Source organism: Myxine glutinosa, chromosome 1 (genome assembly GCF_964187855.1).
Source record: "Myxine glutinosa chromosome 1, kmMyxGlut1.1, whole genome shotgun sequence".
NCBI classification, from domain to species: Eukaryota; Metazoa; Chordata; class Myxini; order Myxiniformes; family Myxinidae; genus Myxine; species Myxine glutinosa.
This window is the reverse complement of record NC_136261.1, coordinates 52,755,589-52,827,677: the sequence shown is the minus strand read 5'-3', so window position 1 is coordinate 52,827,677 and position 72,089 is coordinate 52,755,589. Positions and strand designations below refer to the sequence as shown.

Genomic DNA, 72,089 nt, shown 5'->3' with positions numbered 1-72,089 from the left:
GGTTAGGCAGGGAAGTACTGCTGGATTATTGTGTTGATGCATCATTTGACTCTTTAATCAGAACAGCTGAGTTCTAAAGGTTTTGAGTAATATCCATTTTGAAATTAGTTCCCTCTTCTAGATCACCCTCACCTGCACATCAGTCTTTTTTTTTTGTTTACAAAGTCGAAGCTCATGTAAGAGCAACACGTAAAGCACAAAGAAAAACAGAAAACACATAAAACATATAATAGAGGGAGTGGGAGACAAGAGGTAAAGAGAGAGGGAAGCACAACAACAGCAGAGAACAGGGATTGTGGTAGATCTGCGGAAGGGAGAGGGCTGGGGGAGGAGGAGGGGAAGGGAAACGGTATAAAACAAATGACACTACTAGGACTTTCAGGAGAGAAAAACGGAATGTGAAAAAGGTGGATTTTGGAGTGTATTAACAGGGGTAGAAAATATCAAGTTTTGGATGGAAGAAGATAAGAGATGGTGGATAAGAGTAGATAAGAGATTTCACTCAATACTGCACATAGACGGTAGATGTCCAAATTGCAGTTTTTGAAAGTTAGTTCATTACATCTCAGACCTTGATTTAAGTTGAAGTAAACATTTCACAATTGAACAGATTCTTTTCTTCAGAAGAAAGACCACATCATCACAACAACAACAACAACAACAGGCATTTTAAGGCCATTTTCCCTGCAAGAGCGGGGGTTAGCCTTGCGGTCCCCCTGACAATCTTCTCCATTTTCTGCATCTCCCCTTGTTATCCCCTTGCCCGCAATTCTTCTTCGACCATCTTTAGCCAAGACTTTCTCGGTCTTCCCCGTCCTCTACTTCCTTCTACATTCATTTCCATCATTCTTCTCAAGCAGTCACTTTCATCCTTCCTCAACACATGACCAAATCATCATGTTAAAAAGATTAAAATAAACCTTTCATGGGGTGTACTTACTTTTTCCACATGCGAAATTTGCATTCATGTTTATTTAAATTATACAATTGACTACAAAATGTAAATTCTTCATGATATTTGTTATATTATATCACCTTTATCTATCAATATTGTTGAAATGAAGATCAAATAGCTAGCTGTATGTTGAAATATGTTGAAAAGGTCAAAACTTTACATGAGGTGTACTTACTTTTTCACGTGACTGTACATACGGACAGACAAAATGATACTGCTCTTGCACCTTATTGCCATGTGATCATAAGAACCAGGTTTGTGAATTTTTACACAACTGTTCAGGAGGAGATAGCACGACTCAGATGGACGGACGGAGCTGATTACAATACGACTACAATGAAGCGTCTTCATATTTTTTTTTTAAGTGTGGGAAAACGAGGATAAGTCTTCCATGGCTAAAGAGAGATAACAAGCCACTTCTTCCATGCAGATAACTTCAATGCACTGTTTAACACGAAACACCTGGAAATTAATGCAATTTACAAAATAAAAATAAAAGAGGCAAGAGACTCCGATTTTTTTTTCTAAGGCTGTGAACAAACTTTGGTACATCATGGGTAATGAAGGTTGTGATCAGAATTGATCCAAATTGTGTGTAGTTTCGGATAAGAGAACAAATACCCATTTTAGGAGATCATACCCCCTCCTCCCCACCCCCCACACTCCCTCTTAAACTCCGAGTTTCTGTTGCTGTGAACAATCTTCGGTGCATCACGGGTGATGAAGGTTGTAGTCAAGCGTCATTGAAATTGTGTGTGTAGTTTCAGAGTAGAGAGCAAATACCTATTTTGGGGGATCAAACCTAAACCCAATTTGATCCCCTCACTCTCTCCCCTCCATTTGAATCCCTGTAGCTCCACTTTGGGGGGCTGGGTTGGGTCAAACCTGGACCTACTTTCACCCCTGGTGGACCCCCTGAGACCTCGACTTTTTTAATGCCATGAACAAACTTAAGTTCCATCACACAAAATATCATTTTAGCCAAATTGGTTCACAATCCCATCAGCAGTTTGGGAGAAGTTGGAAGTGCTTATGGATGGTCTGATGATTTGCCAACCCATAAGCTCCCTGGAAATATGTTCCAGGTGAGTTAAAATTGACCTTGTACCATACATCAAAAATCCATTCATACTGGACAATACAAAACTGCATCAAAAGAGATTATAAAAGTTAAAATAATTTTTTTTTAAAGAAGCAATAGTAAAAGATAAAGATATTTGTTGACATTCAAATGTCATCTATCTATAATTCCAGTAATCTCTGTACGTCTGTACGTTTGTACGTCTGTTTGTCTGTGACCGCTGTTTCTCGACAACCACGGGTCCGATATACTTTTAACTTGCCAGGTATATTGCTGGGGACCCGAGGATGTGCCTTTTCAAGGTTTCATATTAATCGGACAATTACTTACCGAGCTATGTCCAAAAAACGATTCAACCAATCAGAGAGCAGCGAACGATCGCGTGTGCCGAACGTGGAGGACACACTCTGCCTCGGATGGCACATTTGAGAGCGTATTCATTTATTTCACGTTTGCAAACTATGTTGGCGTTAAACTATGTTTTAAAACTAATAAAACCGAATTTGCGATTCATTCGCTTTCCTGCGCGTTTGTGCACGCGATGGCGATTTCTTTACCAAACTCCGGAAGCCGTTCGCTTTGGACCAAACCATTGCATGTAAATAGAGGGGGGGGATTGTCACCGTACTCGCAAGCCGTTCGCTTTGGACCAAACCATTTCATGTAAATAGAGGGGGGGGGATATAATTTTAGATATAGATATAGTACGGGCAATGCCCTAGTATATAAAAAGTTACATACCAGACGTGGGTCTTAATCCATCATCCTGAGAGCGGAGGCTGCAGACGTCAATGAACCCGATTCCAGAGACACCAGGAACATTTTCCAGCTGCACATTTTGGAATCCAACAAAGTTTTGGCAGAAACTGGAAAGTTCCCAAATAACATTCTCCAAGTTGACGAAAATACTTCTCAACAGAGAAGAACCTGCAATCTGGACATCTTGCAGTTTCAAAAAAGAATTCATAAATTTACAGAAGTCAGCATACGTTGCAAGTTTAAGTTTCTCTTTGGCGAGAGAGGAGCTCGGATCGCAATGCATCTGACTCTGTACAGGTTCGAATAACCTTCCGATTCTCAATTCCAAGCTCATCGATCACTGCTTGGGCTGTTTCTGCTCTCAGGCCTTGTGATTGCAGCCATTCCAAGAAGCTATCCATTTTACCAATGACCTGCAAAGGATACAATGCTTATGTTAATCACAGAAAAGTTATACGTTATTTTTCTTACTCTGCAATTTTTGTGAGTTGTTTCCATTGACAATCCAATAATTTATTGTGCAATAAATGCGGGCTTTTCTAAACAGTTTGTTCACTCGCTGTGTCCCATTTTGTAAGTTTTGTTATCAATCACTATCTAATGAATGTGAGTTTTTATATACAGAAACAAAAATAAACGCAGAGTAAACTGGAGGAGACCATTCGGCCAATTATGCTGCGCCACATCAACACCAAACCAATTTTATCCGCCAAAACAATGCTATTTCATTTGCGGAATGAAGGGAGGAATGTGGATGAGAAGATGTGGCATGACCAGGCATATCCCAAACGCGTAAAATACAAATGGGGAAATGCATTAATTTTAATTATCATACTAAAATACGCAATTTGGGATCTGTCTGTCTGTCTGTCTGATGATTTTTGACCGCGATACATTCCGTCGTTACTTAACCAATCTCAACCAAACTAGACAGGACTAATGGTCACACAATGAAGGTTGCAGCACATTCATTGCACCCCCCCCCCCCTTCCCAAGAGGGTTTTCTCCCTCAAGGGGGTTTTCCCCACCATTGCTGCCAATGCGGAGGCATGTTGAGGTGTATATCAATGTTACATTAGCTTTATCGTGGCGTTTTCCCAATGCCGCTTCGACCAACCAAACTAATGATAATAACATAATATTAATGTTATTACAAAACAATATTAATACTAATAATATCCTACCTCCCCAAGTGGTTTTTCCTTGCCATGTTAACGTGTATAAATGACTCATAGTGCCATTTTCGTGGGAGCAAAGGCCTCGACAGGAAGTCAAAATATTATAAACCAGAAACATATTTGGTTACCTTTTTAAAGAGTCGATAACGCTGTTCAACACTGAACTGAAAAAAATTAATTTGGAGAAATTCGGACATTAGGCCATGCTTACTAGTACCCGACTGCAAAGCCGCAATGAGCCGGCGAAGCCAAAGCCTCTTGCCACTATTTTACCCATCACGATGACACCAGTAGGTTAGGTAGTTGGTAGTAGGTAGGTGTAGTAGGTACCGTACCTCGTTCAAAATGACACCATTTGCATTCTGGATGAGATTAAAATTTATAAAATTTCCTTCTTGATTAATTCAGTGAATTCCGCATCAACTTCGGATATTTCCGGCCGTGAAAAACTATGCCCTACGGCCGCGAGATTTCTAAAAAATAATTCTTCGTCAATTTTAGAATATTTGACGCCGTTTTCAGTGTCCGAAATGTGGAAAAAGCTTTTTTGAAACATTTTTTCAAATGCTCGAATCTCATTGGTTCCGGTAATTGGTGACGATTTTCGTTGAAGATAACCAGGGCCCGTGTGGGCCCGGGGAACGAGGTTGGTCTTAAAGTATTTTAATTACAAATTAGAGGTGCATAAGATTGTGAATCAAACAAAGACGGGTGAAACAAACTCCTATTGAACTTTTTCGCAATTTTTTTATGCATACTTCCGCATCCAGAAGATGGCGGCCTCCATTGAGTGACTTGGTTTTTTAAATATTTTTTCAAATGCTCGAATCTCATTGGTTCCGGTGTTTGGTGACGATTTTCGTTGAAGATAACCAGGCCCGTGCGGGCCAGGGGAACGAGGTTGGTCTTAAAGTATTTTAATTACAAATTAGAGGTGCATAAGATTGTGAATCAAAAAAAGACGGGTGAAACAAACTCCTTTTGAACTTTTTTCAATTTGTTATGCATACTTCCGCATCCGCAAGATGGTGGCCTCCATTGAGCGATTTGGTGCGTCAAAGCTTCGAAATTCTCAAGGGATCCAGCAAAATCTGGCTTTTCAACATAATACGTACGCGTTTATTCACAACACCGGCTTCGCTGGCTATCACATCCACGATCACACCTGATTGTACATCTACTGCACTCTCTATACCCTCCAAGGGTTAATAACACAATCCTTCCTGCCACTTCCGTGGAGTTCTTTCAAGGCGATTTTGGCGTTTTCCCAAAGCTCCTTCTCATTACAAGAGTAATAACACATGATGATCAAATAATATTGTTGCGGTTTTGAGAACCCTTCACTTGTAAATACTTGTAAATAATAACTCTTGCAAATATTCCCTTTGTAAAGGTAATTGGAGCACCCATAGTTAGTCCACAAGCAACACGTAGGTCACCTTAGGAACTCTATAGTTATTTCCTTAGTCTATGTTTTAGGTAAGGCTCTGTTTCCAATAGTTGAATCTGCATTGTATTAATTAAATAAGAGTAGGCCCCAAAGTTCCTTTCAAAAGCGGTGCGATTGGTTTTCTATCCCGCAAGCCGCCATAAGCCACGCGGCCGAGTTGGAGAAGAAGGGGGAGGAGTTATCCAAGCGCCAGGAATGAGGCGTGGCCCCGTCAACGCCTCATCAAGGGGCGGACCGGTGAGCCCTCGCGACCAATCAGGGCCGAGGCGAGCTCACCGGTGGGCGTGTCCTAAACGCAGGCGGCTTGATACGTGAGCGGCTAATAAAAGCGCTTGCGTGGGACTACTTACCAGATGAGTCCTTCGGCATGGTGGAGAGTGAGCGAACTTGTGGGAGAAGCGCACCTTGTGAAAAGGGAACTGGTGAACTTGTTGGGCGCACGCGCCATGGAAGAAGCTCGGGAGAGGGTGCGTTTAGCACGACATCCACCTATTACGTACGCCGAGGCATCCCACTCCCCCCCGCTATATGTAAAGTCCGCTTGCGGCCAACGAAACGCGGAGCTGCCTGCCGGGTTTTCACCACCGAGCCGGAGCGTGGATCGCGGCCGAAGCCTGGACGGCTTCCAATCGGCCGAACTCTACCTGGACCCTTCTCCTCCTACCATCCCTGCCATTCCATCCTCCCGTGTAAGTATGTTTGTTCTGTCCTGGGCGTGTTAAGTAAGACTGTATAGTTTAAGATTGCCCTGTGTCCTTTCATCTCCTCTTCTTGTATATTCTTGCCCTTTCGTTTCCTCTTTAATTACTGTATAATAAATCATATTTGTTCTTTCTTTACCCTTTGGTTTCTTCTCATCCGATCGCTTTCGTGATTTCCTTATTGAGTACCTGTGGCACGATTTGGCCAATCGCTCGGAATCGGGGTTAGTCTTATTGCTAACGGCTCGAATCGCGGATTGCTAAACCGCTCGGCAAATTCCATCTTGTCCGTGGTTCGAGCGGGAATTATCTCCCTGCTTTGCGGAGAGAATGGCTCAGGTATTTGGGAGACCACCTTGACCAATCACCCTGGCCAATCTCAACCCCGCAAAGGAGCGTTATAATTTCCAGGACTGGGAGGACGGCCAGCTTAAAAGGACAAGGGGATTAACCCCCCCTTGGTAACGGGAGCGCCGTACCCCAGATCCGCAACAATATTCATGATGTCACGAAACAATATCCCCACTCCTCAAGGGGTTTTGTGGATTGCGACATTGCCTCCCTCTCCTCCTCCACCCCAACATCCTCACTGAAGTAAATGTTACCATCAGGAATGTAGAATGGTGAGGCACGGTCTGCTCCATTCAATGACCTGATCTAACATGTTATGATGACATGCATGTTCTGATCATTTCAATTTTTTACTTTTCTTGGATAGAAAGTCAAAGCTCATGTCAGAGCTAACACATGAAAGACGAAAACATGCACTGACACATAAAACATACAATAAAGGGAGCAGGAGAAAAGAAGGGGAGAGAGAGGGAAACATACAAGCACAAAAAGAGTGGAAAACAGGAACGTCGGTAGATCTATGGAAAGGAGAGGGCTGGGGAGTGGGGGAAGACCACCAACCTGCCTGCAATGAGCGAGTGAAAGGCCCCCAGAATCGGCTTCATTGCAAAAGATACCACTTATTCTGAAATATTTGGTTTCAACAGCATGAAGCAGAGCTAGGTGTGAGGCAGGTGTATCAGCCCAAAGGGGAGAGCAGAATTCCACATACGCTTTGTTTGTGGTGAGGAGCTCAGAAGTGCCAAGTAAGGAGTTTGCACGACCGAGGATGACGGGTCGGCTACTGGCTTTGGAAGGCAGCTTGGAAATGTGGTTTACCCAGGACAGATCATGGCAGAAAGTGAGACGCAAAAGCTCGAGTGCCATAACTTTTTCGAGAGGTTTGTTGAGAAAGTAAATGGGAGTGTTTTCCAGGCGGACCTTTGGAGAGAAAGAATGCGAGATTTGTCAGGATTGAAAGACATGTTCCACTTGTTTGACCAGTTTGTGATTGTTATCCAGGTAAGTCTGCAGAGAGTGAAGAGGCTGCTGCTTGCTGATCTGAGGGATGACAGATGGAGCGGCAGAGGGTGGAGTAATCAGCAAAGATAGAGAGGATTTTCCAGTCAGAGAGATCATTAATGAAGACCAGAACTAGAATGGCATTCTTCGACGTCACGACATCGACCGATATGCCTCTGCCCACATTATTACATCATTACAATACTTGTACCAAGTTTGATTTAAATCCAATCAGCTGCTCTCAAGGTATCACATTTCTACCTGACATGACCTCTGACCTTTGGCCATGGGACCCCACAATCTAATCAGTTAATCTTCACATCATTGTACATACCTGCACCAAGTTTGAATTGGATCACTTCAACCGTTCTCAAGGTATATACCTATAAAAGACTTTGACCTTTGATCTTTGACCTCTTGGCACAAAATTCTAATCAGTTCATCTTTACATCATTATACATACCTGTACGAAGTTTGAATTACATCACTTCAGCCGTTCTCAATTTATATACCTATTACAAACTTTTTCCTTTGCCTTTTGCCCCCAAAATCTAATCAGTTAATCTTTACCTAATTATACATACCTGCACCAAATTTGACCAAGATCCCTTCAGCCGTTTTCAAGTTATCGCGGAAACAAAAATCTGTCATGGATGGACAGCGGGATGGACAAACTGAAAACATTATGCATCTGGCGACTTCGTTGGCGGAGGCATAAAGCACAGGGCCCAGAACACTGACATGATCTTCCAGGTTATGATATCATGCAAGGTCTGATCCTTTCAATGACCTTATCTAACATGTTATAATATCATGCATGGTATGATCAAACATGTTATAATATCTTGCATGTTCTGATCCTTTCAATGCCCTGTTCTAACATTTTATAATATCATGCATGTTCTGATCCTTTCAATCACCTGATCTAACATGTTATAATATCATGCACGTTCTGATCCTTTCAATGACCTGATCTAACATGTTATAATATCATGCAAGGACTGATCCTTTCAATGACCTGATCTAACATGTTATAATATCATGCATGGTATGATCAAACATGTTATAATATTGTTGAGGATTTGAGAATCCTGTGTGTAATTTGTTGTAAAATATACCCTTTTGTGTGCTGTAAATATTTCTTGTAAATACCTCCAATTGTAAAGATCAAAGGTCGTCCTTAGTTAGGCCATCGCACACACGTAGCAAATCATAAGTTTCCCTCAGTAGTTATGTCCTTAGTAAATGTCAGCATAAGGCTTCGTTTCCACTAGTTCATTGCGTTACATCAATTAAAGAAGCGTAGGCCCATTCTCCCTTCGAAAGGGTGCAGGTGGTTGTTGGCATTATCCCTCCACAAGACGCCATTGTTCCATGCGGTCGACCCGGGGAAGAAGGGCGGGGCTCGGCCATCGTCACCGGGAGGCGGAGCCCGGAGGAGCCCGTGCCCACCAATCGGCACTGCAAAGAGCGACCCGGTAGGCGTGCCCTCTTAACCCGCGGCTTGATCTAAAAGCGCGATATAAAAGCGCGGGCGGAAGCCTTTGACCGACAGATGATGCAGATGGAGATGGTTCGTGCGCCCTGCTCATTGCTGTACTTCGGCTGTGCTTCAGCCCGCTCACTGCCTCGCTGTGCTGCCTTGCCCTTGAGCCTTCTCTGTGGAATCGGCGCGTGGACGCTCGAGCAGGGAAACCGACGTCGAGCCATTGGCCCCGGACCTTCCTGCCGCGATCTCTTTGGGCCGTGACCCCCCCCCCCCCCCCACCCTGCCAGGATTCGAATCTGCCATTCCTTTCATCCCCCCAGTCGTGTGAGTCTGCTCGTTGTCCGTCCTCCATGTTGTCTTGGGGTTTTAAGTTAAGCCTGTATAGTATAAGCTAGAATTGCTCTGTGTCCTTCTGCTCCTTCCATTTCCCTGTATATTACTTTGATTGCTCTCTTTTCTTTGGGTTGTGTAAATAGTTCATAAATAGCTGTTCTTCTTTACCTTTGCCTTCCTTCTTTCTTTTTTTTCTCATTCGGTCGCTTTAGCGATTTCCAAATTGAGTGTACGTGGCGCGATTCGGCCAACGCATATGAATCGGGCTTAGCCCCTTCGATAAATGGCTCACGCCGCAGTTCGCTTCGCTCGGCGCAACCAATCCATTATGCTGTGGCCGTGAGCGGGAGTATTTTCTTGCGTACCGAGAAGCGCTGGTATTTAGGTCATAGGACGGGTGGGCCTAATACCCTACCCAGCGCTGACCGGGCGTGGCATCATACCCCCAGGACCACGTCGGTCAGTCATAGACGAGGGGATTTAATCCCCCCTCGATAAGGGGGAAAGAGGCCGCCGTTGGGTTCCGTAACAATATCATGCATGTTCTGATCCTTTCAATGACCTGATCTAACATTATAATATCATGCAAGTTCTGATCCTTTCAATGACCTGATGTAACATTTTATATTATCATGCATGTTCTGATCCTTTCAATGACCTGATCTAACATTTGATAATATCATGCATGTTCTGATACTTTTAATGACGTGATCTAACATTTTATAATATCATGCATGTTCTGATCCTTTGAATGACCTGATCTAACATTTTATAATATCATGCATGTTCTGATCCTTTCAATACCCTGATCTAACATTTTATAATATCATGCATGTTCTGATACTTTTAATGACGTGATCTAACATTTTATAATATTGTTACGGTCCGCGGATTAGATGTAATTTTTACCGAGCGGTGGTGTAACCGTGGCCGAACAATTATTCCCTGACTAAAACCTGATTCACCCTGAACGTTGGCCGTATCGCGCCACAGCTGCTCAATCTGGAAAACTCTAAAGCGACCGAATGCAAAGAGGAAGAAGACATACAGAAGAGTAACGGGATTTATTACTATTTACACACACAAGCAAAAAGGAGCAGTCACGATTATGTACAGGGACATGAGACGCAGGTGACACAGTGAATTCCTTATACAAGCTTAATTACCTACCCAGGACAGAACAAACAAAGACGACTCACACGGGGAATTGCAGAGTGGATTGGCTGGAAGGAGGTGTGGGGCTGGAGGGGGAGGATGGCACGGAGCTGGCTGGAGCTTGATCCCGCACGGGACGTCGGGCTGGACCTCGACGGCCGCTGATGCCACCGATCCTGTCGTGTGCGTGGGATCACGGGTCGGATCACGGGTCGGATCACGGTCGGAGCCGACGCGCTGGTGGGGGGTCTGGCGTGACGGGTTCTCTCCTCTCTCTTTCTTGGTCCAACCACTCTTTCTCCACCGACAACTTAACGCAACCACTCAACGCAACCACTGACCACCCCTGACGACCAACTCAGCTCTTGTCATGGACCTCTCTACGCGCTCTTACTCTGACGACCCAGCTCTTTCCTTTGTACTCGTCTCTCCGTCTTAGTAAAAAGCGGCTCTGCTCTGACGACCCAGCTCTTTCCTTTTGTCCCTTACCACGCAGCTCAGCTCAGCCTTGGACTCATCTGCTGGACTTATCTCTCGTCTGCCCTTGGGAGCTTCCCGTGGCGGGTTATATAGGCCCCGCCCCTCAACCTTTGCGAACCTCCCCCAAACGCTCTTCCTCCGCCCTCTCAAACCAAACCCCTCGTGCTCGGTTGGTTGTTCGGGGCTGGCTCACTCCTCCCCTCTATGACGAGGTGGAGACATGCCCTTCTTCTCCGACCCTGCCTCGTGGTCAATGGCGGCAATTGGAGGGGATGTAATTGGCAATGGCAATTGAGGCCTGGCAATGACGAAAGGGGAAATGGAGGTTTTGGGAATGGGAATGAAGGGAATCTACTCTTATTTCACTCGGTGCAATGGAGTGTCATTGTAATGGAAGACAAGGCCTTACTCTAAAACACATAATAAGATATAAGCTATCGAACAGGGGTATTCTATGATTGGCTGACGTGTATGCTTTATGAACTAATTACCGAGACGCCCTTTTTACCTTTATACAACTCTGGAGGCAAGAGGGGCCATATCCAACCAATGGTACACAGCAGTTTACCACAATCCAATACACACAATCAAAAAAATGCCATCCTCATATCCGCAACACTGCGGATATGAGGAACCATAAACTAGTGCCCGTGGCCCCTCCTCCTCTTAGGCACGTCCCGGGCCTACAACTTAAATTTAGTGTGACACGTAGGTGTAGTTCCCCCTACTTTTAACCTGACCCTGAGTGCGACAGTTTTAAAACATAAATAAATGTGTCCCGCTGCTCCATTGCACCCTGCCTAACAGACTCACGCCCACAGTTAACCGAATTGCGGAATGGTCTTCAAACTATACATTGACGGTGGGGAGCATTATTTACAATTGACGCTACTTTTATTTACAAAACTAACCCAGGACCTGTGATTGTTCTTTCTGGGGGGGGAGACAGTCTGCTCTGCATCAATGCACCATGCAAGCACCTATAACGCACCAACACACCCTCAAGCACCAATCGGTGCAGTCACCACAGTTCATCAGTGTTCATGAATAAAAATAAAATCAACAACCCCTAACCCTGCAGGTGGTCTCTTGCTCTTCGGCTCCCTCTGCTGGCTATTATTATTTCTTCCAGTTGTTGTCATTTTCCTTGTGTCCCTTTTATTTATTTATGGCCCACCAGGCCGACTACTGTGGTTCACCTGTGGGGCATCGGTGCCCTGGGGCCAAGGGTCCGCCAGCAAGATTTCGGGCCCTCATGGCCGGTTCCAGCAGAGGGGCCATGCCCCCACCCATGGGTTCCATAAGTGGTGCTCGGCCACAGACATGTGGTCCATCATGTGGTGCATCGATGCAGACAGCTGGTTCTGAGAGTTCCGGGCACACAATGGCCGACTCACGCATGCTCCCCTCGGCGCCCAATGGTGCACAGGTCATGTGGGAGACAAAAGGGGAAAGACAAATGAGCGAGGGGTAAGGTCACAAGGGTACACATCAATAAGGCAATGCAAGACGAAATGCGCATGGAGGGCGAAGTGAGAAAGCTCGTCCCTACCGTACGTCACCCCCCTGTCACCTACACTACCCTTGCCCTTGCCCCATATGTACAAAATCTACACATTTACAAATTCGTCACTAATGTCTCGTCTTCCCATATTTCCCTTCTACACTAAATTCGTCTCCACAATCCCTCTATCCGAAATTTTCCATCACCCAATTCGTCATCAATCCTCATAAGGAGGAAGAGATGGAACATCAAGCACAATGTCACACCCACGTCATGATGCGTCTCACAATCCAAAACATTTGCACATAAAAAATAATCAAAACAACCTGGCATGGTGTGGAGGTACGTCATCTCAGATGAGTGGATGCAGATGGTGCAAGGAGATCCTTCATCCTATCTATCCTCTAAATGACTTTAACACACTTTACACTACCCGGGGTCTTTCCCTGCCAATCCATTGGCCAACTTACACTATGGGTTCTAAAAACCAATTCCCATTGACCAAACTGTGGTGCTTCTCAATTTGGGGTCTCACTCCCCCGATTCATCTCCCGGTGCCCTTGCACAATTTCTGGGCTGAGACGTGTAGCTCTCCCAGAAGGTCTACCCACCTGCACACCTCCACCACTGTAGTTGCCACCCGAGCTTACCTAGCTCCTCACCCTAACCTAACTAACTGGGGAAGGCCCCTCCTGGCTCTGTCACCCCTTGGTGCCCTCTGGCACTGGGCTACCTGGGTCCGTCCTCCGGATCCTCGGGCCCCATCCACAACAACTCTACCGGCTCCCAGAGCCCACCTGCGGCCTCACCTGGCCGACATCCTCACAGTGGTGGAGTGCCCAAACCAACTACACACACTAACAGGCTACACGCCCAGCCATTTCCTCAACACTAATGCACCCATACAAATACCATTCTTCCTCCACGCACCACAGATGCCAATATCCAACCACAATTTACCTATACCCTCTACCTAACACTTACACTACCCACCCCGGGTATTCGTGATGGGGGTCCACTCTTCCCCCATTCACACCTTCACACCATCCACTCCACTCCACAACTTCCACCATACTCACTCCACAACCATCCATTCCAATACTCCATATACTCCATACCATTTATTCCACACAACCACATACACCTGTTGTTTGCACACCTGTGCAATCACACCTGGTGCCACCTGCACCCTCCTTCTCCCTGGACCATTTGGTCAATACAACACACATCACCATCACCATCACTCAAACACTGCTCCATCCACCTGTCCAGTTGCACACCTGTGCAATCACACCTGTTCAATCCTCACACACTGCTCAATACAATTGAATACACCTCCAACACTCACACGGCATCATCTGAACTACCTGTTGCCCTGCTAACTTAGTGCTCCCCGTCTTCCCTTTAAACTAAGCACATACCACGTCATTATCATCCACGCTAATCTACCTGCGTCCCCACTACAGGTGTCATTGTCACTACCTAACTTTAACGTCACCTAAGGTCATTTCTCTAGATCCCTACAAACGATATATCCTAACCCTCCCGGGCTAGTTTTCACTGCCATCAACCCCATAAACTAGTGCTCATTTGCCCCCCTTTTGTGAGGGATGGTGGATTGGCCATCCCACCACATCGGGGCATTTCCCACTACCATCCCCCCAGTCCTCTGACACTACGAGCCCCCGTCGCAAGAGGTACTGGGTCCTGCCTCGGCATCTAGAGCCGAGGCGATCCATGAGGGCGCCTGCTCGCCGGCATAAGGTCTTATCCGGTCGGCATGGACGATCCGAGGGGGGGCCCGTGGCCCCATTTTGATCTTAAAGACCACGTCACAGATTTGCGACAGGACGACTCCCGGGCCTTGCCAGGGGGAGGTGAGTTTTGGGCACCTGTCCTTCCGCCTCCGGGGATTAAAGAACCAAATCTTCATCCCCGGAGCGTATTGACTCCCCTGGCTCCGGTCGTCGTACCTGCGCTTCATCTTGGCCCCCGCCAGATGGAGCTGGCGGCGGGCGAAGGCATGGACCCGCTCCATGCCTTCCTCCAGGTGACGTGCGTAACCCTCCCTCGGCGGTGTATCCGTGGTGTCTGGCACGGGACCGCACAGCAAGTCGGCGGGAGCCCATAACTCCCGCCCATACATAAGCAACGCTGGACTGCATGCGGTGGCCCCGTGCTGGCTAGTTCGGTAGGCCATCAACAGGTACGGGAGATGTTCGTCCCAGTCATCCTGACGGGTGGTGGTGAACAATGCCAGTTGGTGGATCAATGTTCTGTTGAATCTTTCCACCATCCCGTCAGATTGTGGCCGCAAGGGCGTGGTTCTGGTTTTTCGAATTGACAGGAGTCTGCACACATCTTTTAATAATTGACTCTCAAAATTTCGTCCCTGATCGGTGTGCATCTCCTGTGGAATCCCGTGCCGACATACAAATCCTTCTACGAAGGCCTGCGCCACAACCCCGGCTTCTTGGTTGGGGAGGGCGTAGGCCTCCGGCCACTTGGTGAAATAGTCCATTACAACGAGGATATACTTATTACCTTGGTGGGTGCGGGGCAGCGGTCCTAGAATATCCATAGCCACCCGCTCAAGGGGGGCCCCCACCTGATGTAATTGAAGGGGGGCCCTCATCCTCCGTGCTGGTCCCTTTTTGGCAGAACAGGCGTCGCATCTCCGACACCAGTCCTGTATGTCGCACCCCATATTCACCCAATAGAACCTCCGGCGGACCCGAGATATTGTCTTTGTCCTGCCCAAATGGCCGCCGGAGCGGGTACCATGCACCTGTTGTAAGATGACGTTCTTGAATTTGTCTGGGACTATCACCAGCCAGGAAGTTCTATCAGAGGGAACCTCCACCCACTTGCGATATAAGATGTTGCCTTTCAACTCCAGGGTCTGCCACTGAGCCCAATACGCCTTTGTTTGCACCCCGAGGGGGGTGACCTCTTCCCCCTTTGGTCTTTGCCCCAATTTGACCCAATTGAACACCGGCCCCAGGACAGGATCCTCCTGCTGGGCCGTGCTCCAAGCCAAATCTCCAAATTCCTCGTCCGCGGTTAGTGGCAAAATTGGCCCTCTCACCCGGGTTGCCCGGACGACGAGAATCGGGGCAGAATCGCCCAATTGTTCCCTCTCCTCGTGTCTCGTACAAAATTTGCAGTTTTCCCCCAGACAAGGACGCCGAGAGAGTGCGTCCGCATTACCATGGGCCTTCCCGGCCCTATGGGTCACATTGAAATCGTACTGCTGCAACTTTTCCAACCACCTTGCAATTTGGCCCTCCGGTTCCTTGAACTGCAGGAGCCATTGCAGGGAGGAATGGTCAGTTCGAACCGAAAATTTCCGCCCGTACAGGTACGGGTGGAAATGGTTCATGGCAGCCAGCATAGCCAATAACTCTTTGCGAGTGACACAATAATTTCGCTCGGGCCTACTTAAGGCCCGACTATAGTAACCAATCACTCTCTCCACGCCCTCCTGTGTCTGAGACAAAACTGCGCCCAATCCTTCCTGGCTCGCATCCGTGTCCAGGGTAAATGCCCCGTTACTAGTGGGGTAAGCTAGAAGGGGTGCGGATGTTAGACACCCCTTCAATTTTTGGAAGGCCTCGTGGCACTCCCGTGTCCAATTAAATCGCGTCCCCTTCTCCGTAAGCCGGTGGAGGGGATGGGCCAACTCCGCAAATTTTGCCACAAAGCGCCGGTAGTAGGAGCAGAGTCCTAAAAATCCCCGCACCTCTTTGATGGTACGTGGTGCGGGCCACTCCTCTACCGCTTTAGTTTTGTCTGGGTCCATTTTTACCCCCTCGCGGCCGATCACGTGACCTAGATAGGCCACGTCTCTTGCAAACAAGGTGCACTTACTCGGGTTCAGCTTTAACCCTGCCTGTCTGAGGCACCCGAACACCTGGTCCAAATTAGCTAACGCCTGGGGGAAGGTCTTGGCATGTACCAGGACGTCATCCAGGTATACCAGGCATGATTGCCATGGCATGCCGCCTAGTACATGTTCCATCAATCTCTCAAAGGTGGCGGGGGCGTTACACAAACCAAATGGCATCACAGTGAACTGATACAGCCCCTTACCTGTGGAAAATGCCGTTTTCTCCTTCCCTGTCCGATCCATCTCCACCTGCCAATACCCACTCTTGAGGTCCAAAGTTGTGAACCAATTTGAGCCCGCAACGGCATCGAGGGTGTCATCAATCCTTGGCAGGGGATATGAGTCCTTGAGTGTCACGTTGTTTAGCTGGCGATAGTCCAAGCAGAACCGCGTGGTCCCATCCTTCTTTTTGACCAGCACAACAGGTGACATCCAAGGACTTCCCGAGGGCTCGATCACACCTGCGTCGAGCATTTTCTCAACCTGCTCGTCAGCTTCTGCCCTCTTGCTCCAAGGGAGCCGTCGGGCGGCCTGACGAATAGGCCGGGCCTCACCGGTGTGGATCTGATGTTTCACCAGGCCCGTACGTCCAATATCCTTGGTGGACAAGGAGAAGAGGTCCAAGTGGGACCCAACCAGTTTGTGTAAGGCCTCCCTCTGGGTACCTCCCAACTCTATGCTACTCCGATTTACCATCTCGCAAATGGGATCGGGCCAATTCCTAGAACTTATTGAAGGCTCCCCCTGGGGCCGGCTCGGCTGGGTGTTCTCGCCCCTCACTGACGCGACTTCTCTAACTGGTGTGCAGCCAGCTACCTTCGTGCCCCTCTCTACAGTGCGTGGTTCTGTGCTAATATTAATTACTCGGATGGCCACTACCGGCCCGTCCGTTTTTACAAGGGTGCGGCCCACGATTAAACCAGGTATGGATCGCGCTGCCACCGGTTCGACCAGGCCGCAGGATTCCTGCCATGTCGGGCGGGCTGACCATCGGGCCGGCACTATGGCCTCGGCCCCCGAAGGGATGGTCACGGCCTCAGGAGCCTCGAGCTCCACCCTCTCGGCCGTACTCACCCCCTCCAATGGTAGCTCCTCCACCCCCCATTGCAGGATCCCCCGGCCCAAGTCGATTTTACAACCGCCGGCAGTCAACAAATCCAACCCTATTAAGCATGGGTCGCACACCTCCGCCACCCAAACCTCTATCTCTTGCTTTACCGATCCCAACTTGAGGGTCACAAAACCACGCCCTATGATCGGAGCCGTTGCCCCGGTAGCCAGCTGCAAGCTATGATTTTCCAGACGCTGGATTTTACCCCAGCCGTCTGCACTCGAATTAAGGACCACGGGGCTGATGATCGTGGCGCTGGCTCCCGTGTCCACCACGGCGTCTACCCCCACGCCGGCAATTTTGCACAGAATTGTCAAACTACCTGTTCCAATTTGGCCACAATGAATGACCTGTCGCGTCAACGAGGGCTTCTCCCCATCCCCTACTGCCGAACACCGCCCTGCATGCCCGGCACGTTCTAGTTTCCCGGGCCCTGGCGGGGGGGGTGTCTGAGGTCGGCTAGGCCGATCGATACGGGGCGGAGTTGAGGGCATCGGTTGGCGGGGAACATCCCGGTGCGGAGCTCGACACTCCCACGCACGGTGACCCATCCGAGCACAATTATAGCACCTCACCTGGTAAGGTGCTTGCCTCCGGTATTCCAAATTCCCCCCCCCCCCCCTGTATGTCCGAATTGGGGTACTCTGTCGGGGACTACTGGGGGCCACCACTGGAGCTGCCTGCCATGGTCCAGGTCCCGCTAGACGCCGATCCACCAGCCTCCGAACCATGCTCTCCAGGTCAGGGCCCCCGTCGGGGGCGGGCCCCCTTAGGGGGCCGCCCCCCATCTCGGGCCCCACCTGAGGCATCGCCACTGCATGGCGCTTGCCTCCCCGGGCCAGGGGCCTCGCTGCTTCCCAACGGGCTGCAGCGTCGGCCGCCTGACTCATGGTCTGCGGGCGCCACATGGCGAGCTGTTGTCGGAGCTCCAGATCCGGAAGGGCCTGAATAAAGTGATCCAGCGCCAGGCTTTCCTGGGAACTCGCTGCCATGTCTGCGTGTGCAATCCCTACCGCACGGCGAATATCGTGAGTAAGTTCCCCGATGGTCTCTTGGGGCTTGCGTTTACGCTGCGCAAGTTGAGCTTTACAAGCTCGCTTTGCTGCTCGATATCGAAACGGTTAATTAAAGCCGCATGGAGAGCTGACAGGGTGAGAGCACCCGGTGGTAAAGCTGTCAGCACCTCCGCCGCCGCACCGCGCAGCGCCCCTACCAGGTGTACTCCTCCTTCGTCCGGACTCCAACCATTGCCTCGGCACACGTACTCAAACTGCGCCAGGTACGCCCTCAAATCACTCTTGCCGTCATACGGCGCGAGTGGGACTTTGTGGGCGCCCGAAGGTCGGACCCCGCGCGTTACTCCCTGCGGGATCAACGCGGGACCAAACCACTCGGGCTCCCACAGTACGCTATTCCCGGGGGGCTCCCGCACGTCCCCCGTCCCTCCAAACACTACCCCCCGTGGTGTCGATGCCTGGGTCGCCCTTCCGCAACCCGCTACCCATTCAATACCCGCACACCCTTGCTCACCAGCACCCCCCTCACTCCCCATAGCCAGACCTCCTTGCACACCTCCTCTTTCCACACACTCCGGACCAGTCACGCACCTCACCATTGGTCCCTCACAAACATCCGGGTCTAAATCAACCCCCAAGCCGACTGAAGCTCCCCTCACATCATATACATTTCCTCGTATATCGCCACTCACCTCCGTACCTCGTCGTCGCACCTCTTCTGCCACCTGCAATCTCTTGATTTGGTTAGTGAGCACATCATCATGATTTGAACACAGACCTTGCACATACTCCATCACTTCCTCCCTTATCTCCTTTTTAGTTTCCCTCCGTCTTTTCTTAATTTCACTCACCCCTTCTTCCACCTCCTCTAATTTTTCCTTTACCTCCTTCATCTCCCGGTGCGCCCCCTCTATCTCTTCCTCTAACGCCACTTTAACCGTTTCTATGTGCGTCCTCACTTCTCGGTCCTTCGTCTCCATTACTTCTGTCACCTCTTCCAACTTCTTCGTCAACCCCTCATGTACCATCTGACATTCCTTTTGTGTCGCTATTAATTCGTTCTTAATGTCTTTTTGTGTCGCTTTTAACCCCCCGATTATTGCAGTGTTCTTTTCCACTTGGTCCACTAGTTCCTTTTGTCCCACTGTCAGCTGTTCTACTCCCTTCGTCAGACCCTCTATGCCCCCCTGTAACCTAGCCGTATTATTCCTCACCTCTTTCTCTATACGCTTTTCACCTCGCTTTACCTCCTCGCGTACCCCCGAGCCCTCCTCACTTACACCTCGTCGTATCTCCTCTTTCATCTCCTCCCTCACTTTTGTAGATGCCGCCCTCATCTGTCCCAATTCATCTCTCTGAGCATCCAGTTTGGTTTCTACCCCGATTTTCACCTCCTCTATCTGCTCTCCCATTTGTTTAATTTCTCGGGCGGATTGCTCCCCTATCTCCCGCAATTTGTCTTCCATCCTATTTTCTAACCCCATTAACCCATTTTTCACCTCTTTTATCCCGTTGTCTAACCCCTCAAATTTAGCTTCTAGCCGTTCCCCCATTTCTCCCATTTTGCCCCCCATTTCGCCCCCCAATCGCTCGCTATCAGCCCTCGCTTCGTCTCTCATTACCCCCATACTGTTTTTTAAACCTCCAATTTGGTCTCCCATTTGTCCCATAAGGGCCCCCATTATTCTGCTTTCCATTTTCTCACTATCGTTTTTTTTCTGCATTTCCACCATGAATTGGGTCATGAAGGCTTGCATTTGGGCCGCGCTCATTGGTTCCGCGGCCGTGGCCCCCTCAACCACGTGCGCGAGAGCGCCATTTTGTGCGTCTGAACCCTCCGCAACCACATTGCCATTTTTCTCCTCCTCCCTTTCCTCCACATACATTTCCCCGAGGTCCTGGGTCGATTCCACCCCGTCTATCTCTCCCACCGGCATCCCGTCGCCTTGACCAGCCATGGCGCGATTTCAAAATTCGGGTTTTGCTTTACAACACAAATTTTCAGCAGCTCGTAATTTTGAGCGCGTTAAGCGCGCTTCGGGCCTCATATCTCACTCCCCGACACCAATTTGTTACGGTCCGCGGATTAGATGTAATTTTTACCGAGCAGTGGTGTAACCGTGGCCGAACAATTATTCCCCGACTAAAACCTGATTCACCCTGAACGTTGGCCGTATCGCGCCACAGCTACTCAATCTGGAAAACTCTAAAGCGACCGAATGCAAAGAGGAAGAAGACGTACAGAAGAGTAACGGGATTTATTACTATTTACACACACAAGCAAAAAGGAGCAGTCACGATTATGTACAGGGACATGAGACACAGGTGACACAGTGAATTCCTTATACAAGCTTAATTACCTACCCAGGACAGAACAAACAAAGACGACTCACACGGGGAATTGCAGAGTGGATTGGCTGGAAGGAGGTGTGAGGCTGGAGGGGGAGGATGGCACGGAGCTGGCTGGAGCTTGATCCCGCACGGGACGTCGGGCTGGACCTCGACGGCCGCTGATGCCACCGATCCTGTCGTGTGCGCGGGATCACGGGTCGGATCACGGGTCGGATCACGGTCGGAGCCGACGCGCTGGTGGGGGGTCTGGCGTGACGGGTTCTCTCCTCTCTCTTTCTTGGTCCAACCACTCTTTCTCCACCGACAACTTAACGCAACCACTCAACGCAACCACTGACCACCCCTGACGACCAACTCAGCTCTTGTCATGGACCTCTCCATGCGCTCTTGCTCTGACGACCCAGCTCTTTCCTTTGTACTCGTCTCTCCGTCTTAGTAAAAAGCGCATCTGCTCTGATGACCCAGCTCTTCCCTTTTGTCCCTTACCATGCAGCTCAGCTCAGCCTTGGACTCATCTGCTGGACTTATCTCTCATCTGCCCTTGGGAGCTTCCCGTGGCGGGTTATATATGCCCCGCCCCTCAACCTTTGCGAACCTCCCCCAAACGCTCTTCCTCCGCCCTCTCAAACCAAACCCCTCGTGCTCGGTTGGTTGTTCGGGGTTGGCTCACTCCTCCCCTCTATGACGAGGTGGAGACACGCCCTTCTTCTCCGACCCTGCCTCGTGGTCAATGGCGGCAATTGGAGGGGATGTAATTGGCAATGGCAATTGAGGCCTGGCAATGACGAAAGGGGAAATGGAGGTTTTGGGAATGGGAATGAAGGGAATCTACTCTTATTTCACTCGGTGCAATGGATTGTCATTCTAATGGAAGACAAGGCCTTACTCTAAAACACATAATAAGATATAAGCTATCGAACAGGGGTATTCTATGATTGGCTGATGTGTATGCTTTATGGACGAATTACCAAGACGCCCTTTTTACCTTTATACAACTCTGGAGGCAAGAGGGGCCATATCCAACCAATGGTACACAGCAGTTTACCACAATCCAATACACACAATCAAAAAAACGCCATCCTCATATCCGCAACAATATCATGCATGTTCTGATCCTTTGAATGACCTGATCTAACATTTTATAATATCATGCATGTTCTGATCCTTTCAATACCCTGATCAAACATGTCATAATATTGTTACGGATCGCGGATTAGATGTTATTTACCGAGCGGTGGTATTGCCGCGACCTAACAGTTCCCCCGATTCTTCCCCAACTCACCCGATTCCACCCGAACGTTGGCCAAATCGCGCTACGCTAAATCAATGATTGGAAAGGACACAACGACTGGGATAAATGAAACGACGCAAGGGGTACAGTTCTCAAGACCTCCGGAGGAGGGTATAATTAGTGGTGGAGAAAAGGGGTAGATTACAAGGTAGAGTGAGGTAAAAGACACAGAAGAGATGGGCACTTAAATACAATCTTATCTTATCCCAGACAGACCACAGACAAACGGAACAAGGCTGACTTACACAGGGATTGATGGCAGGAAGGGACAGGCAGTCGATAGCACAAGGTGCACCTTGGCTCAGGGACAGGATAAAGCACGGTCCAGTCCAGAGATGCAGGGAGGTGTCACAGCGCTCGGAAGGGACGTCTCTCTTGCTTCAAGCTCAGCACGCATCTGACGTCACCACTCCCTCGGCTGCGCATGCTCAACGGGGAGTGACACGCCCTCGGCTGGTTGGCTCCGCCCCAGATGGGACCGGTCCGCCGCTTCCATTGGGTGCGGGGGTTACCGGGCTCCGCCCTTGACGAGGAGCTGACAGGGAGCCCCTATTTGGTAACCCCGTCGAGCACATGTTTGATGGCGGCTCATGGGGAAGGCCTCGTGCCCTCCCAACACCCCCTACCAACCAAGCCGGAGTGAGGACGCGCACTCCCTGTGCACGCCGCCGCCGTTGCTGTTGTTGTTGTTGTTGTTTCTGAACCGTGAGGAAGAGCTGCGGGGAGGTATTGGGGGGTCCTAAACTTCCTAACGGTGCCGTACAATCACATTCTGGTGCAACGAAGGGTCAGAATTAATGGAAACGAGTCCTTAACTGACATAGACTAAGAATAACTAGCAAGATGTCCTATAGTTGTCTTACATGAGATGCGGTGAACCTGGGCACGACATTTAATGGGGGAAATAGGGGGAGGTCGGGTCTGCAGAGTGTTGTTTACAGAAAATGGGACTAGGGAATGGGGGATTGGGGATAGTTGGGAAGTATTGAGGAAATAGGGGAATATTTACAAGCGGATATGGATGGATGCAAATCCCATATCCGCAACATATCATGGACATGATTCATGAATCCTTTAATTCCGCATGAATTTAATCCGCATGAATTGATATCATGATAATATCATGCATGTTCTGATCCTTTCAATACCCTGATCAAACATGTCATAATATCATGCATGTTCTGATCCTTTCAATGACCTGATCTAACATGTTAAAATACACCCTGTCCCAGGAGGCTGGTACTCATTTTGCCGACTTCAAAAGGATGACAGCCTGAGTCAACCCATCTGGTGTTATTTCAACGCCGTGACCCTAACATCTGAAACCAGCCACATTAACCATGAAGCCAACATCAGGATTCGCTTTGCAAGTAACGAAGTAGAACGACACACCTGGCGCACAAACCTCCGCCAGGATAAACAGGTTATGTCTTGTATCCACTGAAAGGCTGGATCTGAATTCTGACCGGAACCTAAATCGAATCAGCTTGTTCTTGTCACTTACCCATCTCTGAGTTACAAAAATACATTAAAATGACATATAAATCCTTGCTCTTCAGCTCATATTGAGGAAACTAGGGCATGCCCGTACTATATCTATATCTAAAATTATATCCCCCCCCCCCTCTATTTACATGAAATGGTTTGGTCCAAAGCGAACGGCTTGCGAGTACGGTGACAATCCCCCCCCCCCCCCTCTATTTACATGAAATGGTTTGGTCCAAAGCGAACGGCTTGCGGAGTTTGGTAAAGAAAAGAAATCGCCATAGCGTGCCCAAACGCGCAGGAAAGCGAAAGAATCGCAAATTTAAGGAAATGCCCGTACTTCCGTAAGGAAGAGAAAAAAAATGAAAAGGAAAAACATTCCAAACCGCGAGGGAAAACAACACGGCACGTCGACACAACAACGTGTCCTGTGATTGGCCGTACGTGGCTGCCAGTAGCTGCCCCCCAAAAAAAAGCTTTCACCGTCCGGCGACTGAATTTAAGGGGAAAAATAAAACGCTCTTCGCTTAAAACAACGCCCTTCGCTCTGACTGAATTGTGACAATGTTTTTATGTTTTTAATTGAATTACTATCCGTAATGGCGCACGCTCTCACGGGAGCTCCGGAAGGTCGTATATCGCAGTTACGATGAATCGCAAATTCGTTTTTATTAGTTTTATATTAGTTTTAAAACATAGTTTAACGCCAACATAGCGCCAACATAGTTTGCAAACGTGAAATAAATGAATACGCTCTCAAATGTGCCATCCGAGGCAGAGTGTGTTCGCCACGTTCGGCACACGCGATAGCTCGCTGCTCTCTGATTGGTTGAATCGTTTTTTGGACATAGCTCGGTAAGTAATTGTCCGATTAATATGAAACCTTGAAAAGGCACATCCTCGGGTCCCCAGCAATATACATGGCAAGTTTAAAGTATATCGGACCCGTGGTTGTCGAGAAACAGCGGTCACAGACAAACAAACACACAGAGATTACTGGAATTATAATAGATAGACTAGGGCATGCCCGTACTATATCTATATCTAAAATTATATCCCCCCCCCCCTCTATTTACATGAAATGGTTTGGTCCAAAGCGAACGGCTTGCGAGTGGTGACAATCCCCCCCCTCTATTTACATGCAATGGTTTGGTCCAAAGCGAACGGCTTCCGGAGTTTGGTAAAGAAATCGCCATCGCGTGCACAAACGCGCAGGAAAGCGAATGAATCGCAAATTCGTTTTTATTAGTTGTAAAACATAGTTTAACGCCAACATAGTTTGCAAACGTGAAATAAATGAATACGCTCTCAAATGTGCCATCCGAGGCAGAGTGTGCCCGCCACGTTCGGCACACGCGATCGTTCGCTGCTCTCTGATTGGTTGAATCGTTTTTTGGACATAGCTTGGTAAGTAATTGTCCGATTAATATGAAACCTTGAAAAGGCACATCCTCGGGTCCCCAGCAATATACCTGGCAAGTTAAAAGTATATCGGACCCGTGGTTGTCGAGAAACAGCGGTCACAGACAAACGTACAGACGTACAGACAGACAGACAGAGATTACTGGAATTATAGATAGATTATCAATATTTTTAAAATGGGAAAACAGCTCATTTTGGGCCTTTGTTTAACATGGAGTAAAATGGGCAGGTTTGTGACCCAAATTCAACGTTTAAGTTAAGTGTTTCAAAGTGTTTAGTTAAGTTAAGTGTTTCAAAGTATCATAACTTCCTTAATACCTGACATATTTAAATAAAACTTTCAGTGAACAAAGCCCATGGGGATGTCTTATTGTATCTTATTATAATAGAGCAAACGTATATGGTTATGCATGTCGCTTTGTTTATCTGTGACGAAAACGTCTTCTTCTTCTTCAAACAAAAAATTTCCACCCTCTTAATTAACCCTCTTGCGTTAAGACTGCTGAGACCCCTCAGACCTTTGACGACCCTTTAATTCCCCCAAAATCTTTCAGACCACCAAGACCCCTGAAGACCCAAAATACCCTGAAGACCCCTGAAAACCCAAAATACCCTGAAGACCCCTGAAAACCCAAAATACACTGAAGACCTCTGAAAACCCAAAATACACTGAAGACCTCTGAAAACCCAAAATACCCTGAAGACCCCTGAAAACCCAAAATACCCTGAAGACCCCTGAAAACCCAAAATACCCTCAAGACTCCTGAAAACCCCTGAAAACCCAAAATACCCTGAAAACCAAAAATACCCGAACACCCCTGAAAACCCAAAATACCCTGAAGACCCCTGAAAACCCAAAATACCCTGAAGACCCCTGAAAACCCTTGAAAACCCAAAATACCCTGAAGACCCCTGAAAACCCAAAATACCCTGAAGACCCCTGAAAACACAAAATACCCTGAAGACCCCTGAAAACCCAAAATACCCTGAAGACCCCTAAAAACCCAAAATACCCTGAAGACCCCTGAAAACCCAAAATACCCTGAAGACCCCCAAAGACCCAAAATACCCTTCAAGGCCCTGAGGCTCAAAAAGACCCTGAATACCAGAAGACCCTGAATACCCAAAGACCCTGAATACGTGAAGACCCTGAATACCCGAAGACCATGATTACCCGAAGACCATGAATACCCAAAGACCATGAATACCCGAAAACCCTGAATACCCAAAGACCCAAAATGCCACCGAAGACCCAAAACACCCCCAAAACATACCCTGAAGACGCAAAATACCCTTCAAGGCCCTGAGGCTCAAAAAGACCCAAAATACCCGTCAAGGCCCTGAGGCTCAAAAAGACCCAAAATACCCTTCAAGGCCCTGAGGCTCAAAAAGACCCTCAATACCCCCAAAGACCCTGAATAACCGGAGACCCAAAACGCCCCCGGAGACCCAAAACACCCCCGGAGACCCAAAACACCCCCGGAGACCCAAAACACCCCCGGAGACCCAAAACACCCCCGGAGACCCAAAACACCCCCAGAGACCCAAAACCCCAAAACACCCCCGATAATCCCAAAACACCCCCGAAAATCCCAAAACACCCCCCAAAATCCCAAAACACCCCCGAAAATCCCAAAACACCCCTGAAAATCCCAAAACACCCCCGAAGACCCAAAACCCCAAAACACCCCCGATAATCCCAAAACACCCCCGAAAATCCCAAAACACCCCCGAAAATCCCAAAACACCCCCAAAAATCCCAAAACACCCCTGAAAATCCCAAAACAGCCCCGAAAATCCCAAAACACCCCCAAAAATCCCAAAACACCCCCCAAAATCCCAAACACCCCCAAAATCCCAAAACACCCCCCAAAATCCCCAAACACCCCTGAAAATCCCAAAACACCCCCGAAAATCCCAAAACACCCCCGAAAATCCCAAAGCACCCCAGAAAATCCCAAAGCACCCCCGTAAATCCCAAAACACCCCCGAAAATCCCCAAACACCCCGAAAATCCAAAAGCACCCCCGAAAATCCCAAAGCACCCCCGAAAATCCCAAAGCACCCCCCACAAATCCCAAAGCACCCCCGAAAATCCCAAAGCACCCCCAAAAATCCCAAAGCACCCCCAAAAATCCCAAAACACCCCCGAAATCCCAAAACACCCCCGAAAATCCCAAAACACCCCCGAAAATCCCAAAACACCCCCAAAAATCCAAAAACACCCCCGAAAATCCAAAAACACCCCCGGAAATCCCAAAACACCACCGGAAATCCCAAAACACCCCCGGAAATCCCAAAACACCCCCGGAAATCCCAAAACACCCCCGGATAAAACACCCCCGGAAATCCCAAAACACCTCCAGAAATCCCAAAACACCCCTGGAAATCCCAAAACACCCCCGGAAATCCCAAAACACCCCCGGAAATCCCAAAACACCCCCGAAAATCCCAAAACACCCCCGAAAACCCCAAAACACCCCCGAAAATCCCAAAACGCCCCCGAAAATCCCAAAACGCCCCCGAAAATCCCAAAACACCCCCGAAAATCCCAAAACACCCCCGAAAGTCCCAAAACACCCCCGAAAATCCCAAAACACCCCCGGAAATCCCAAAGCACCCCCAAAAATCCGAAAACACCCCCAAAAATCCCAAAACAGCCCAGAAAATCCCAAATCACCCCCAAAAATCCCAAAACACCCCCGGAAATCCCAAAACACCCCCAGAAATCCCAAAACACCCCCAAAAATCCCAAAACACCCCCAGAAATCCCAAAACACCCCCAAAAATCCCAAAACAAACCCGAAAATTCCATAACACCCACGAAAGTCCCAAAACACCCTGAAGTCCCAAAACACCCCGAAGACCCAAAACACCCCGAAGACCCCAAACACCCCAAAGACCCCAAACACCCCGAAGACCCAAAACACCCCGAAGACCCAAAACACCCCAAAGACAACACCCCGAAGACCCAAAACACCCCCCCCCTCCCCCCGAAGACCCAAAACACCCCGAAGGCCCAAAACACCCCGAAGACCCGAAACACCATGAAGACCCAAAAGACATCAAAATGGTCAAAGATGCCTACCCCTCTGTAACGATGAGTCATGCCAGTACATTTTAATGACTTAATTTATACTTCATAATCGTGCAATTATCATATTGCTAATTAGCGATATTAATTACTTAAATTAATAAACCAACCTTAGGAACTCAAAGAAAAGCATCTCCTATACAGAACTTAGGGTCATTGATATAGTACTAAAGGAAGAAAGCCAATATATGTTAATTAAATAATGTATAATTAACATTTGATGATGTAAGAGCTTGCAAACCATGAACAAGTTTCTGTCAACCCTCGACACTGATTCTGCAACTGGACCTGAAGGCATCAGCCCACGGCTCCTAAAATCCTGTTCTGCCGCTCCTTCACTCCCTCACTCTGTTCTCTTCACCCTCTCTTTTGCTCAAGGTCATCTGCCATCAGCTTGGAAATCAGCCAACATTACCGCTTTACACAAAAAAGGTGCAAAAACAGATCCTTGCAACTACAGACCAATCAGCCTTCTCCAAATTATCACCAACGTCATGGAATCCATCATTGCTTCGGATATCAAATCTTTCCTCTTCTCCAATGGCTTGATCTCTGACCATAAATTTGGTTTCAGACCAGGTCACTCCACTCTGGACATGCTGCTTCTGCTGTCTCAACAATGGATGGAGGTCCTCAATGCCAAACAGGAAATTAGAGCTGTCTCCCTTGACATATCACGTGCCTTCGATACGGTCTGGCACCCCGCTTTGCTCACCAAACTCTCCTCCTATGGTATCCATGGAAATCTCCACGCATGGCTGGTGGACTTATTCTCCAGTCATAAACGTGTGGCCCTGAATGGGTTTCTCTCATCTCCCCTTCCTGTTCAGGCTGGAGTTCCCCAAGGCAGTGTTCTGGGCCCTGTGCTTTTTCTGGTCTTCATCAATGATCTCTCTGACTATCTTGAAAATCCTCTCTACCTCTTTGCTGATGAATCCACTCTCTGCCACTCCATTCCTCATCCCTCAGATCGGCAGTCTGCAGCCTCCTCACTCTCTGCAGACCTGGACAAAATCACAGACTGGTCAAACAAGTGGAACATGTCTTTCAATCCTGACAAATCTAACACTCTCGCTATGTCTCTCCGAAAAGACCGACTGGACAACCCTCCCGTCTACTTTCTGAACAATCCTCTCCAATAAGTTTTGTCAATCAAGCTTTTGGGTCTCACTATCTGCCATGATTTTTCCTGGGAAAAACACATTTCCAATCTGGCCTCCAAAGCCGGTCGCCGACTGGGCATCCTCCATCATGCAAAGTCCTTCCTTGGCACACCTGAGCTCCTCACCACATACAAGGCTTTCATCCGCAGCTCAATGGATGAGCTGATCCGCAGCTGTTCTCTCCTCTGGGCCGGTGCTCCTGCCTCACACCGAGCTTGGCTTCACGCTGTTGAAACCAAAGCTTTCAGAATCATTGGAATCTCCGCCATGAAGCTAACTCCGAGGGCCTTTCACTTACTCACCGCAGGCAGGTTGGTGGTCTTTCTGTCTTCCACCAACTCCTCTCCGGTCTTGCTCCCCCAGCTCTCGCTGGGCTTCTCTGGTCCCCCAAGTATTCCGACAGGTCGCACAAGATCTGCCTGCAACCCTCTTATGGTTAAACTGCCAAAATCAAGACTCTCTGCACACCTTCACTCCTTCATTCCTCTTTTCTCCCACCTCTGGAACAAACTCCCTCACTCTCTTCAATCCCACTCCTCCCTCCAGGTCTTTAAAACAGCTGTTCTCCACCATCTCTTATCTTCCCCCATCCAAAACCTTGATCCTTTCTACCCCCACTAACACCCCAGATACACTTTTTTGAAATACCAACTTCTTTCCTGGAAGTCCTTGCAGTGTCCTTGTGTTTTATACTTCTCCCACCTCCCCCCTTCCCCACGCCCCCCCCCCCACCCCCCACAAGCCCTCTCCCTCCCACAGATCTCCTGATGTCCCTGTTCTCAAATGTTGTGTTTGTGCTTCCTCTTCTCTCCCCTTCTTGTCTACCGCTACCCATATTATATGTTTGGTGTGTCTGTTTGATTTTTTGTGTGATAAATGTTTGCTCTTTCTCGAGCCTCGATCCTGTATACAAAAAACAAACAAAAAAAAAACAATTAAAGTTTGGTCCAATGGACCAATGGGCCCCCAAGTTCATATGAAATGGAGTTTTGCTGATGAAGCTTCATCAAGAACTTCAATTTTTACCAAAGGTGGATGGAGGTTATGTTTTTATACCTGTCTGTCTGTCTGTCTGTCTGTCTGTTTGTGAACAAAATATTGTCAAAAGGTTGTGGACGGATTCGGACGAAATTTTGTAGGGATGTAGAATATCTGACAAGGATGAAATGATTAGATTTTGGTGAAGATCCGGATTCGGATCCGGCTACTACAATTTTTAAAGTGATTCTTCACCATTGGGAGAATGCGCCAAAAACGATACAAAGCAGGATATCTCAAAAATTTGTGGCCGGATTTGGACGAAACTTGGACGAATCCCCCCACCCTCCTATATCTCCAAAACCGCTGCAAAATTGAAACATGGCTCATTGTAAAGAACTAAATATGGGGAATTGGTGTTGTTAACGATGACGTCATTTATGCCAAAAGTATGACATCATAATTCGACAGGGACAACACTTAGTCTGATCAGTTTGAAGTGTATTGGGCATGATCTATGCAACAATTATATTGGATAATATAAATTTATGATGTCATCGCTCACGTGGTCTGGCAGCCAAATTGGATCAAATAAAATAAATGTTCAAAAACAAAAGAGTTGGCTTGCAACAAGTTGACCGCACAGGGTATCTATATTATAATAGGCGTAGACCAACCTGCCTTGACCAACCTCATCTCCATCTCATCTGCTCCATCATTTGAACACCTGGCTTTAAAACTCTCTGGTCACACGCAGTCAGTCATGGCTGTCGTCTACCGCCCTCCCAAACCACACCCATCATTCCTGTCTGACTTCTCCTACTTTCTGACCCAGCTATGTTCCCTCTCCCCCTCAATCCTCCTCCTTGGTGATTTCAATATCCACATGGACTCCACTGACTCCACAATAACCACTGACTTCACTGATTTACTCACCTGCTTTAACCTCACTCAACATGTCGACTTTCCTACCCATATCCGTGGTCACATTTTGGACCTTGTCTGCTCCACTGGATTAAATTTGCACCATCTCTATGGCTCCGACCTCACCCTCTCTGACCACTTAGCCATCACTCTGACCATCAACATCCCCGCCCCAACACCAAGGCATTATCGCACAATCAACTTCCGTAAGCTAAACGCTCTTTCACCTACCTCATTCTCATCCACCCTCTCTGAAAAAATGTCCACTTCTCCCTTCATTGACCTCCACACCCCTTCCGACCTCACTGACTACTACAACTGTTTAGCTGTTTAGCTTACGTTCACTGTTTAGCTGTTCACTGTTTAGTTCACTGTTCAGCTGTTCACTGTTCACTGTTTAGCTTACGGAAGATGGGATAACACAAAAGCTCAGATTTGTGTTTTGTCAGCATTCTGTTTCCAATGCAACTGATGTTAAAAATATAGCAATGGCTTGTTTAGAAGCTGATATTATACGGTTAGAGTGTAAACTGGCTAAAGATAATATCAGAAGAGACCACAGGTTATTGGTTGAAAAGAAGGCTCAACTGAGAGAGCTGATTCAGGAGAAAGCAGCAGGCCTGTTAATCAGATTAAGGATAAACAATATAAAGTTGTTAGACACCCCTAGTAAATCTTTCTTTCAAATGGATTTTGTAAGCAAGTCACCCAAAAACGTTTTCTCTGTGCTAGACTTTTAGTACATGAGCTGGGACCCGAAATTTAACTTTTTGCTACCACTTTTGCTACCACTCGGAGGGACAAAGCCTAATGATGTTTTTGTGATAGCTTAACATCTGTAGACTACAAAAAAGCCTGGTGGCCGTGTCAGTGGTAGCTGAGAGTCAGAAATGGGTAAAATCAAGATGGCGTCCAAAAACCACAAAATTCACAAGCTATGATTTGTTGAACTTGAACCATGGCATATGTCTGATTAATTCAAGAATTAGCATCGTATAGCTTAAGTTGGCAAGGGACCAGTCCCCTGCCAGTGTCCCGAAACTTGATTCAAGACAAAAAAAATGGATAAAAATACTTGATGGTGGAGAAAATAAATTCTAAAACAAATACACAAACAAATTGATGTACTTTCCAATCATTGTAATTTTTTCTTAAAATAATGGTGTTTTTCTTTCCTTAGAACCTCAGTGAATGTTGCACAATACACGACAATAAATGAGCCCTTCCTCTACGCAAGACCTGTGCAAAAGCATACAATGGAACGAAGTACAGCATATATCCCATGTGACATGTATTAGATTAACGAAGACCTCTCTGAAGTTTACATTCTGAGTGTGGAATGGTTTATCGGGGTTCTAACGTACCATACTATTAATTCCACAGATCATGGATTACATTTAAACTTCAAAATAATGCTAAACATTGCCATTTGTCAGTCCACCTTTATACCCAAGATAAAAATTCAGCGCCGTCTCATCAAACCACAACCCCCAGCCACATCAAAGTTCACCATTCAATGTAGAACAACAAAAGAACCATTAATTTCACATGTTTGTCAAGACACTTGAAGGGTCCATTGATTTAATGGCCTAATAACTCGATATCAAATTCCCAAGTACATATACAAGTCAAGGAATATTGTTCGTTCCGTAACCGCAGTCACCGCTAGTGTCCTCGTCTTCAGAACATTCATCATGATCTGGTTCAACATCATCATCGGCCATGTTGTCTTAGGTCTGCAATTTACACATGGCAGTACATTTCAGTCCTTTCGCTAGACACTGGCAATCAGGAAGCTTGCATGCTTTTGTGCATTTGCATGACAGGAACTCCAGAATGACATCGGGAGCTGGTGGGCCTGTCATCCAGCGAATAACTAGGTTACGATCCGCTTCAGTCCACCCATACCCATCAGCAGGGTTTGGTATGTTTGGATTCTTTTCCAGACTACGATGCCACACAGCGGATTGATAATTGGCTCTCAAGACATGCATGTTCAGGCAATCTTCACATGGCGGCAGCTGACCGGACTCGATGTCTCCTCTCTTGGTCCTGAACAGCTGATAACGCGGTTCGTTAACCTTGCTGGTATCGGACCCGGCTGTGTACAATCGGCACGTGAAGTCCTGTAGAACTTCGAACAAGTTGTTCGGTACCAGCCAGTCGTCTCCCAATTTGGTGAAAGCCTCCTGGTACTGTGTGCTGTTCTGTACGAGTTTCAGTGCCTTGAGCTTTCCCCAGCCCCCAAATGAACTTACAGTGTCACACCCAGTGAACGCGTGCAATCCAGGTAGAGCTTTGCATACTTTCTCGCCAACTGCTGCAGAAACTTTGCTCACGTCGATGAATCTCTCTTGACTTTTGGTACCACACTTTATGTACATGTTGCAATCGTTGTCACTGCTAAGAGGTAAAGAAAGTACAAACACATCGGTGTCTTCTGAAACAATGACCAGAGAGCTGGACTCTGAAACAGCAGATCTTGCATGTAAAAACATGCGAGTATCTGCTTCTTCCTGCGTAGAATCCAGCGCCTCTACTTCAGTAGAATCGTCACATGTTATCTTGAAGCACTTCGACGCGCACGTGACATACACGATTCTGTCTTTGACATTTGATCCTAGCTTTGGGCTCTGCCAGTCCTGCGAGATAAATTTGATTACGTTTGTTTTGCTCTCCGATGAAGACAGAAACCGCCTCCACTGCTTTATCCAGTGGCCAGGGACAATATTGCTGAAGAGCAGACCTGTTTCGGAGCAGCGATTTACCCTCTCCGCAGTTTTGATAGAATTTGGGGTGTATATATCAAACACCACATCGATACGACGACTTTCTGATCGTATCTGAAATGCCGATAGAAGGAGACCTTCAGACAGCTGACCAAAAGTGACGTTCTCCCCACGTGCTTTCTGTACCAAGCTCATGCCATCTATGATGCACATGGACGGCCGATGAATTTCCTCAGCTGAAGATACGTCTTTCTCCAGATGCCTTGCCATGGCTGCCTTGTTCGTTTTCTTCAGTGTCCCATCACAGTTACCTAGCGACCAAGGTAAGGGACCAAGGGGATGTGCCAATACTTTACTCATTGTCAAGTTTCTACTGCTCACAATGGCATCATATGGCCGAAGAGCTTCTGGTCCGCTTTGAGGATCGTCTGTTTGTTGGATGTACTAGATTTCTTCTGTTTCTTTATGTCTGTGAATGTCATAAGTTGATTCTTCTCCAGTCTGTCATGAAATTTCATGGTCTGCTTTTCAATCCTGTCTTCTTGGAAGTGTTGTTAAGCTGTCTCGCCGACCTGATATGCCCTCTGGATATAATTGACGATGTTGACAGGAGCAACCGTTGCAGTTGAAATGCTGATCAACTCAGATTGGCTACTGTCAAAAGGATTGACCCATTCATTTTTTAGCAGGTCGACAAGCGACTGGACATCCGCTTCATCCCTACGTATACGTGAAGGCTCAAGATCAGGATGGTTGAGACCAGGGGACTGCAGCCGAGTCATCTCTCTCATCTGCTTAAGACATGTACTCCTGTACTCCGCAGTGAGATAATGTCTACTGACGGCTCCCGGTTTGAGACTGAACCCTTTGGTTCCTCCAGATGTCTGTGTGTCCTTGTTTATGGTCTCTTCGATTGTCTGATCAACTGGTATCCGACCGAAACAGTTTTTATCTCCCAGCTGCACCGAGAATCCTCCGTCTAGCTCTAGAAGATGGTTGTTGGGGATTTATCAGGGGAATCCATGGTTGATATATATTGTAACAGAATATTGTGATGAGATATATTTCCAAATAATATGACCCTACTGCAAAGCCGCAATGAGCTGGCGAAGCCAAAGCCTCTATTGAACTTTTTCGCAATTGTTTCTGCATACTTCCGCATCCGCAATATGGCGGCCTCCATGGAGCGATTTGGTGCGTCAAAGCTTCGAAATTCTCAAAGGATCCAGCAAAATCTGACTTTTCAACATAATACGCGTTCATTCACAACACCGGCTTCGCCGGCCATTACTATAAACTCAGAGTGGTTGGGAATTCAATTAGATTGATTAACATAGCAAGAGTTAAATTATATGGGACATTCTCTACTTACCAAGACAGACTATGAGCATTCACACTCTGTAACTTCTTTTATGACGCCATTTTTGTTGGCACCATGTGACCTGGATACAAAAAAACAATAACATAAACGTTCTATCAAATTTAATATTCAAATTTCTGTCCTAAAACAAAGTGACAGCTGAAATTGACGAGTATGACAGCTATAATCAGTAATTATATGAAAATAATGTTATCATGATCCGCCATCTTGGATTGACCTAGCCACTAAGCTACCAATCTGGCATGGCCATCATAATTTTTTACTATCTAGAAATAGTAAGGAACAAAAAAAACACTACGGCGCTTTGTCCCTACGGATGGTAGCAGTTCGCGTCCCAGCTCATGTAATATTTAGGGGAAACATGGTTGCCAACCCTGGAGATGTAAGGTTGTGCATTAGAGAGTTTTTTTCAAAAGTTTATGCAAAACTAAATGTTTGTGAGCAAACCATGGAATTTTTAACTTCTCACCTTTCATCCCTAACTGAGCCTCAGCGCCTGGGCCTGGATTCACCAATTACTTTGCCTGAGCTAACACAGGCCTCAGCTGAAATGGACTCGGGGAAAGCTCCTGGGATTGACGGCCTACCGGCAGAATTTTTCTTGGCTTTTTGGGACCTTTTGGGCCCTGAGTTATTGAATGTCCTGGAATCATCCTTGGTGCGAGGATAACTCCCACTAAGCTTTAGAAGAGTGGTGGTGTCGCTGATTCCAGAGACTAGAGACCAATGGCAGATGAAGAATTGGCGACCGGCCTCGTTATTATGCATGGACTTCAAAATATTGTCAAAAGTGTTGGCCAGTCGGTTGAAGACGGTAATCGGTGATCTTGTCCAACCTGATCAGAATTACTGCATCCCAAACAGATATATTTATGATAAAATGTTTTTTTTTATCAGGGATTTAATGGGGTGTGATTGCTTGGAAAAAGATTTTGGGATAATATTCCTTGATTTGGAAAGGGCCCACACGTGGACAAGAGTTGGTACGATGTATTTTTTTTTCATGATTATAACGAATTAATGTGCAACTTTTTCGACTTTGAATTATGTTAAAGTAATATTTAAACTAACTTCATGCAAAAATTCAGGTAGATACCAGAGGTGGGTCACAAAACTAAACAATTCAGGCGTTCGGCATGCAGTGTACTGCTTTTACGCTTGTGACTAGCAGTCAGTGAGTTATCTCGAAAGAAACCAGTAGCAAAAGCAGTCAGCACTGTTCAGACACGTTTGTCCATTCATATCAATCTTAAATATCGTAATGTTAAGATATAATATTATAATATTGAAGTACACACATTATTAAAAACTGTCAGTGATCATTGGGTTCTTTGTCACCCCCCCCCCCCCCCCCCCTGAACAAGGTCCTTCTTGCCCGGTTGCTCAGTTTGGCCAGAGAGCCAGCTCAAAGAAGAGTCTGGGTAGTTTCATATTCTTTCCATTTCCTGATGATGGAGCTCACTGTGCTGTTGGGAACTTTCAACACTCCAGACATTATTTATACCCTTCCCCAGATCTTTGCCTCCTCACAATTCCATCTCGGAGTTCAACGGACGCTTTCTTGGACTTCATAATCGAGTTTTTGCTCCGACATGCACTTTCAACGGTGGGACCTTGTATTGAAAGGTGTGTTTCTTTCTAAATCATGTCCAATCAATTGAATTGGCCACAGGTGGACTCCAATCAAATTGTAGAGACATTATTTGATCAAGGATGATCAAAGGAAATTGGACGCACCTGAGCTCAATTTGGAGTGTCATAACAAAGGGTTTGAATACTTATTGACTCAAGACATTTCATATTTTCATTTTTAGCTATTTTGTAAAAAAATTCTAAAAGAATAAATTCCACATTGACATTATGGGGTATTAATTATGTGTAAATCTGTGACAAAAAAAAAGATCTCAATTTGAGCCATTTTAAATTCAGGCTGTAACACAACAAAATGCGAAAAAGGTCAAGGGGTGTAAATACTTTCTCAAGGCAATGTACATACAGACACACGCGCATAGAGTACATCAAAACGACAACCCCAAAGGTTCACCTCAAAAGAGGAAGTAAAGTGGGAAATTATCGAAATTCAATTCAAAAATACATCAAGTCACAGAGAAAACAAAAAGTAAGGCAATGCTTTTTCACAGCCCAAACTAACATGGTAGAACTCCAAACACGAGGTCGGTGGACGTTATTTTTACTAGATATATCCATTGCGGCAATTTCATGCAAATTCAAACATTTGACATTTTTATTGACATTTTGAATCAACGTCTTTTGAGGATATCTCGGCTTTTCTTCTTCCATGAGCTTTATGGATTTCTTTTCAGGTTCATCTTCTGGCATTCGTTGCACATAACCATATAAACAGAGTCTCTCTTCCTTAGATATTAGCCCCAGTTGGACTTAGTCCAAAATGGTGGCTTATGGATTGGGTCTTGTCTGTCCAAGGGGTTTATCTGCAGCCATATCTCGGATATGTATGGACCAATGTTGTTCAAACTTGGGAAAAAGACAATACATTATAGTATACATATGCACATCATTTTGTTTCACACTTCGATCAAATATGGCAGTCTGGTGGCCATTTTAGTTGTAATGAGAACAACACTCTTCGACGTCATGACATCGACCGATATCATGGAAGACTGTGTGGTCCTGACTTCATGTAGGCACATGCACTGTGCAACATCTGGGATGTGAGGGATCTCTGGGTCACTCCTATGAGATCAATTGGCTATCTCCATGCCACTGGTCTGTTCAACCAGAACTGACTGGGGCAACACACACACACACACACACACACACACACACACACACACACACACACACACACACACACACACACACACACACTTGGGTCTGGACCCATTAGATTCCTTGGTACCCAAACATACTGTTACGTTTGTAGGGTATAGGATGGAATACCATAGTGGAGGCAGGATCGTATAGGTATAGCATGGACCCTGGACTTGTAGGAGATGTCTCGATGTATTAAGTAGGGAAACTGGAGCTTAAGATTGTTTGTGGCTTCACACACAGGGGGTGGAGCTATGTTAACAAGGCAGGGATTAAAGTTAGTTTTCTCCAGTCTGTGATTGCCCCCTGTGGCTTTCCCTCTGTTTTTTACATTTGCAAGGCCAGCAGTAAAAACCCTCATACAACAACAACGATAACAACAATCATCCCCTGCAAGCAGGCAGAGCAGATGGACAATTAAACCCCACCTCCCAGGGATCAGAACCGACAGGCCACGCCCTGAGCTTCGTCATTGGTCGTGAGGACATGGGGTGTTTCAAAAGAGCTTGGCTGTTGGTCGGCGTGACGCCAGGGTGAAGTCAGAGCGAGAAGGTTCTGGAAGGAAGAAGAAGAGTCTCTTTCTCTCTGGGTCTTTGTTCTTTCTCGGTCTGGTCTTCGTCTCAAGCGGTCGCTCCTGGCTCGTTTGCGATCGTGAGGAGATGTTTCGGAGCTTTGTGAACTTTTGCAACATTGGAGGAGGGGGTGTTGTTGGACAGTGGTGCTTTTCGGGGGAACTGGAGCCACGTTGTGTTTCGGAGGGAGTGGAGAGCGAAAGAGGACCGGCCACACCAATTGCCTCACATTTGTGGCGATGCGTTGAACTCCACGCCATCTTGTGCGCTTCCCGCATGGGGTGACTTTGGGGTTCGATGACCACCAGGCTCCTAAAGGCCAATTCTGGACACAAAGCTGAGTGCCGGCCAGCTTAAAACATTTTACTTTATTTTATCTGTCCCCTTGTCTGTTTTTGAGTTTGTGTGTGGAGGTACCTTGGTTAGAATTATAGGTTTACCTCAGTATGCGTTTGATTCCTGATTTATTTTCATTAAATGATTGTGTTGCATTTCATTTGTCGTGTGTTTATTTGTTCATGGATCCGAGAATAAATCCGTGTTCCCTCCGTCCAGGAAGGCACTTTGGTTCCCTCCCCCACACGCGACGGACCAACCACCAGTTTCGGCTATGCACCTTGGAGTTAAGGACCGTTACGGCTGTCCGTCCAAGGCTGGTGTTCATCGGCCTGCGGACGTCACAATACATTCAGACACCAAAATCAAGTCACTGGCTGTTTTAAATCCAGAATTACAAAGGAACTTCGTGGAGAGTATACCTCCGCCAGGCTGAACAGTTTACGTTTTGTATTCCACTCATAGGCCAGATCTGGATCTGGACCTGAACCAAAATCTAAACAGCTTTTTCTTGTCGCCTAACCAAATTGTCATGGATACCAATGTGGTGAGCCCCCCTGTCGCTGATGGGGGCCATTTGTGGATACCAGGTTAATGGTGGCAGTCATTCTGAGACCCTACTCTAAGCTGATAGCAGCACATAAGGATTTCCTTGTCGAGTTCTTTACATTTTGAAGACAGACCTTATCTTTTGTAATTAATTTAAAATCGAAGCACCAGCGGTTAATGTGACTGCAAAATGTGGTCTTGGAAAAGATTCATGTGGCAGGGAAAGTAGGGTGTCCAGAGACAATTGAGCAGGATCAGCTGGGGTTGTCAGAACCAGTCGATGAGGTCCAGCTGGGGTCATTGGAGCCAGTCAAGCAAGTCCAGTTGTGGTCTTTGGAGCCAGTAAAGTAGGACCAGGTGGGGTCATCAAAGGTGGTCAGGCAGGACCAGTTGGGGTCATAAAAGCCAGTCAAGTTAGACTATTTGGGCCTATTCAGGTGGCACAGTTCCACGGGTTATAAAAGGTCCACAGGAAGTTCCAATTATAAAACGAGGCTCAAGGCGTGAGAGGCAACAATGAGAAAAGGACGAAAGCTTGACGGAACAGTGGGCAGTTACAATTGAACTTGCAGAACAGTGTAAGTGGTAATGGCAGTGTCAGCTGAGAGAGACAGACCGAGAATGAAAACCAATTTACCACGGAGTACGAGCCAGTTGCATTCCCGCGCCAGTCTCTGCTTCCAGCCATTGCACCACCACATCAGCTTGGCGTGACGCCTCCTCGTGGGCCTGCCAGAATGGGAAGAAACACCATTTCCTCCCTTTATTTTCTTGCGCCCCACCCTCAGGGTTATCATTTGCAAATGCTACCCATTTGCAAACAGGGAATGAGATGGAATGTGGAACAATGGCACGACTAGCATGACTTCCATGTAGGAACTTCTTCTTGTAGGAACTTCCATGTAGGAACATGACTTCCATGACTTCCAATGGCACGACTTCCATGGTGGAAGAGTGAGCGATACTGGAGCTGAAAGACAGTAAATTTTGGTGTTGCTGTCTGCAAAATAAATGGGAATTTAAAAAAGCAGATTGAAAAAGATTTAATTATCAAATCAACAATAACTACAACAACAAACTTTTTACAACCATTTCCCCTTTTTCCAGGGGTTGGTCGAATCATGGCATTCCTCCATATAGCTCTATGCATTTCATCAGTTTCATGCATATCCAAACACTCCATATTTTTCTTGACATTTTCTATCCATGTCTTTTTAGAACATCTTCTCGGCTTCATTCTACCACGAGCTTCAATGCATTCTTTACAGCTTCATCTTCTGACCTTCATTGCACATAACCATATTAACCGAGTCTCTATTCCTCAGATGTTCTTTCCTAGTATTGATTTTTAATCTCTTCCTGATTTCTGTGCTCGGAATTCTTAAAGGTCAAATCTTGAACATGGATTTTTTAAATCCATTTAATTAACGGCAGCAAAAATTGCTTGGTATTCAATTGAGCCTTGTTGGAAGTTCTTCATGTTGACATCTGTGAAATTGGCCCTTTGCAGAGTGTCCATGAAGAAATGTGGCTGCCACTTGATTTCCTTAAAGATTCCGTCTTCCTCAAGCTTCTGCAGCGTAGATAAGCTCATTGTTGTCACCATGAATGCCCCTAAAGGAAGATAAAAGAGGAAACAAGTACAGATACATTCAAAGTACACCGCCCCCATGCCAAATAAATAAATAACATCCTCCGGCACCCGTCGATGCTGCCTTGGAGTACATAGAGACTGTATTGGGAGAGATAGGCGTGAACAACCTTTAGAGGCCATTTTCCCCCGCAGGGCAGGGGTTGGCCTTCTTCGGGCACCATGATCCCCTTTTTAAAGCAATGTTTTGCGGCCGGATGCGCTTCCTGCCGCCAACCCTGTTAGTTGCCTCTTGCGACACACAAGGAATTACCAGTGAACTGGTTCTCAATTTGCAGACCTCCTAAGGATGACAGGCTGAGTCAACCCCCCTGGTGCTAATTTAGCGATCGACCGGGATTCGAACGCAGGATCCTAGGATCCCAAGCCGGCATCCTAACCGCTAAGCCAACACCAGGCTTGGGAGGGAGAGGTGTGCAATAATTGATTGATTAATTACATAATTAAAATCAATAAATGATAATCATAAAATAATTTCTTAATCAATTGGCTAATAGCATACCTCAACCACCAGTGTATCATCCGAAGCTATAACTTTTTGAAAATTAATCAAATAAGTCATTAATCGAAAAAATTAAATAATTTATTGATTAATCAATAAATAATTTATCGATTAATCAATAAATCAAAAATATCCTTTATAGCCACATCACTTGGTCACTGTCGTGTCCGAAATTCAGCTTCCTCACTCAAAAGGTGCCTGAGATATTGCCCAGATGAGAAAGAAAAGAAATGTTATTAATACCAAAAATAAATACATAATAATCGTAAAATAATTAAATCATTAATCAACTGGCTAATAGAATACTTAAACTACCACCATTTCATCCGAATCTGTAACTTTAAAAAAAAAAAATCAAGCCGTTCATCAAATAATTAATCAATAAATCAAAAACACCCTTATAGCCAAATCACTTGGTCATTGTTGTGTCCAAATATCAGCTTCCCAGCTCAAAAGGTGCCTGAGATATTGCCCAGATGAGAAAAGAAATAAATAAGTACTTAATTAATCGATAATAATTAAGTAATTAATCAAATAATTGATTAATCAAAAAACAAAAAATAACGTTTTTGACAAAGCACTTGCTCACTATTGTGCCGAAATTTCAGCTTCCGAGTTCAAAGGATGGCTGAGATATCACCCGGACAAACAAACAAGAAAGAAACAGGATGGAAAACTGAGTACTCCCTTTCAGGCACGTCATCACCGAGCACCCTTCGGTGACTGGCGATGACGTCATGCAGCACCTGGAGATGGAATAGGAAAGGAGCGGTGTACAATAGGAAAGGAGCGGTGTACAATAGGAAAGGAGCGGTGTACAATAGGAAAGGAGCGGTGTACAATAGGAAAGGAGCGGTGTACAACAATTAATTTGGGTCAAAATATAAGGGGCATATGGACTTCCAGTGATCTATATTGCTTTGTTTTCTTGAATCTCCAAATACGTTGCACAGGCTTTATCTTGTATCCAAAGACTATAGATATAGTAATACATTATTACCTCCACCACTGAAGGTGGACAGAGGTTATGTTTTCACCCCTGTCCATTAGTTTGTCTGTCTGCTGCGAGCAGGGTATCTCAAATGGTTATATAGAGATTTGGAAGAAATTTGGTGGACTGGTTGAATATGTGACGAGGACGAATTTATTAGGTTTCGGTGAAGTTCAACTTCGGGATACCAGAATTTCTCATTGAATCTGCATCACTGAGAGAGAGCCAAAAAACGATATGTCAAAAGCTATGGATGGATTTGGACGAAACTTGGTGGACAGGTTTGGTGTCCACGAAGGACGAATTGATTTCATGTTGGTGAAGATCTGGATGCGACTATTTTTTTTTCCCCTCCACCAACTAAAATGGACAGAGGTTATGTTTTCACTCCTGTCTGTTTGTCTGTCTGTAAGAAGGATATCTCAAAAGTTGTGGACGGATTAGGAAGAAACTTGGTGGAGAGGTTGGGTGTGTGTCAAGGACTAATTCATTAGATTTTGGCTGAGGTCCGGAATCAGATCCGACCTTTCAGTGGGATACAAAATGTAAACTCTTCAACCTACTGAGTGCCATTCTAATATCTGACTGCTGTTATTCCACAAATCATATTTACCTTCATCAGCAGTCCATCAAAGATGTTAATAAGTTGAAGACCCTTTTATAGTAATTTTTCTACAATGCTGTAATTAATTTAAACAAGTCAGGAGACGACGATGGTTCACGAGCCAGCGGTATTCAATGACAAAGGACGGACTATAACCGAAACAGGCCAGGAAATGTCAAAACGAAGGTTACTGACCTTGAAATGAGATAGAAAAGAATGTATAATCAGTTATGAGGTGAGTTAGCTACACAATACCGAAAATTCGGTGAAAAATGAAATGAAAAAAAAAAAATACAAAAAATGAAAAAAAAAAAAAAATGAAAAATCGAGCTCCGTGGGGCGAGACACATGACATTGGCCTAACCAAATATCGAAACCCCGTCAGATTCCACCAAACCCCTCGGAGAATATGTAGCTTGAACTTGATTACCCCCTAAAAATACATCTTTTTCGGGCGTGGCTCCACCCACAATGGGCGCAATACGCCCACTCTGGGCAGGACACAACTCGATTATGATATCAACCTCCCACCCAAGTTTCATCAAGATAGGATGATATCATCGGGTAGTTATGCTGCGGACAGACAGACACACAGACATGACGAATATAGTGGTCACTTGATAACTCGTGAACCAATATATATATTTTGGTTCTTCATCCTGCCTGGTTTCATGACCCTTTTGATTTCCTTGCACGCCTTGTCCAAGTCTGTCCAGTAGTAGTAGCTGTTGCAGTGGAACACACGATCAATGATTCCATCAGGTAGAGGCAGGCTTTCCGCAGTTCCACGTAACAGCTTCACCTGTCCTGTCTGAACATACACGTGCATTCATGTGAGGCAGTCATGATGGGATAAAGGGATTGGCTCAAATCGTTCAAGAAATGAGATATTAACAATAATCCAAGACACGCCGACTTTTTATGTTTCACAAAATTAATTAAAATCCTGGAAGTTCTAGCAGTGTCCATGTGTCTTATACCTCTCCCACCCCACCCCACCCCCCGCATTCCCATGCCTCCTCCCCCCAAGCCCCCTCCCTCCCACAGATCTTCCGATGTTCCCTGTTCTCTGCTGTTGTACTTGTGTGCGTGCTTCCCCCTCTCTCCCCATCTTGTCTCCCGCTCCGTTTATTGTATGTTTTGTGTGTCCGTTTTTTTTTTTGTGATTGATGTTAGCTCCAACACGAGCCTCGATCTTGTATACAAAAAAAAAGAAGAAGATGTTTACTGTCTGCATTGAAGAAAGTTGGCACGCATGCAGATGTGACCTCAAATCCAGAAAAAAAGTGAGTCAGATAGCTAATCAGCAGGATTCCCTTGGCAGTTGACAGCACAGAATATCGAGGCACTGACTTTACCGGCTGTTGCATTCAAATTGTCTTGGTTGACAGAGATTGCATTTCAATTTGGCTTTACAATCCCATTGGTGAAACTACGTTTCATCACATGCGAGCTGACGTTCATCAAATGCGAGCTGACGTTTCAGGCATTAACCCATAGTTTTTTGTTGTTGTTTTTTGGATACAAGATCGAGGCTCATGTAAGAGCTAACATTAATGACAAAAACAAAACAAAAAACAAACAGACACATAAGACGAAATAAAGGGAGCAGGAGACAAGATGGGGAGAGAGGTGGAAGCACACAAGTACAACATTTGAGAGCAGGGAGATCTGTGGGAGGGAGAGGGCTTGGGGGGAGGAGGCGTGGGAAGGGGGGTTGGGGTGGGAGAGGAAAAAAAAAACACATATGGACACTGCTCGGACTTCCAGGAAAGAAGTCGGTATTTCAGAAAAGTGGATCTGGGGTGAAATGACAGGGGTAGAAAAGATCAAGATTTGGATGGGGGAAGATAAGAGATGGTGGTGAACAACTGTTTTAAAGACCTGGAGGGATGAGTGGGATTGAAGAGAGTGAGGGAGTTTGTTCCAGAGGCGGGAGAAAAGAGGAATGAAAGAGTGAAGGTGAGAAGAGAGTCTTGATTTTGGCAGTTTCACAAGAAGAGGGTTGCAGACAGATCATGTGCGACCTGTAGGAGGACTTGGGGGACAGAGCACAGACAGGTCTGGGGGATTAGGCCAGAGAGGAGTCGGTAGAAGACAGAAAGACCATCTACCTGCTTGCGGTGAGTGAGTGAAAGGCCCTCGGAGATAGCTTCATCGCAGGAGATTCCAAAGATTCTGAAAGCTTTGGTTTCAACAGCGTGAAGACGAGCTAGGTGTGAGGCAGGAGCACCAGCCCAGAAGGGAGAGCAGTACTCCATTGAGCTGCGGATGAAAGCCTTGTAAGGAGGTAAGGAGCTCAGGTGTGCCAAGGAAGGACTTCGCACGACGGAGAATGCCCAGTCGGCGACTGGCTTTGGAGGCCAGCTTGGCAATGTGGTTTTCCCAGGAAAGATCATGGTAGATACTGAGACCCAAAAGATTTAGTGACAGAACTTCTTGGAGAGGATTGTTGAGAAAGTAGATGGGAGGATTGCCCAGTCGATCTTTTCGAAGACACATAGTGAGTGTGAGATTTGTCAGGATTGAAAGACATGTTCCACTTGTTTGACCAGTCTGTGATGTTGTCCAGATCTTCAGAGAGTGAGGAGGCTGCGGACTGCTGATCTGAGGGATGAGGTGCGGAGCGGCAGAGAGTGGAGTCATCAGCAAAGAGATAGAGAGGATTTTCAGGAGAGTCAGAGAGATCATTGCTGAAGACCAGAAAAAGCGCAGGGCCCAGAACACTGCCTTGGGGAACTCAAGCCTGAACAGGAAGGGGAGATGAGAGAAACCCATTCAGGGCCACACGTTGCCTACGACCAGAGAGGAAGTCCGCCAGCCATGCATGGAGATTTCCATGGATACCATAGGAGGAGAGTTTGGTGAGCAGACCTGGGTGCCAGATCGTAAAGTTGGAGTAAAGGAGGGCCTTAAAAGACTACTTTTTATGCCTCTGTTGACGATGTTGCCAGAGGCATTCTGTTTTCAGGTTGTCCGTCCGTGATAACTTGAGAACGGCTGAAGGGATCTTAGTCAAACTTGGTGCAGGTATGTATAATGAGGTAAACATGAACTGATTAGATTGTGGGGTTAAGAGGTCAAAGGTCAAAGTCTGTAATATGTCTATAACTTGACAATGACTGAGATACAATGACAGGCTGAGTCAACACCCCTGGTGTTAATTCAGCGATCGACCGAGATTCGAACCCAGGATCCTAGGATCCCAAGCCAGCACCCTAACCGCTAAGCCTACACTAGTCTGTAGAACGGCTGAAGTGATCTAATTCAAATTTGGTGCAAGTATAATGATGTAATATATCGGTCGACGTCACGGCATCAAAAATTGCCCGTCTCATTCTAAATACTTTCCTTGGTTAGGCCGTGTCCCGCTGCAATCACTTGAGTGTCTGGCTGTGTGTGTCTGTCCAGGCCGTAATATTTTTTTACCATTTGGGCTATTGTCATCAAATTTTCAACAACACTTTATTCTGAGAATATGGAGAAGACAAATAAATAATTTTGTCAAGAGGTCAAAGGTCGACATCACCTAAAATCATCAATATCCATCTAATTGACCTGAAATTTTAATTTACCATTTGAGCTTTGTCATCAAATTTTCAACAAAGCCTTATTATGAGAATATGGAGAAGAAAAAATAATAATTTGGTCTAAAGGTCAGCATCACATAAAATCTTCAATTTTCATGCAATTGACCTGAATTTTTCAGAAATTGCATATTGGGTCACTGAATTAGTTTACCAATCAAAAGCTAGAAGCTGACTGTTTTTAGTTTTTTTTAGATCAAAAGGTCAATCAATGGTTAAGGATGCATAAAATTGTCAATTTTCATCAGATCGACTTGAAATTTGAGCAGGGTTTGCATATTGGGTCACTGAAGCATATTGCTTTTGAGGTCAAAAGGTCAAGATAGCCTAACATCGTCAAATTTTACCCTCGCCAGAGGAGAGGGTATTGCATTTGAGCCATTTGTTTGTCTGTCTGTTTGTCCACACAGAATAAATTTGATTTTACTCTGCAACCGTTGGTCCGATTGACAGGAAATATTCACCATCGGTGCACTTCCTCCTGTAGAATTTTTTAAATGATAGTTATGACATCATTGGTCACGTGGTTTGGCCGCCATCTTGGAAAAAACGAAAAACTTTGCACCTCTATATCTCTGAAAGCACTCCATAGAAAGAATTGAGACATGGCTCATTGTAAAGAACTCTCCATGGGGAATAACATGTGATAATGATGATGTCATAAGTGCCTCCATTATGACGTCATAATTCGACAAGTACAAAACTTCATCCGATCAAGATTACATTTCTTGAGCATCATCTAGGGATAAATTGGTGAAGAAGAAAAAATAATGATGGCGTCATCAGTCACGTGGTTCGGCCGCCATATTTGTTTGAACACAAAAGCCTTAAAAACCACTAAAAACATGTCCTGGCAAGGGTCTGCAATCTCTGATTGCTCCTTCTTGTTTTGTATTTTTTTTAGCTGTTTTTGTCTTGTTTAGCATACGGAAGAAGTCAGAATACAAAATGGATGCGGATGGGCTTTGCATTTTCAGATGCCATCTCGTTTAATTGTATTTTTAGCTATGCATGGCAAACGCTTGTTTGCAGAATACCAAGTATGGGTCATTGACTCGCAAACATGTACAAAGTTTGCCTGCCCGACGGAATCAGCATCAAGGACGTCGTAATAGGTTTTGGTGACCTTGTCAGCTTTGACAACGTCCGAGCCCCCTCCAGGATGAACCACAGAGTCATGGTTTTTATATTGGAGGGGAGAACAACAATATCCTTGTTGTCAATGAGGAGCACCTCATTACTGAGACGGTTGAACAAAGACTTTCCTTATCACAGTACATTTATAATCGGTGTCAGTCCAATGGACACACCAGCAATTAGAATCATCTTGTCGAAATGACGCCCTTTATTCCAAGCGAGCAGATCATCTCTGCTCTCAGCAAGTTTGGCACTGTCGTGTTGCAGATATCCATGATTCCGCTGCAGCTAAGGGCAAACGCCTCGCTCCAACAAATCATGACCTTTCGGTGTCATTGTTGCATCCTTGTAAAAAAAATAATGCATATATACGGTGTCAGTAAATAGTCACAATTATCAAATCTGTGTCGACTGAAACGACGACCTACTTTATTTGGGGTGCCTGTATGGTGATTGTCCCTGAGAGCATGTCCAACAGGCAGAAGCTATTGATGCCCCAGATAATCAACTGTCGACCGGGCCAAATTCACCAGTCTCTGGGGTCTGGGCCTACAATCCTTTTGGGTCTCTTTCCCCCCTAATTGGCGCACGCACCACACACGCACATATATGAAACATATCATTCCTATCCTAAACGCAATACAACCCAGACGACTAGCGAGTCAGGTTCAGGAGTCAGGGTGAAGCACCTGACTGACAGGGCGAGTCAGTCAGGAGTCAGGGTGGAGCACGCACAAAGTGACTACAAATGATCTAATTAATTACAACACATAAATATGTGAGCGATACATTATTAATTACCGGTAATTAATCATTTTTTACATGTTTGATGGTAGATCACAGAAGCTTCTGTCATGTCCTGCTGATGGAGAATTTCTTGACAATGTCATCAAATGAAAGGGATGTCATGAATGTGTTCTGAATTGCAAGTAAACTAATGTCATTCAGTCTTTTCTGGCCCATTGTTGATCGCAGACGATTCTTCATCCGTTTCAGAACTGAAAAAGATCTTTCCCCTGAACAGTTCAACACAGTGATGCACACACAAGTACATTCTCAGACAAGCATCAATGTTTGGCAAGGAATTAAACAGGCTGAGATCCCTCTTCTTTAGCATCTCACGGGCAGGAGTCGGGCTATCCTTGTCAAGAATTTCTCTGTGAGCCCCCTTTCAAAATTCCGTGGATAAATGTGCATCAACTTACCGGTAGCTTTGATTTATATCTCCATGTGGCTGAAAGAGCAAACTTCGGATGTGAATCTGAATTTTCTGTCCAGTGCTTCATAAGCCTTGTTACATCTCCGCAATTCCTCAATGAGGTGATCACAGATTGTGAAGCGAGTTTCCACGATGAATGCCTCTCGTCCCGGTAGTCTCACCTTGTTCACCGGCTCCCCAAACATTCCCTTCTTTGTTTTCGCCCACTTGGAATCGGACCTGTATCTGTCTGTCGCCATTGAACTTTTTGCTTAATTCTCCAAAGTATCAAAGGTCCTTCTGATCCCGGAAACAGTAACGATGAGTGACTGAAACAGTGTGACAATGACACCCAACTCTATCTGAACGCTTTGAAGTGCTTTGCCTGTCTCCTTAGTCCTTGGAAGGATTGTATTCCACAAAACAGCCATGACAGCCATCTCTAAAGGTGTCAATGGTTCTGCCTCAACTGCAAGCCTCAAGGCTTGCCATTTTGTAAATTTTCTTGTCATTACAAGTTTCAGCCAGGGCTTCCTGAATGGATTTATAGCAGAAATGTTGGGCTTTTGCTGACCACCGAGTTCCACACCGATTTTTCAAAGCGAGACTGCTACGCTTGAAGCACCTCCCAGCAGTGTGTAGAAACATCGAAGAAATTGTTCACATTTTGTGCAAAATCAAAAAACAAAACTGCCTCGAAGCAAGACTCCACTGCACAAGATACAATTAAATTGGAACAGGAACGTCGTTCTGGGGAGCTTATGTGATGGTGTGTCGTCAGTCCGTAAACACTTGCAACTTCTTCTCCGAAACTGCTGATGGGATTGTGACCAAACTTGGCTAAGATGATATTTGGTATGTTATGTTGCAACTCAAGTTAGTTCACGGCATTAAAAAAAACCAAGGTCTAAGGGCGTGTACCTCAGGTCAAAGTGTATCCAAGTTTGACCCCCAAAATAGGTATTTGCTTTCTGCTCTGAAACTACACACACAATTTCGAGTGAAACTTGACAACAACCTTCATCACCCGTGATGTATCAAAGTTTGTTCACGCCATTAAGAAAATCGGCATCGAAGGGAGTCTAACAGGGGTCAAAGTGGGTCCAGGTTTGAACTCCTTGCCCCCAAAATAGAATTTTGCTTTTTCCTCTGAATGTACACACACTATTTCGATGAAACTTGACCACAACCTTCATCACCCGTAATGTACCAAAGTTTGTTTACGGCATTAAAATAAAAATTGAGATCCAAGGAGGTCTACAGGGAGTTTGAGCCCCCCAAAGTAGGTATTTGCTTTCTTATCTGAAACTCCACACATAATTTCAATGAAACTTGACCACAAACTTCATCACCTGTGATGCATCAAGGTTTGTTCACTGCATTAATTGCATTATTAAAAATTTTCCTCGAATCAGGAACCACCCGGGACCCTATAACCATCTATCCCCCTTTTCCCCATTAAAACAATGTCACGGCATACATTTGCAGGATTTTCATCGATATTTGCGGATTATCGTCGACATTCATGGGATTTGCTTCGCCATTTGCAGCTTTTGCCTCGCCATTCACGGTTTGTTCCTCAACATTCATGGATTTTCACGATTCGGGAACCAATCCCCCCTTTTTCCATTGAAACAATGCCCCACTATTTGCGGTTTCATAATTCACGGCACTTTCCAGGAAAGTATCCCCCATGAATAGCGGGGTCAGGTGTATTTTTTTTTTGTTCGTTTGTGTTAGTCATATGATTACATTAGTATGATTGTACATGCTGCCCTGTTTTCTAGCAACCATAGCAATTGATTTAAAATACCGTGATAGTGTTTAAAATACCTTTTGTCGGTGTAGTATACACTGCTTTATTATACCAGGTGAGCGCCCAGGGGCATTGCCCCTATTTTTTTTTAATGTTTGCCTGGAGATCATTGTGTTTGCCTGTTATGTTGCTTGCATTGTCACAGCTTTGACCGTACCAATCTCCAATGCCAATTAGGATTTCTTAGAAAATCAAGTGGAAGGTCTCCTCCAGATGTGGGAGAATGTGGCTGTGAATGGGAATGAAAGCCAAAAAATGCTCCTTGGGTTCGCCACTAGACAGGACATACCTAGCCACAAAGTTAAGTTGGTCAGTGTGGGCTACGTCAGCAGTGGAATCCACAATAGAGTCAGTCCAGCGGATAGGTGCAATATAGAGACTAATCGTGCACTTTTTGATAAAAGCATCAAACTTGGTACACATATTCAGTAGGCCATAAGAAACAAAATTAGATATAGTGCCAATTCCAGTTTTGGCCTGTGATTACTATGGCGGCATTCTTTCAAAATGGCCGCCATTGACACTAAAATACCACATAACTCAGCAACCATGAGGCCTAGGATCTTAATTCTGGTGTCTATATATAGGTTTTGGGGGTCATAGAAATCAAAGAAGGCAATATCGAGTATGTGTGGTCACTTATGGTACCACCTTTTAAACGTAAGTACCATTTTACAGTTTATGAAGACACATTCATGGTCTTTTAGCACGAATGTATTGATTAATTACCAAGAAATATATGGAATCATAATACACAAAAAACCACTGTACTGACAGACTACATAGTTCATAATATGCTTACTAGTATAATACTAGTATTATCTTTGCTTTTCTAATAAGTGGGATAACTTCAGCAATTTTCATCTCAACAGGAAATTTAACAGATTGCATTTAAACTTGCAGTTCGTGTTTGGTTTAACTAAGGTGGCCAACTTTTTCCATGAAACCCCTGTTTGACCTATTTGTAAAAATGAACTAACTCAAGTGTAACTTATTTGCAGATAATAATATGGCATCGACAGTGAAGCTTGTTGACCCAATGATGCGACCTCCTCCTCTCATCACACAAACGGATTGGTTGAAATGTATCATTTGTCAGGAAGACACTAATGAAAAGCTCTGTTGCCCAGCCAACTCAAAGCACATTGACATTGGAGCAGGTTATACAAGCATTGCGAATGATTTCATGGCCTTCTACTCTGCTGGTTGCTTGCCCAACACCCTTTCCCTCACAAGGCTTGATAACGGAAATGGCATGGAAGCTACATTGCGACAGAACACAGCAAAATTTCACTCATCATGTAGACTTAGGTACAGAAAAACAAGGCTTCAGTGAGCTGTCAAAAGGAAAAGTTTGGATGTGGGGTCAAGTATGGAGCATTGCGAAAAGCAAGCACGTAGTGGATGGAATCCCCGACAACGTAGCTCATCAGAAAGTCTTGTGTGTTTATTCTGTGAAAAACCTGCAAGTCTAGCCGAACCATTACATGAAGCAATGACCAAGCAGTTGGGTGAGAGAGTCAAGAGGTGTGCAACCAAACTGCTAGATGCAAAACTCTAAGCAAAGGTGTCATCAGGTGACCTTGTTGCAAGTGAAGGGAAATATCACACCAAGTGCTTGGTTGGGCTTTACAACGCAGCAAGGAAAGTAGAAACTTCACAAGAAGACGACAAAGGTCAAACGATACAAGGCCATCATGCACGAGCTTTTGCAGAACTTCCAGCTTTCATCGAAGACACCCTTGTGGATAGTGAAGAGCAAAGCACGTCCCCTGTGTTCAAGCTCTCGGACCTGGTTCAGCTGTATAGGGAACGGCTTAAACAACTTGTTTAAGTTTACAGTTTTTAAGTTTAAGTTTAAGTTGTTTTCGTTTTTTAAGTTTAAGTTTAAGTTGTTTAAGTTTTTAAAGTTTAAACAACTTAAACAACTTGTTCTAAACACCATGTTGTTGAGCTCAGGATCGACCTATTCACACAGAAAAGCAGAGACGTGAGCAACATTCCACCGACCAAGGGTGCTCTACTTCAGCACACTAGACGAGCAGTATACCAGGCCGGTCACATCTGGAGTCAGGTGTTTGAAGCAAAGGCTACGCCGCCACAACCGGACAGATGGGGATGGACTCGTAGTGGTGATGGAAACTGGGATGTTCTTTGGAGCAGTCTTCCTGAAGCCAGCAGAGTTTGCAGACAACGTATTCAATGCTAGTGTACCAAAAGGCTGTCAAACAAACTGCAAATGCACAAAAGCAGCTCTGCCGTGTACAGCTTTGTGCGAATGTGGGGGATCTTGCCATGATTAATTCATGTGATATCTGGCATTTCACATTTGATGGTAAGCCTAACTGACTCATGGCACATTGGTATCTACAACAATAAGTAACTCGGCTTCGTATTCGTTTTGACTGTTATTTTTTATAGCACTATAAGTTTAATTTACGGTACAGGTATCTTATATTTCATCAATACAAAATAAAGCAATACAAATACCACCAAATGTTGTGTCTCTGTAAACTGGAAAAGGGCACTTATGTTCCAAAAGTGGTACAAGACGTGATCACACATACTCATTATTGCCTTCTTTGAATTCTACTAGGGCATGCCCGTACTATATATATATCTAAAATTATATCCCCCCCCTCTATTTACATGAAATGGTTTGGTCCAAAGCGAACGGCTTGCGAGTACGGTGACAATCCCCCCCCTCTATTTACATGAAATGGTTTGGTCCAAAGCGAACGGCTTGCGGAGTTTGGTAAAGAAATCGCCATAGCGTGCACAAACGCGCAGGAAAGCGAAAGAATCGCAAATTAGTTTTAATTAGTTTTAAAACATAGTTTAACGCCAACATAGCGGCAACATAGTTTGCCAACGTGAAATAAATGAATACGCTCTCAAATGTGCCGTCCGAGGCAGAGTCTGTTCGCCACGTTCGGCACACGTGATAACTCGCTGCTCTCTGATTGGTTGAATCGTTTTTTGGACATAGCTCGGTAACTACTTGTCCGATTAATATGAAACCTTGAAAAGGCACATCCTCGGGTCCTCAGCAATATACCTGGCAAGTTTCAAGTATATCGGACCCGTGGTTGTCGAGAAACAGCGGTCACAGACAAACACACAGACATACACACATACACACACACACACACACACACACACACACACACACACACACACACACACACAGACAGAGATTACTGGAATTATAGATAGATGACCCCGAAAACCTATATATAGGCACCAGAATTAAGATTCTAGGCCTCTTGGTTGCTGAGTTATATGGTCTTTAGTATTAGATGGCGGCCATTTTGAAAAATGGCCACCACAGCCGTCACAGGCCAAAACTGGGATGGCACTGTATCTATTTTTTCTTGTAATGGTCTACTGATGATATGTACCAAGTTTGATGCTTTTATCAAAAAGTGCACGATTCTTCCCCCTATCCGCTCTAAGAAGTAGTACTTGCGGGCTTTAAGTTCACCAACAATAGATTTTTGGACTTTTCACTCATATGCTGGATGAATTCATCACAGATACTGGATGTCAAGTAATTCACACGACCTCTGCCACAATGTCCATTTTAGCCATGTGTTCTGACAGGAGCGGATCGAAACGATTGAGTAGTTCCAAACAACACAGGATTTGTTTCGATACACACGATCTTGGCTCGTGCAAGAGCTAGGACACAGAACAGATCATGACACAACATAACAAACAAGGGCACAGCAGAAGACAGGGGAAACGCCAATTGCAGGTCGGAGGGAGGAGGTAGCCGGAGATGGCCAAACAAGGGATGTAGGTAACCATGACGGGTAGGGTAGGGCAAGGTGGATACATAAGCAAAATTTTGAGAGGGATGGGATGGTTTAACAGGTGTATAAAAGATCATGGCTGTGAATGTGAGATGACCTGAGAGGGTGGCCCTCTGGGCTGGCTCCCCTGCATCACACCTTGCTCAACATGACACCATAGAAACCAAGGCTTCAAGATCATTGGAATCTTCCTTGGTGAAGCTGAATCTAAGGGCGTATCACTTTCTCATCAAAGACAGGTCGGTAGTCTCTCTGTCTTACACCACATCCTATCTGGTCTTGCACCTGATGCTTTTTCTGTACGCCAACCCCCACCCTCCCCCCTCAGGTTTCTGCAGGGTGTGCATGGTCTACCATCAACCCCCTTCTGGTGAACTCATTCTTCCTCTTTTTTTTTCTCGATGGTGGAATAAACTTCCACATTATTAATCTTATTCTTTCTCCCAGGTTTCCAAGACAACTGTTCCGACAATTTCAAATCAACCCCCATCGAAAACTATGATATTTTAATCCTCCGTTCATCCCGCTCCCATTCCCCAAGCCCACCGCCTTCCAAGTTTCCAGTTTCTCCTTCCTGAGTGATTTCTCCTGTACCCATCCTCCCCACGCCACTTACCGTAAAATTCGGACTATTAGCCGCAACTTTTTCCCTCAACTTCGACCTCTGCGGCTAAAATAACGATGTGGCTTGTTTATGGAATTTTCCGATGTTGCGGGTTTTCCTGATGACGCATTCAGGCCAAATCAAGTTGTTGTCGTCAGTCTCCAGTCTATGTTTAAATTCACATTAAGTTTCAAAACTGGTTTTGACTCTTCGTGAATTCAAAACTCACTGTAAAAGTGTGCTAGTGATAACTGTTTATGGTTTTTTCCTCCAAATTTACACACGGCCTTTAAACACACGAAACATTCAGTTAATCGCCCTTGCGCAGACAACTTCCATCATGCCGAAAACACGACGCAATGCTTACGATGCAGCTTTCAAATTGAAGGCGATCGAACTGGCTATTGAAAAGGGAAACCGAGCTGCTGCCTATGAACTTGGAGTGAATGAATCCATGATCAGACGTTGGAGAAAGCAGAGGGGCGAACTTTCTCGCTGCAAAAAGTCAACAAAGGCTTTCAGAGGTAGGAAATGCCGATGGCCCGAACTGGAAGACTGGGTTAACACACAGAGTGGATGGTCGGGGTGTTTCTACTGTTCAGATTAGACTCAAAGCAAGATCGATCGCTGCAGAAAAGAAAATAGAAGAATTTCAGGGCGGGCAGTCATGGTGTTTCAGATTTATGAAACGCAAAGGTCTTTCTGTCAGAGCACGAACGACTCTCTGTCAACAACTCCCTCCTGACTTCGAAGAAAAAATCGCAAACTTTCGGAACTACACGCAGGAGAAAATAGCAGAGAACGTCATTGCTCCGCAGGACATAATTAATATGGATGAGGTCCCTCTGACCTTTGACCTACCTCTCAATCGGACTGTAAACAAAAAAGGCGAATCGTCCATCTGTTTAAAAACAACTGGTCATGAGAAAACCAATTTTACTTGCGTACTGAGCTGCACGGCATCCGGAGATAAACTTCCACCAATGGTCATATTTAAACGCGTTACGTTGCCAAAGGAGAAGTTTCCAAAAGGAATCGTTATTAAAGTGAACAAGAAAGGGTGGATGAATGAAACGCTAATGAAGACCTGGCTCACTGAGTGCTACGGCAAGCGACCGGGAGGGTTCTTCCACCGAAACAAGGCCATGTTGGTTTTGGACAGCATGAGGGCCCACATTACTGATACCGTAAAAGAAGCAATCAGATCGACTAACTCCATCCCAGCAGTGATCCCAGGCGGCACGACTAAATATCTTCAACCTCTTGATATCAGTGTTAATCGTGCTTTCAAAGTAGCACTGCGTGTCGAATGGGAAACATGGATGACCAGTGGCGAAAAATCTTTCACCAAAACTGGACGCATGCGACGAGCAAGCTTCGCGGAGGTCTGTCAATGGATTTTGACAGCGTGGGGAAAAGTAAAACAATCTACCATCGTCAACAGCTTTCGCAAAGCTGAACTCTTGTATGTAGCAGACGACAGAGAAGCCACCAGCTCCAGCCAGCAAGACTCGGATTCATCCGACAGTGAAAAAGAGGCCGGGGTCAGCGATGCAGCCATAGCAGAAGAAGCTGTGCTTCTGTTGTTCAACTCCGACACTGAAGACGAAGCTTTCAGTGGCTTCAGTGGAAATGATGACGACGACGAATAAATGTGACTACCGGTATTTTTTGATTGTGTGTATTATTGTGTATCTTTGGTGTCGCTGTATTTTTATTTTTGTGTTGCTTTGTCACTGAATTTGTGATTGAATTTGTGCTTTGCGCGCGTCTGACAAGTTTCTGTGGCTGTCGAGTTTCTCACTTTTTGTGGTTAATAAATGGTTGCGGCTTATAAACCAGTGCGGCTTGTGTGTGTTTAAATTCCAGTTTTACCAAAAAATTAGGGGATGCGGCTTATATAACGATGCGCTCAATGGTCCGAAATTTACGGTACTTGTTAATGTATCTCTCTATTTTATCTTTCAACCCTGAAGTTGGTGTTTCTCCCATTTTTCTGCTGTTCCTTTTGTTCTGTTGCTTACTGTTCTGTTCATTGTTCCAGCTCTTTGACAAGCCTTGGCTTTGTGCAGAAAAACTCCTCTATGATTAATGCCTTTGCCAGGCAATAGTTTGTGGGTAGGTTGAATCTTCCAGCCTTCCTGATGTTGGGTTATCTTCAAAGGACTTACGTTCAACCTTATTTGGCTACTGTAGAACATGAGTGTGTATCGTCACGAGACATAGTAACCATGCATTTGTATCCTTGGCCATGGCACCTTCTTTACACAAAACTTTGTTGAGACCTTAATGCTCAATTTTAGTAAGATCCATTAATTGTATGATGTAGTAAACCTCTGGACTGTATTCTGAAATAACAATCAATATCACATTAATGAAACTAATACCACCACACCATATAACAAGCATACAAGGACATTTATGAGCAAATCACCCATTATAAGGCTGCCAAGGAATATTTCAATTCCAAGAACATTTCGAACACATCTTGTACCTGGATTCCGGATGCAAGGCGTCGGCTGGCCACAGAATGCATGTATTCTGACGGGTCAACTCCATATAAACGGCCATGCGGTCCAAGTTTTGCGAGTGCGTCTTTCAGGCCAAGGCCTGGTCCAAAACCCAGCTCCAGCACCTGATTGCAGATAAGAGAACATAATGATATTAACCAAGTTTGCTTCACTGGCTATTTATTCATTTATGGGATAAAATAGGGTGAGATGTCTCGATGTCTGTCTGTCTGTCTGTCTGTCTGTCTGTCTGTCTGTCTGTCTCTGTCTCTCTGTCTCTCTCTCTCTCTCTCTCTCTCTCTCTCTCTCTCTCTCTCTCTCTCTCTCTCTCTCTCTCTCTCTCTCTCTCTTCTCTCTCTCTTTCTCGCGCCCCCTGCTGGTCGTTGGTGAGTCGTGCGTGGGTGTGGCAATCATGGCTGCTGTGTGTGAGGAGCTGTGAGTACGGTGCTGTGTTGGTGGTCTTTCCTATCCTCCTTTCACTCCATTTGTGTCCCTGTACGAGTTTGTGAAGGTTTCTCCGAGTTTCCCTTCTGCTCTTGAGACAAGAGAGGGAGAGAGAGACAGCACGGTAACGGTTAGCCACCTGTATTAAATTATAACGTGGGTTGGTTATATCGTGCCGATTATTTATTTATTTATTTACTTATTTAACTAATTTTGATTTGTTTGGTCAGTTTATTGCATTGTTACCGTTTAGTTTGTTTAGTTTATTGCCGATAAATGGCTAATAGGAATAGTCAAAGGACTGCTGATCGTGTTAGTGATGAGGTGTTATCGCGTAAGCACGGGCTGTGCCTTGTTCCGCCGGAAGACGTGCAAATGGACGAGGTTCTACTTGCAATCGGGAGTTGATCGGGGTAAATAACATTCGTGCTGCGTCTCGAATGAACCACAAAGTGGTGGTTTTCGTGTCACAAGTTAGCCTTGCAGACATCGTGGTGCAAAACGGGTTAACGTTGGGGAACGACCAATTTGTTCCGGTATCGTCCATGGACACGCCGGCGGTTAAAGTTATTGTAAGTAACGTTCCGCCCTTTCTGAGGAATGAAGAAATCCTACGAAAACTAGGGGAGCATGGGACTGTCGTCTCACGAATTATCACGGTCCCCCTACGAACCAGGAACGGAAGGCTGAAGCATGTCGAGTCGTTTAGACGTTTTTGTTTCGTCGTACTAAAGGATGAGGCAAAACAGCTGAACATATCTATAAATTTTAAAATAGGAGATCATGATTACCGGATCTTTGCAGCTACTGAGACCTTGATTTGCTATACATGTGGGGCATACGGACACACTCGGCAGTATTGTCCTGATGTGAGGAAGAGTTATGCCACAGCAGCTGGGGCAGCCCCCCCCCCCCCCACCCCCCACCCCCCCCCCCACCTGTAAATGACTCGAACGACCCTGTAGATGAGCCAGGTGTCGAAAAAAGGTCAACACCGGAATACGAGGGTGCGGGTGACAGTGGTGCTGGTGGAGAAGCCCATACGGTAGTGGAGCAACCATATGTGGAGGAGAGGCTGCAACCTCAAGAACAAAGGGACTTCGAGGAGGTGAAGCTGATGGAGACCGAGTCGAGGAGAAACTTGAAACGCTCTCTTGCGAGCGATGAGAATGGAGGAAAAGGAAACAAAATGGTTCTCGTGCAGGAAGATGGTAATACAGACCAACCTGATGACCATGAGCAAAATGGTAATGCAATAGGTAGAGATGCGAATCTGCCCATTGCACAGGATGAAGATCGAAGCATTACCGAGTGTGTCACCGTGTGTGATGATGGACACCCTGCACCACGAGCAGTTAAGGACCCCCATCTCAACGGAAGATGATGAGAAAGAGATCGATAAGTCGGTGGCAGACAACAACGATGGGGTAGTTGGTGCCATGCAGACGCAACAAAAATACCATGGTGACAATGACACAGATGAGGTGCCAGTACCTGACACACCACTGGGGTGAGAGTGGGGGCGAGGCTGATGAGGAAGGATGCAGTCTTGCTGCCCTGAGTGAGTCTCAGAAGGAGCAGGTGAGGCAAGCAGAGGTGACAAAAGGGAAGGTCATTGATTTCCTTAAACGCAACGTTTTAGACAACGTCACGTTGTAATTAGAGATCACTTCCCTGATGTTCAAGCTTTCATTAAAGTTTCGAAACCTCTTTTACAGAGAAAAATGACCCCATGCTCTCAGAGCCTCAATTTCAACGTCTTCGCAAAGCAGTAACAAAGGCGAACAAAGAATTGCAGGCAGACGGTGAGCTACCACCTTAGAATGACAATGCGAGAAATATATTGCCTCCCTGAACATCAATGGGGGATGTGCCCCCTTACGGAAAATTCAAGCAATCCAGGCAATGGAGAGGGTTAAAAGCAGATGTCATTCTATTGCAAGAGACCCATGCCACAAACAATTTGGCAGCTGAATGGTGTAAACTTTTTAAAGGGCAATGGTGGCTGAGTGGGGTTTCCACACCCAAGGCTGGTGTTGCCATCGCCTTAAGTCCCAGGCTTCCCACTCAGAGTGTTATTTATAGGGAGGTCTATAAGGCACATTTGATAGCGGTGGAGTTCTACTGCAATACACAAAAGCTTATTATAGTAAATGTGTATGCACCAAGTGAACCTATAGAAAGAAGAACATTCTTTTCCACACTGCGGGAACTTTGTAGAGGGACTGGATCCAGCTGCTCTCACCTGTATCACAGGGGACTTTAACTGTACAATTGATCCTTCAGTTGACAGGAATGGACATGAACCCCACGGCGCTTCTGCAAAGGTGTTAGCGAGCCTCATCAAGAACTATTGTTTTGAGGATGTGTGGAGGTTGCAGCATCCAACTTCACGGGCCTACACATGGTGCAGATGTCGTGATGGCGTCATATCAAGGGCAAGGCTGGACAGGATCTATATCAATAAGCCAATGCTGAATGTGGTGTCCACTACCCAAATACTCCCAACAGGGTTTTCAGATCATAATTTAGTGGCAATGTCCTTTAAATTACCCCTGACATCAGGAGGTAGCGCATACTGGTCACTCAATACTCGGTTGTTAAGTGATAAGAAATTTAAAGATGCCTTCCGAACCGTGTGGGGGAAAATTCGGTCATCTAAGCTTGAGCATGCCAACCTTCGCATATGGTGGGACCTTGCAAAGTGTCAAGTTAAAACGTTTTGTCAACAGTATAGTCTGTTTACTACTAAAATGCAAAGTCTCTCAATTGACTCATTAAAGGCCGAAATTGCAGAATTGGAACAGAATCGTAATGGGGCTGGGAAAGATTTTGGATATGATCAGTTGCTATGGACAAAAAGGTCGTTACTGACCGAAATGGTGAGGCAGCGGGCAATGGGTACCTTGGTGCGTATGAGGATGAGTTACTTGACTTTGGATATGCCAAATAAGGACTTCTTTAGCTTGGAGAATTCGGTGAAAAACTCGCAGCAAATTCATAAGCTCTGTACTGCTAATGGGTCAACGGTTACCTCCCAACTGGAGATTAAAGCGGCCTTGAAAGCATTTTACTCTGACCTGTATTCTGCCCAGAGTATCAACAGTGAGGCGATACAGGAGCTGATTGCTGGGCTCCCAGAAGTCGAGGAGGACAAGCAGCACACACTGGAATCGTCAATTTCACCTGATGAACTTGAAGCAGCCACGCGAGGCTTGAAAGATGGTAAAGCCTCGGGGATTGACGGGCTGCCTGGAGAGTTTTATAAGACATTTTGGAATCTTGTGGGACCGGATCTGCTTGAAGTCCTTGACGAAAGCCTTCGTGCTGGAGAACTTCCTCTGTCCTGTAGAAGGGCGGTCGTATGCCTTTTGCCGAAGCCTGGGAACATTCAACTCATTGAGAACTGGCGACCTGTCTCCTTACTGTGTACTGACTACAAAATCTTGTCTAAAGTATTAGCGAATCGGCTGAAAGAGGTGATCAGCTCTGTCATACAGCCGGATCAAACCTACTGTGTTCCTGGACGGTCCATGCATGATAACCTGTTTCTGGTAAGAGATATTATTTCCTGTAAAAAGTATGTGCCTGCCAGTTTTGGGTTATTGTTTCTGGATCAAACAAAGGCTTTTGATCGTGTTGATCATGCATACTTGTTTTCGGTTCTTAAGGGGATGGGTTTTGGTGAAACCTTCACAGCATATGTTAAACTGTTATATACAAACACTTTCTGTATGTTGAAAGTAAATAATAACTTATGCTCCCCCTTTCCCTTTCGACGGGGTATCCGCCAAGGCTGTCCTCTCTCGGGACTGTTGTACACAATCGCCCTTGAACCACTTTTGGCATCCTTCAGGAAGCGATTGCCTCAGGATATGGGGGTAGAGGGGTTAAAATTTGTCGTAACAGCTTATGCTGATGATGTTTGTGTTTTACTTAAAGGCCCGGGCAGTGTAGCTGCAGTACAGCAGTGCTTAAAAGACTTCTCTGCAGCCTCCTCTGGTGAAGTAAACTGGAGTAAAAGTGTAGCCTTGTGGTGTAGTTCAGGTAACCCCTCAGTCATATCACCACCATCACTCCCACAAAATCTGGTATGGAAAACAGACGGGGTCAAATATCTTGGAGTTTATCTTGGAAACCATGAAATGGAAATGAGGAATTGGGAAGGAGGTGTGGAACAAATCACATATCGTTTAAAATCATGGAAAGGACTACTGCGGTCTCTTTCATACAGAGGCCGCGCTCTTGTTATCAATAACCTGATTGCAGCGAGATTGTGGCATAAAGTCATTACCCTGCAGCCACCCAAGGAGCTGATCCCGGCCATCCAGAGGAAGCTGATAGACTTTTTTTGGAGCGGCTACCACTGGCTGCGGCCCAGTATACTGTACCACCCTCGGAAGGAGGGGGGCCAAGGAGTCATTGATGTCTCTGGGCGGATTATGGCTTTTCGCCTGCAGTCTGTGCAGAGACTACTGTATGCGGAGGAGCTGCCCTGGCGCCCATTTGCACATTTTCTATTACAACAGGCTGGTGGAATGAACTATGATCGGCACCTTCTCTTGGTGGACCTTGATTGTGTCAGCAGTGCTTCACTTCCCGCTTTTTATCGGAGTTTGCTGGATGCATGGAAAGGCCTCGAGGTTAAACGTTGTCTTGAGGCATATAATTGTCGTAATTTCCTCCAAGAGCCTCTGTTCTATAACAGCTTTTTCCCATGTATTCCTCGTAGCCATGCTTTAATTCAAAAATTCATTAAAGGAGGCGTAAGCAAAGTGAGTGATCTAAGGGATGCATCTGGAACCAAGTGGAGGTCTGCTGGGGTGGTGGCGACAGGTGTTTGTGTAGCATCTGTTCGAGTTGTTCAACAAATCAAACAGGTAGTCGTAAAAAAATTCAGGCAGCTAAACATTGGCTGGGAAGGTGCCGGAATTGTCGAAGATCTTCGACTATCTTTTCCCGAAATCAAGGTGCTGCCCTCTGTCCAGTCCAATGATGATGGGTTTCCCCCCCCCCCCCCCCCTTTCACTTAGTAACTAAGGCTGGTGTCCTTAAACTCGTGAGGGGGAAAGAAGTCTCATCCCTGTCTGGAGCGATGCGTGTGGCCTTGTGGTCAGAACGGTTAGGGCCGGGGTTTCCCTCTACTCCACTGTGGCATAATATGTTTGTTCCACCCATCTATGGGTTCTTAGCGGATATCCAATGGAGGCTAACACATTGGGCTCTCCCCTCAAACACTTTTATCCACCATCTTAATGCCTCGGTGCCTGTAAATTGTCCCTTCTGCGAACAGGAGGAGGATCTTTTTCATGCATATGTCCAGTGCAGGAGGTTAGCACCTCTACTTTCTGTGATTGCACACCTTTCTTATAAATTATCCTTCACTTTTACCGTGCATATGTTTATTTTTGGTGTACCCTTTACCTCCTCTTGTAAAAATGCTGGTGCCTTGATGAATTTCCTGATTGCCATTGCAAAATATGCAATTTATAAGTCAAGGAAAATTAAGATTGACAAATGTTATGGCGATGACGTCATTCCAATATTTAAAGGGCTGGTGTCAGCAAGATTAAGGCTAGAATTTGATCACCATATGAGCAACGGGAATATTGAATTTTTTGAATGGAAATGGTGCACTCACGAGGCCTTGTGTGTGGTTCAGGACTCGGAACTCGTCATGATGTTTTAAGAATTGCATCAAGAATGTGATGCTTTGGTGTTGTTGTACCTCTTTTTTTCTCTGCTCCTGCTTGTAAATACCCTTGCGGTATAGGTTGACATCCTTGTGTATTTTGTGGAAATAAACGGTGTTCAAATTCAATTCTCTCTCTCTCTCTCTCTCTCTCTCCTCTCTCCTCTCTCCTCTCTCCTCTCTCCTCTCTCCTCTCTCCTCTCTCCTCTCTCCTCTCTCTCCCCTCTCTCTCTCTCTCTCTCCTCTCTCCTCTCTCCTCTCTTCTCTCTTCTCTCTTCTCTCTTCTCTCTTCTCTCTTCTCTCTTCTCTCTTCTCTTCTCTCTTCTCTCTTCTCTCTCCTCTCTTCTCTCTCTCTCCCTCCCACCCTCTCTCTCTTTCTCTCCCTCACTCTCCATCCCCCTCTCTCTTTCTCTCCCTCCCCTCTCTTTCGCTTCCTCCCCTCTCTCTTTCGCTTCCTCCCCCTCTCTCTTCTCTCTTCCTCCCTCCCTCCCTTCCTCTCTCTCTCTCTCTCTCTCTCTCTCTCTCTCCCCCTCCTCCCTCCCTCCCTCTCTTTCTCTCCTTCTCTTTCTCTCCCTCTCTCTCTCTCTTTCTTTCTCTTTCTCTCCCTCCCTCTCCATCCCTCTCCATCCCTCTCCATCCCCCTCTCTCCAACTCTGTCGTGGCCGTGACTTCATGAAGGTGGGGTTACATCATCCTGGATGTGGGGGGATCTCTGGATCGCGAGATTGATCGACTTTCTCCATGCCGCAGGCTTGTTCAAGAGAACTGTCCGGGGTTACACAACAACAACAACAACAACAACAACAACAACAACAACAACACGATCCCTTCAGAGAAAGAAATATTACCGTGTAAATATTAACCTCCAACAATAACTACACCTCCAATAACAGGATCACTCCGGAAAAAGAAACAATCTCAACATTTCCTTCACAAAAACAACAACCCGATTGCACTGGAAAATTTATATTACCTCAATATTACCTTCACAACAACAATAACAACACGGATCACTTTGGAGAAAGTTTCAGGGCCTGTATCAACCAGAATTACGAACGGGATAATTCCACTAGAATTATGGATGGCATAATTTCTCCAGAATTATGGATGGGAAAATCCCTCCAAAATTATGGACAGGATAATTTATCCAGAATTATGGACAGGATAATTTATCCAGAATTATGGACAGGATAATTTATCCAGAATTATGGACAGGATAATTTCTCCAGAATTATGGACAGGATAATTTATCAAGAATTATGGACAGGAAAATTTATCCAGAATTATGGACAGGATACTTCCTCCAGAATTATGGACATGATAATTCCTCAAGAATTATGGACAGGATAATTCCTCCAGAATTATGGACATGATAATTCCTCCAGAATTATGGACAGGATAATTCCTCCAGAATTATGGACAGGATAATTCCTCCAGAATTTTGGACAGGATAATTCCTCCAGAATTATGGACAGTACCAGCTTGCTGGGTTGAATGATCATGGTGTGTACCCCGATTTAGAATAGGTACACTGTATCCCTGCGCATGGTAAGAGCGTGACCAAGGGTTGGCGTCAGGAAGGGCATCCGGCCATAAAAACATTGCCTCAAACAGGGAACCATGATTGTCATGGGGCCCGCAAGGCTAACCCCCACTCTAGCGGGGAAAATGGCCTTAAAACGATCATTCATTCATTCATTCATTCATATGGACAGGATAATTTATCTATAATTATGGACATGATAATTTATCTATAATTATGGACATGATAATTTATCCAGAATTATGGACAGGATAATTTATCCAGAATTATGGACAGGATAATTTATCCAGAATTATGGACAGGATAATTTATCCAGAATTATGGACAGGATAATTTATCCAGAATTATGGATAGGATAATTTATCCAGAATTATGGACAGGATAATTTATCCAGAATTATGGACAGGATAATTTATCCAGAATTAGGACAGGATAATTTATCCAGAATTATGGACAGGATAATTTATCCAGAATTATGGACAGGATAATTTATCCAGAATTATGGACAGGATAATTTATCCAGAATTATGGACAGGATAATTTATCCAGAATTATGGACAGGATAATTTATCCAGAATTATGGACAGGATAATTTATCCAGAATTATGGACAGGATAATTTATCCAGAATTATGGACAGGATAATTTATCCAGAATTATGGACAGGATAATTTATCCAGAATTATGGACAGGATAATTTATCCAGAATTATGGACAGGATAATTTATCCAGAATTATGGACAGGATAATTTATCCAGAATTATGGACAGGATAATTTATCCAGAATTATGGACAGGATAATTTATCCAGAATTATGGACAGGATAATTTATCCAGAATTATGGACAGGATAATTTATCCAGAATTATGGACAGGACAATTTATCCAGAATTATGGACAGGATAATGTATCCAGAATTATGGACAGGATATTGTATCCAGAATTATGGACTGGATAATTTATCCAGAATTATGGACGGGATAATTTATCCAGAATTATGGACGGGATAATTTATCCAGAATTATGGACGGGATAATTTATCCAGAATTATGGACGGGATAATTTCTCCAGAATTATGGACGGGATAATTTCTCCAGAATTATGGACGGGATAATTTCTCCAGAATTATGGACTGGATAATTTCTCCAGAATTATGGACAAGATAATTTATCCAGAATTATGGACAGGATAATTTATCCAGAATTATGGACAGGATAATTTATCCAGAATTATGGACGGGATAATTTATCCAGAATTATGGACGGGATAATTTATCCAGAATTATGGACGGGATAATTTCTCCAGAATTATGGACGGGATAATTTCTCCAGAATTATGGACAGGATAATTTATCCAGAATTATGGACAGGATAATTTATCCAGAATTATGGACGGGATAATTTATCCAGAATTATGGACAGGATAATTTATCCAGAATTATGGACGGGATAATTTATCCAGAATTATGGACGGGATAATTTATCCAGAATTATGGACGGGATAATTTATCCAGAATTATGGACGGGATAATTTCTCCAGAATTATGGACGGGATAATTTCTCCAGAATTATGGACAGGATAATTTATCCAGAATTATGGACAGGATAATTTATCCAGAATTATGGACAGGATAATTTATCCAGAATTATGGACAGGATAATTTATCCAGAATTATGGACAGGATAATTTATCCAGAATTATGGACAGGATAATTTATCCAGAATTATGGACAGGATAATTTATCCAGAATTATGGACAGGATAATTTATCCAGAATTATGGACAGGATAATTTATCCAGAATTATGGACAGCATAATTTATCCAGAATTATGGACAGGATAATTTATCCAGAATTATGGACAGGATAATTTATCCAGCATTATGGGCAGGATAATTTATCCAGAATTATGGACAGGATAATTTATCCAGAATTATGGACAGGATAATTTATCCAGAATGATGGACAGGATAATTTATCCAGAATTATGGACAGGATAATTTATCCAGAATTATGGACAGGATAATTTATCCAAAATTATGGACAGGATAATTTATCCATAACTATGGACAGGATAATTTCTCCAGAATTATGGACAGGATAATTTCTCCAAAATTATGGACAGGATAATTTATCCAGAACTATGGACAGGATAATTTCTCCAGAATTATGGACAGGATAATTTATCCAGAATTATGGACAGGATAATTTCTCCAGAATTATGGACAGGATAATTTCTCCAGAATTATGGACAGGATAATTTCTCCAAAATTATGGACAGGATAATTTCTCCAGAATTATGGACAGGATAATTTATCCAGAATTATGGACAAGATAATATATCCAGAATTATGGACGGGACAATATATCCAGAATTATGGACGGGATAATTTATCCAGAATTATGGACGGGATAATTTATCCAGAATTATGGACGGGATAATTTATCCAGAATTATGGACGGGATAATTTATCCAGAATTATGGACAGGATAATTTCTCCAGAATTATGGACAGGATAATTCATCCAGAATGATGGACAGGATAATTTCTCCAGAATTATGGACAGGATAATTCATCCAGAATTATGGAGAGGATAATTTATCCAGAATTATGGACAGGATATTTTATCCAGAATTATGGGACAGGATAACTTATCCAGAATTATGGACAGGATAATTTATCCAGAATTATAGACAGGATAATTTATCCAGAATTATGGATGGCATAATTTCTCCAGAATTATGGACAGGATAATTTAAACAGAATTATGGACAGAATAATTTATCCAGAATTATGGACAGGATAATTTATCCAGAATTATGGACAGGATAATTTATCCAGAATTATGGACAGGATAATTTATCCAGAATTATGGACAGGATAATTTATCCAGAATTATGGACAGGATAATTTATCCAGAATTATAGACAGGATAATCTCTCCAGAATTATGGACAGGATAATTTATCCAGAATTATGGACAGGATAATTAATCCAGAATTATGGACAGGATAATTTATCCAGAATTATGGACAGGATAATTAATCCAGAATTATGGACAGGATAATTAATCCAGAATTATGGACAGGATAATTAATCCAGAATTATGGACAGGATAATTAATCCAGAATTATGGACAGGATAATTTATCCAGAATTATGGACAGAATAATTTATCCAGAATTATGGACAGGATAATTTATCCAGAATTATGTACAAGATAATTTCTCCAGAATTATGGACAGGATAATTTATCCAGAATTATGGACAGGATAATTTCTCCAGAATTATGGACAGGATAATTTCTCCAGAATTATGGACAGGATAATTTCTCCAGAATTATGGACAGGATAATTTCTCCAGAATTATGGACAGGATAATTTATCCAGAATTATGGGCGGGATAATTTTCCCAGAATTAAGGAACCTCACCACAAACCTCATTTTGGCTGAACAGTGATTCAGGAGTGCATATAAATCATACAAATAAACACTTCTTAACTTGTACAGTATTGTAGCGGTTACCGCTGGATGTACATAATCGCCTTGCACTGGCCAGAACACGGCCAGACGCGCCTCTCCCGGGCATGCCCGGACTCACTGTTCCCGGGCACGCCCGAACCTCCCGGGCACGCCCGGTCTCGTCTTTCCCGGGCATGCCCGCTCTCGCCTTTCCAGGGCTCGCCCAGAGCGTCCGGGCATGCCCGCTATCGCCTTTCCAGGGCACGCCCAGAGCGTCCGGGCATGCCCGCTATCGCCTTTCCAGGGCTCGCCCAGAGCGTCCGGGCATGCCCGCTATCGCCTTTCCAGTGCTCGCCCAGAGCGCCCGGGCACGCCCAGCCTCGACTTGCCAGGCCGCAGCCAAACACGCCCGGGCAGGTCCAGACTCGCCTTTCCAAGGCTCGCCCTTGATACCCGGGCATGCCCGGTATAGCTTTTGCCGGGCAAACTTCCCGACATAAATGTGTATATATATTGTTGCCCGAAAAACGGGCTTGTCAGAATACCTGAGCTGTTTTGTTTCAATAAAGCAACTCGGACGAATTCCGTCTTTGGTCGCGTCAATTCTTTCGACTCGCGTTGGAGCGCAGTTCCTTCAGTATGATGATTAACTTACCAGCACACAAAGGTATTCACTTGTAGTGATTGGTAAAGCAAAGCAAAGTTAAACATTAGCTTCACATTCAAAGTTGAATCTGAAAGTTTCAGAAACTTCAAAAAGAAATGTCAGGATGAAAAACAATAACAAAAATCTCTTGAACATTGCAATATCGATCACCAATACATCAAATTCAAACTCAAAAGAAAATCGAGAGATCATTGCGAGATGTGAAAAAAATACCTGGTGGTCAGGTTCCAAAACTGCAAGGTGCACAGCAGCTTGCTCCAAAAGGATGTTGTGCTGCTGCAAAAAGTGCTTGACGACCCATCCGAGGGGTGACCATGACGGTAGGCCGAGCTGTCGCAATAACCGAGTCCTAAAAGGTCCAATCATTGAGCCGACGTGAAAGTGAAGCACAAATAACGATGGAATGATGTGACACACCAATATATTACTTACTACTTGGATCTCTGCCAGCATTTATAATAGTATTTAAAATTATTAATATAACCACAGCGATGATAAAAGGATAACGTGAGATTAGTCAATTAGCTTGACATACTGTGTAAAATATTCTTAACGCTGAATGTGCAGGTGCTAATTATACCGTCTAAACACAAACCACTACACAAAACGTAAAAAACATGTGACATCCTCAGGAATGCAAAGGAGACCTTTTTACATCGACCAACTGAGAAGTCGGTCAGTGAACGAAGTGTTCCCACCTAAACCCCTAAACCTTTCCCATAATATCTGTGTAGTATGACCGATGGGATCTGGGGCGTCAAGAGCAAGCACAGGCCTGCCCCCACCCCCACCCTTTCTTGAATGAAGATCCTAAATTAGAGTAGCAACGAGCTCATAAATAAAGGAAAAGCACAGCAGCAGCCTTTTTAGCTCACAGTACAAGTGTTGAAAAGTAAATAAATAATATATATTAACAAATCTATTATACAAGTTGAAGTTAGTGTATGTCTGTGTATCGGCTATCTCCCGTTTCCGGCAGCCGCTTCGCATGCTGCGTTTGCAAAGCTCAACATTCACTTTGAAAAAGACAGGAGAATAATGTTGATGTAAAATTGTATTTGTATTTTGCCCTCGAAGACAAATTTAACCTCCGCCACCTGATGCTGCACCACCATTTCACGGTGGCTGTCACAAGTAGTTCAGAGCTTTGGCTCCTTTTGCTTCTTTGGCTCCTTTTGCTTCTTTGGCTGTTTTTGCTTCTTTGGCTCCTCTTGCTTCTTTGGCTCCTTTTGCATCTTTGGCTCCTTTTGCTTCTTTGGCTCCTCTTGCTTCTTTGGCTCCTTTTGCTTCTTTAGCTCCTTTTGCTGCTTTGGATCGTATTGCTTATTTGGCTCCTTTTGCTTCTTTGGCTCCTTTTGTCTCTTTGGCTCCTTTTTCTTCCTTGGCTCCTTTTGCTTCTTTGGCTTTTGGTTCCTGAAGCGAAACAAAAAGTGCAACACATTTAACCTTTTTAACACTCTTCTCAGTATTAACCAAATCGAAAAAGTAACAAGAATATATTAATTACTAGCAGAAGTACCCGGCATTGCCGGGCGGGGGAGGGGAGGGGGAAGGGGAGGGGAGGGGGAAGGGGAGGGGAGGGGGAATGGGAGGGGAGGGGAACTGGGGGGAGGGGAGAAGAGGGGGGAGGGGAGAAGAGGGGGAAGGGGGAGGGGGGAGGGGAGGAGAGGGGGGGAGGGGAGGAGAGGGTGGGAGGGGGGAGGGGGAGGGCGGAGGAGAGGGGGGAGGGGGAGGGGGGAAGGGGTAGGGGGAGGGGAGGGGGAAAAGGGAGGGGGGAAATGGAGGGGGAGGGGGAAAGGGAGGGGGAGGGGGAAAGGGAGGGGGAGGGGGAAAAGGGAGGGGGAGGGTGAGGGGATAAGGGGAGGAGGTAGGGTGGAGGGGGAAGAGAGGGGGAGGGGAGGGGGGAGGGGGAAGGGGGAGGGAGGGGAGGGCCAGTCAACAATGACGTTGCAGTTCTCATGGTCGGAGAGCAGCACAACAATCGCGACATCATCCTGCATCTTCGCAACAGCACGAAGCGGATTTTGGAGACTCACCAATCCTGTGACGCCCTCCAGTACCGGCGTTGCCAGGCGGGGGAAGGGAGACCCGTACATTACACACATTACAACATTACACACACACAAACTGTGTTTTATGTTCAATGGTCTGGCGGCGGGAATGGAACATCACGTGATCGCTCTGAGCGAATCAGCGCGCTGCTCTGCCACCGCTCAGATTCCGTGTATAATATTCCTCGCTGAAATGCGCTGAGGTAAATATGAATAAAAAATATGGATCTCGTCAAATATTTTTAGGTCGGCCATGTCCTTCCCAGGCTCAATGGCCATGTCTGTGCCAAATATCAAG

At 45.3% G+C, this 72,089-nt stretch overlaps 1 protein-coding gene across 1 annotated transcript; it reads right to left on the bottom strand.

Annotated features, from left to right (window-relative positions):
- Window positions 1-40,551: 40,551 nt before the first annotated feature.
- Window positions 40,552-70,152, bottom strand: LOC137423757 (putative methyltransferase YdaC). The gene is made up of 4 exons (XM_068111242.2): window positions 69,954-70,152; window positions 57,923-58,063; window positions 43,935-44,082; window positions 40,552-41,137 (listed from the first exon to the last, which is right to left on the bottom strand). Exons 1-4 carry the CDS (start codon window positions 70,104-70,106, stop codon window positions 40,944-40,946), a joined length of 636 nt encoding a protein of 211 aa, XP_067967343.2. The 5' UTR covers window positions 70,107-70,152; the 3' UTR covers window positions 40,552-40,943.
- Between the last annotated feature and the right edge of the window lie 1,937 nt (window positions 70,153-72,089).

Coding starts and splice junctions, on each gene's coding strand:
- LOC137423757 (XM_068111242.2), bottom strand. CDS start 70,106: ATGATTGGACCTTTTAGGACTCGGTTATTGCGACAGCTCGGCCTACCG. Junction 44,083..57,922: donor GCCTTGCATCCGGAATCCAG/GTACAAGATGTG, acceptor GTGTATGTTCAG/ACAGGACAGGTGAAGCTGTT. Junction 41,138..43,934: donor CAAAAGGGTCATGAAACCAG/GCAGGATGAAGA, acceptor ATCTTCCTTTAG/GGGCATTCATGGTGACAACA.